We start from the raw sequence: 60,948 nt of genomic DNA, 5'->3' as shown, positions 1-60,948 counted from the left end.
GTGACGGGGAAGAGGCCATGGTCTAAAGCCCAACAGCCCCCACCCCGCCCCCACCCCCACCTCATGACCTTGGTCACATCAGCATCTTCTGCTGGCCCTCGAATTGTCAAAAGCGACAAGTGGTCTGGAAGGGGACTCTAGCTCTCCTGCGATTGCCCGCAAGCACAGCACACAATCTTAAGTAAAAGAAATTAGATTAGGACCCCAGTGCAGGGCCTTCCCCCACCGTCCTGCAGGACGGGAGCTCTGCGTTTAAAGACCCCAACCTTCTTCCTGTCAGGTGCTTTTCACAGGGGCAAGAGATTAAAGAAAACCCCTCCCCTGATGTGAGGGGCAGAATTCCAGCCCATCCTATTCTCCCTTTGCCGCACCTGAGGCTGCTGTGAACTTGGGGACCGCAGGGAGCTCCCCGGCATTAGAGGTAGGGGAGAAGGGTGTGGGAGCTGTCTCTTTAAGAGCAGGAATGGGGTGAGAGAGCCCCTGAGCTTTAGGGAGTCCAACTTGTTCTCTACCTGCCCAGGTTTGCTTAGGGCGGGGCAGCTGCGGATAAAGGCAGGACTCAGGCTCAGCAGCCCCATTCTCTCCCTTCTCTCCTGGAACTTTCCAAGCAGCCTGGGGAGCCACACAGGTGAGCGGCTGGGGTCCCCTCCTTCCAACAGCCTCTTGGCTCTGCGCCCAAACTATCCCCGCCCCTCCCTCCACTTACCTCTGTTAAAGACTCTAGAACCTCCCTTCAAGAATCTTTTCTGGGGGTCAAGGGGGCAGCAGATTAGAGAAAGCCCCTTCCGTTAACGTGATCCCCACCCCCCATCATTCTCCCTTCGGGGGGCTGGGTGAGCCAGCTGGGATGAGGGTAAGGCCCACACGTGGGATCGGGGTGACTGGGTAGATCGGGGGTGACTGAGTTGACCAGAAGCATCTGGATTAGGGGTATCTGGGTGGATAGGGTTGCAGAGGGGTGCCGGGGTGGACTGGAGTGGCCACCATCATGGCGGAACAGAGAGGATAGCACAAGGCGGCTGGTAGAAACGGCTCTGGACCCCGTGTTGGGCCCGTGGGGCGGGAAAGGAGCAGAGAGGGGTGGGGAGAGCCTCCACCTGCAGGCCGTCCTCCTCTCTGAGCCTTCACACCGACACCAACCAGTTCGGGAGCAGCTCACAAGCCTCTTCCAACAACAGTCTGGGCGGGTGCCCAGACACCAGCTCCCAGCGGCCTGCACCGTGGGAGGGCCAGGCCGGAAATGTCGCCCAGGGGCTGGGGCGCCGCTAGGATCCCTCATCCATCCCCCCTGTGCCAGGGATGCTGAGAGGTGCCCGAGACGGGGAGAAACAGAGCCCTCGCGGCCAGGGGGACGTGGTGAATTCCACGGACAGAGGCTTCAGAGCTGGGACTCTGGGTCCTGGGGGACGGCATGCAGCATTAAGCTGAGTTAGCAGGGGTTACGGGGTTGTGACAGCAACGGGAGGGTAACCACAGTGCCAACTTCATCAAGCCGCGAAGATTATGTAAGTGAATAAATGCAAAGAACGGAAACAGTGCCTGGCATGGGGTAAACAATTAAGCATTAGCTCTTTTTTTTTTTTTTCAAGTTTGTTTATTTATTTGGGGGGGAAGGGGCAGAGAGAGAGAGAGAAATTCCTGAGCAGGCTCTGTGTTGTCAGCCCAGAGCCCCATGCGGGGCTTGAACTCACCAACCTCGAGATCATGACGTGAGCCGGAATCAAGAGTCGGACGCTTAACCGGCTGAGCCACCCAGGCCCCCAGCCAGCACTAGCTCTTATTACTAGTATTAGCATCATCTCGGGGTGACGAAGCCTCGCCAGGTAGCTTGGTGAGGACCCACGGGCCGTCCTGCCCACACACCCACTCCAGCTCTTCTCCCCAAACGTGTGGGGCCCTAAATGCCATAGCAATGCTTCCCAAAGCCACAGACCCCCTTCCTGCAAGAAATGGGCGCTCAGACTAAAACCATGAGTCCACCATGAAGGACGAACGGCTGGGAGGATTCCCAGGACCCGAGGGCACAGGACCGGGGAGGAGTCTGGGCAAGAAACAGAAAGGAACACGGAGTGGGGTTTCCATGGTATGGAGAGACGGGCTAGCTCTCTTTAGCTGTGGAAGGGAGTCGCGGGGACGCAGCAGGGAAGGTCAAAAGGCTTTTCGCCAGGCTTAGGGAGGGCATGTGTTTTGCGATCGGTGAAATGGAGAATAGAAGAGATCGCCTCCGGGGTTTCCGGCAGTCGGGGGGGGGGGGGGTGGGGGTGGCGGTGAAATGGGTGAACACACAGCAAGGTCACGGGCAGTGCCCAGCACAGGGTGGGTCAGAGGACGTGTTAGCTCTTGCTATCAACGTTTTGACAGTGGGTGCTTGTGGCAGTGGGGCAGGGGCAGGGAGGGGGCCGGGCGACGCACGGGGGCTTATCTCGGGCACTGAGGATACGGGGAGGGTGGGCTGATGCCAGACCAGGAAGGGGATGGGGGGGTTCTTCTTGCTGAGCAGGCCTATCTGGGGAGGGAGGAAATAATGCTGTTAGGGCCTGACAGAGCCTGGGGCCGGGGCAGAGACTGGGGCAGAAACGAGGTGGGGGGCAGAAGATGGGCCTGGGGCTGCAGCCAGATGACTCGTCTCTGCTCTGTGCCCCACGCCCGCCCCAGCCTCCGGTTCTCCCTTGCCCACGACTCGCCCCGAGCCGCCTGAGGAGCCGGCCGGGCCCCGGCCCTGGCCCAGCCCGAGGTCTGCAGAGTCTGGGCAGGGCAGGCAGGCTCTGAGCTGTCCTGTGGCAGACACACCCGGGAACCGGGCCTCTTGCCACCTGGCTCCCAACCTCCCGTTTCCCAAAACACCCCGAGGCCCTGAGAGTCCTGAGTGACGAGCAGCCTCTGCAGAGCCAGGCTGCTTTAAGTCCCGCTCCCCGCCGGGCTGACCCTACGCACCGATTTCCAGCTTTCAGTTTCTCAGTTTCCCCATCCGTAAGATGGGGATAACGGCAGGCAGCACCTCCCTCATTTGGTCGCCAGGGCAACTCGCTTCAGGCCCCAAGTTTGTGTCCAGTGAGTTGTTACTGTGGTCCCTCGCCAGGTCCGCGTCGTCACCCACCCCCCCTGCACTTACCTCCCAGCCAGTGAGTGGGTTTTAATGCCAGCCTTCCTGCCCTGGGGCGAGCTGCGTACCCCGGGTGGGGGCAGAGTAGGAGAGGATTGGGAACCAGAGGCACCTGTCTGGCAGCCCGCAGCCCTGCTCAAGTTGGACCCTCCCCATCCGTCCCCACCCCTCCAGGCCAGCTGGACGCGGACATGCGAGAGGCGACCCTAAGCCTGCTCATCCTCCTGATAGGTGAGTACCCATCCCCGGGACTGCCTTTTCCCCAAACCCCTCTGTTGAGTGGTGGCCACGTTCCACGTGTGTCCCTCTCATGCTTTCCGCCTCCCTTGTGGGGTAGGGACTACCAGGACAGCATCTCCTTGAGGGTAAGAAGTGCCACACTGGTGACTTCAAGGGACACACAAAGACAGGACCTCTTAAAGCAGAGGCTCACACAGCTACAAAGTCACCCTCTCGAGGGAGGAGAAGGCTCAGCCCTGTGTACTGTGTCTTTAACACCTCCCTAACACTAGTACAAGAGATGACTGGGAGCTTCATGCATGCGGCAGTTACGGAAATCCTTTGTGCCTCAGTTTCCCCAGTGTAAAAATGGAGACAATGGTATGCACTTAATAGTCATTTCACAAGTTAGTGCTTGAAAAGCAGTTAGATGGGGCGCCTGGGGGGCTCAGTCGGTTAAGCGTCCGACTTCAGCTCAGGTCATGATCTCGCGGTCCGTGAGTTCGAGCCCCGCATTGGGCTCTGTGCTGGCAGCTCAGAGCCTGGAGCTTGCTTTCGATTCTGTGTCTCCCTCTCTCTCTGCCCCTCCCCTGCTCATGCTCTGTCTTTCTCTCTGTCAAAAATAAATAAACATTAAAAAAATTTTTTTTTAAAAGAAAGAAAGAGAAGCAGTTAGAACAGGGCCCAGGGCAGAGTAAGCACATTGCATTTGTGCTTTAAATATAATTAAAAATTGTTAATCTCCTTTTCACAAAGAAAGAACAGAGCTTAGGCCCAGAGCTCAGGTGGCCCCCTGCTTCTAGCCCGAATGTAATCCTAGTCCTTTGCTTTTCTGGTATTTTTTTTATCCCTCACATCGGGCAAGATTGGCATTCCATCCAGGGTAGTAATAGAAAGCTGCACTTTTGAGTAAAGTGTGTTACATTTATAATTAGTGATTTGCTTTAAAAGGAAGTGGCGAGCAAACACCAGAACAGGTGGGGTGTGGATGAGGCTGTGAGAATGACCGGGAACCGATGCCATCTGGCATCTTGATAAGTTGATAAGAGTGTCGCTCCACGGGGCACTGGGCGGCTCAGCCAGCTAAGCGTTCGACTTCAGCTCAGGTTAGGATCTCGCAGTTCATGAGTTCAAGCCCTGCATCGGGCTCGCTGCTCTCAGCACGGAGCCAGCCTCTGATCATCTGTCTCCCTCTCTCTGTCCCTCCCCTGTTCATGTCTCTCTCTCTCTCTCTCAAAAATAAACATAAAAAAAATAAAATAAAAAAAAGAATGTTCCATTTCTGCAGGAGGCGTGGATTAACCGGTGTCTGGAACACATCAGGCCAAAGAGTGGCCTAAAGCCGCCCAGATTAAAACCTATTTTAGGAGGCAACGTGCCGGCAGGGCTCACAGGCTTGGGGCTCGGGGGCAAGTCCACACCTCCGAGGTGAGAGGTGCAGGGGCAGCCAGTGGGGGCCGGACGCCTGTGCCCGCAGGAGGGGAACTGTCTGCCAGGGACCCCATCTCGAGGCCCCTGAGGCTCTGTGGCTCTGCCCGGCAGTTTACTGAGGCTGGCACCGCCATCCCCTGTCCTTCCCGCTTCTCCCAGCAGGCCTGCCTGCCCTGGACGCCAACGACCCAGAAGGTGAGTCAGACTGGACCCTTCCACCAGGCTCACCCCCGAATTCCGCCCCCCCCCCCCCCGCACCCCTGCCTCTTGGCTGTTGTCCTGGATTCACGTTCTTTTTTCTTTTCTTGCAGATAAAAACAGTCCTTTCTACTATGGTGAGAGCTTGCACCCCTCTCTCTGGAGCCTCCCCACCCCCACCTACTATTTTGTGCCAAGGGGCCCACCTAGGTTGGGTGAGGGTCTGATGTGGGCGAAACAAGGGTGAGGATAGGAAGGGGCGAGGAGTGGGGCACTGAACAGTCAACACCATAGAATGAAGGAATAAAGGAATGAGCGAGGCCAATCTGGTCCCTGCGAAGGTTCTCTTCCGGCAGGACAGACACACAGGAAGGCAGGACAGTTCACAGGAAGCCGTTGTTAGGGTTCAAATCAACGGCAGGGGGAAGGGCTGTCTTGCAAAAACTGCCTGAAGGAGGCGAGCTATGCGGTGGCCTCCCTGCCGTCTCTCAGGCACGGCAGACACACTCCAGACCTCCAGACCTTTGTACCTTCCGATCCCTTCGCCACGGCCCCCTACCTCACCTCCCCGGGTCTCTGCTCGGAGAAGCCTTCCCTGACCACGCTGGGCCTCTGACTTTTTGTCCCCTGGCCCTGCTTCTTTGTCTTCAGAAAGCTTATCTTCACCTGACCTTCCATTGAATCTCTTATCGCTTGTTTGTGTGTAAAAGGGAATGTGAGCACAGGAGGGCTGGGGGGCCGTCTGTTCACTCTGTATCCCCGGCTCCCTGCCCGCCATAGGTGCCCAATACCTACTTGTTGGATAGATGGGGGTTTGATGGAGGGGCAGGCACTGACGACCCCCTCCGGGTTTCTCCTAGACTGGCACAGACTCCGGATCGGCGGACTCATCTGTGCTGGGGTTCTGTGCACCATCGGCATCATCGTCCTCATGAGTGAGTGGGGACGCTGGTGGCCGGGCTGGCAGGGCAGGGCTGTGGGCCCGGGTCCTCTCGCCCAACCGTCCCCTCTCCCCAACAGGTGGGAAATGCAAGTGCAAGTTCAGCCAGAAGCCCAGGTAAGACGGGTTTCCCGTGTGCCCGGCTCACGCTGAACAGACACCTTTCACTGGTGGAAGGAGCTAAATCTCGCAGAGAGAGGCCTCCCGGCGCTGCCCTGGAGAATTCACGCCACTAAGATTTTTCCAGGTTTATTCTTCAGAGCTGATCATCTTCAGAGGGCCCCAAATCCTGAAAAGCTTTGGTCCCTGGAATGTTACAACCAGCATTGGAAAAATAGCCAGGAAGCTGTCAGGGCAAGCTGAGAATCTTCTAGCCTTGAGAGGACAAGGGCGTGGATACTGATTTCACCACTTTTCTTTCCCTAGTCACCATCCAGGGGATGCCCCTCCTCTCATCACTCCAGGTAAGACAGGACCAGCATGGGGTGAGGGGAACACAGGATGCGAGGGGTGGGTGAGTATGCACGTGTGTGCACGTGCCTTGGGGAGAAAACTCCACGTGCATTCACAAGCTGACCTGTCATCTCTCCCAGGCTCTGCCCATAACTGTTGAGGATGGATCAACCAAAAGGACATGGACGTCCCTTCTCTTCCCCCAAGTCTTGGCTCTGCATGGGAGCCTGGACTCCAGGATGGAAGTCTCCCTCCTCTCCTCAGACCGCCTTGCCAGGGTCTCATCTCACCTCTCACTGGGGGTGGGGGTGGGGTGTCTTTCTGTTCAATTTTTAATCTAAAAGTTGATCTTGACTCCTGCCCAAGCAGCCTCAAGACTCCCTACATTGGGATGGGCTTTCACTGGCAGCCGGCACAGAAGCTGGCCATCATCTCTCTGTTGGGAAAAACCCAAAGGCCTGGTGAATGGCATGAGGTCTGCCCTCTGCCTCCCAAGGCTAGGGGAGCCACGGGTGCAATTTAAAATTTTCTAGTAGCCAAATGGTGGACACTCTGGGGAGTGAAAGGGTGCTCTAACCAGATGGAATGCTGGGACATTCAAGTGGGCATTGAGACCATCCCAGGAAAACAAGGATGTGGATCTTCTTATCACGATATGAGGAGTCACATAGATTATGATTAGAATAGAAAGACCCCATGACCCCCACCCCCACTCACCTCTGGGACCCCACTTGATTATAGAAAACTCTTCCTAGTACCCAACTGTCCCTGTGAGTTCTCTAAATAATTCCCCATGAGACTAATAATATATAGTGGCCATATGGCGTGAGAACCTCCAAGGAGCCTCAAACTCCCTTGAGACTCCCCAATTACTCAAAAAGATCTCCAAAATGTCCCCAAGGGCCACCCCATATAACGCCTAAAACCCTTTAAAACGCCTAAAACTATCTCCTATGATGCCCTGAGACATGACCCAAAGAAGAGATCCACAATAAACCAGCGATTTGTCCCTTCATAATGCCCTATTTCCTTCAAACATCCCATGAGGCCCCCCATAATCGTGAGCCCACACTCATGGGGCTTGCGAAAAAGCAGCAGGGGCAGCCAAAATGCACCCCGTGACCTCTCCCCTCCATAACACTGCTCCTGGGATACCACTCCTCCCGCTCTCCCCCCCCCCCCCCCCCAAGCCACCCAAGAGACACCTTCTTCCAAAGATCCCATAATGGGTGAGGCAGGTGCACAGCGTGTTTATTGAGCTTATACACTTCCTGTCCTCTCCAGAGAAAGGGTAGCCGGGGCTCCAGCCACAACACCTATTTTCCCACCTATTTCTTGCGCAGGCGCGAGAGGGCCAACACGCTGGGCTTCCGCCTGGGCAGGAGGCATGCGCACAAAGCAGCAGAGGAAGTTAGCAGGCCCGGGCGGGGAAACCGGCCCAGCGACTGATGACGTCACGGAGGCGGGCACTAAAAGAGATTGGCCGGAATGAGTTTAGAGGGAAAGGAAAGCTCTCTCCTCCTCAGTACTTTCAGAGGGAGCAGGAGGGGAGTGGGCTTGAGGGGGCGCTTCCAGACCTCATGGAGTTCTGCACATCGCCCCCACCATGGCTTCGGTACCCCAGCTTCTTGCGGTGCCCCAGCCCGAGCCCCCAAGTCATGCTTGGTCGGAACGTGTGCCACGGGCGGAGATGTTGCTTCAGACTGGAAGTTCAAGTCCCTTGTCTTGAACTCGGCCTGTGGTCGGTACCTCACAGATACCATCACCCCGGGTAGAGCCAGGAGGCCGTTCAAGTGAGTGTCCAGAGGCCTGGGGCTCCCCGCGCCAGCGCCCCCTCCCCTCCGAGCCGTGTCCAAGGTCTCAAGGTCCCCTCGCGTTTCAGGCACTGAGGTCTAGCTCGTGATGCTGGTAGATCTGTGTGGGGCCCTTGAAGCAAGCGGCGAAGAGGAAGCGTCTGCCGGCCACGGTGACGCGAGCAAAGGCGCGAGGGGCCGCCAAGGCTGGGGGCCCCAGCTCCTGCAGCGGCTCCAGGAGCCCTTTGTCAGGCTCAAGACGCAAGACCTGACTGAAGGCGAAGTCGCTTCCCAGGATAGCCAGCTGGTCCCTGGCGATGAGCAGCGGCTGGAAGACGTGGGCACCACGCGAGGGCAGTCGCTGCAGCAGGCGGAACATGGAGCCGTCCCAGCGCATGACCTGTGAAGTGTGGCCACTAGTTAGGGCCTGGGGTCCAGGAGGGCCAGGCCTGCGGGCAGCGCTCTGCGCTTCCGAGCGCTTGGGACAGCCTGGAGACAGGCCTGTAGGTCCCCAAACTCCTGCAGCTTTCTTACCTTCACACGTGTCACCACCCAGCTGCTCAGGCCACAAACCTGAAGTCATCCTTGGCCCCTCTCTCCCCCTCACGCCCCACACAGAGTCGGTCAGCTTTACCTACGATGGGATACATCTCTCCCATCTCCTCTGGCTGCACTCCGGCCCGGCCGCAGTCACTTCCCTCCTGGACCATGACGCCAGGCTCTTCCCTGGTCTCCCCCCCTCCATCCCTACACCCACAGTCTGTTCCCCACACGTGTCCTGGGGACACCTGAGTCAGATCAGTGCCTTCTAGGCTCTGCCTGGCGGTATCTCACCCCAGAATGAGAATGCTGGAGGGGGTGGGCCATCAGCCCCGGAGACTCAGAGTGCGGTGATTGTGGTCAAGTGGGAGTCTGGAGCGTGTCAGAGTTACGGAGCCGGAGTCTGGCGGTAGAATTAGAATCGTGGGGCCAGTGTCAATGTCGGGGGACAGGGAGTGGCTTATGGTGAGCCAGCCTGAGGGGTCACTGTCTTGGAGTCAGTGTCAGGGCGGCCAGAGTTCAAAGATCAGAACACTAGGTGGGGTCAGAATTCGAAGGTCAGCCTGAGAGGTCAGGTCAGAGTCTCGAGGCCGAGGCCGGTGTGCAAGGTGGGGTCGGTGCTGAAAGACCAGGCCTGAGGGGGCCGCAGGTCGGGTCTGGCTTGTGGCCTCCGCTGCCTGCCCCACCTGAGGGGCCCAGCCTCACCATGGAGTCCCCGATGTAGCGTGTCAGGCACAGGAACACGTCCCCGCCGGCCCGGAAGTGACGTGTGGCATAGACGTCCTCAGCCTCGGGGATGTCTGTGCGCCTCTCGAAGCGGCCCCCGAGCCAGTGGAAGAGCACGGGCCGCTGTGAGGCAGAGGCCAGCAGCAGGTGGGGCCGGCCGTCCAGCTCCAGGGCCTCGGCATCCGTGTCCCGGTGCCAGGCGTGCAGGCTCTGGCGAGGGTAGAAGCCGGGCCCGTCCCGGCACAGCAGCGTGGTGCTGCCCGCCTTGGAGGCGTCGGCCACCACGAAGCAGGGCTGCCCGTCCAGCCACAGGAGCTCGGCGTCATTGGGCCGCAGCAGCCGTCGTGGGGCCAGGGCCTGTGTGGGGGCCAGGCGCAGGCCGGGGCCGGGCCTGGCCCAGAGCTGCGAGCCACCCCACAGGCGGGCGGCCAGCACGAAGAAGCTCTGGCCCAGCACCAGTGGCTTGCAGGACACCACCGAGGGCGCTGTGGGGGGTCGGGGAGCAGGAGGGGCGGTCAGGCCAGCCAGGCAGGTCGGGGTCTCGCCCCACCCCACCGGGCAGGCTACGGGGACAGGCAGGAGGATGCGAGGGGGCGCTCACCGGACAGCTCTTCCTCAGGCCGGAAACGCTGCAGGCTGTAGTCCCAGGTGAGGATCAGACAACGGCCCGCAAACGGCTGTGCCAGGATGATGTGGGGCTCCCCCTGGTAGGAGAAGGACTCCACGCCCAGCGCCGCCTCCCCGACCGTCTGGAACCAGGACAGCTCTGGGGGTGGCAGGAGAGAGTCAGGGAGGCACGGGGGACCCCGAGGGCCCTCATCGCTGAGCCTCGGTTTCCACATCTCTGAAATGAGGGGTGTGCACCTCAAAGGGACCGATAGCGAATCTTTTGATCTATAGACGAATTAAGTCACAGCAACACGGTCATACTGTGTTTTCTAAGCTGCATGACATCATCAAATAACTGCTTAGAAACAACGTATTTATCGATTCATTTAACTCCACAAGATCCCTATGAGGGACATTTCATCATAGCCGTTTTACAGATGAGGAAACGGGCCGAGAGGCAGGCACGGGACCGTCCGGCACAATCCATCCTTGACGTCTTCCATGAAATCGGACTGGAGCACAAAACTGCCCGGGTAGAGGCCACCTTGTCTCAGCACTCCCCCGACACCTCCCTCCTGAGATGAGGCGTGGCCCTGTCCACACCGGGTTTCCAAGGGAAAAAGAGCCAAGCGATGGGGGTAAAACGGTCGCCTCACTTGTTTGGCAACGGCTCGTCCCAGACTCGGTCCCTTTCCCCTTCTCCCCGTGACCCGGCACGTGGACGTGCCATAACTCACTTTCAATCATGAAAGCCAGGACAACACCCAGAGGCTGCCCCACGCCCTGGACTGCTCACCTCAGTCCCTCCTCTCTTCTCTAATTCATGGTAAGCAGCCTAGCTTTGGTCGTGATGCGCCAAGGTCGCCCAGCGCGGTGGCGGACGGGCCCGGCGGTAGACTCCAGGTTCTAATACATCACTCTATGTGCCAGGCCCTGTCTCCGGGTACCAGGGTTGAAGCAATGAGCGAAACCACCAAGGATGCCCACCCAAAGGTGGATCCCTTAAAAACGTCCATCCTATCATCACCCCCTGCTCCGAGCCCTCCACGGCTTCCCACGGCCATCAGGATAAAGTCCACTCTGCTCTCTGTGGCTTTCAAAGTCGTACACGGTGAGGCCCCTGCAGCCTTCAGTGTCACCTGTGTCCCTTCCTGCACTCACTCCCCGGGACACTGCCTGCCTGTGACCCTCAAGCAGGACAAACTCTCTGCTGCCTCAGGGCCATTGCACATGCTGTCCTCTCTGTCTACAGCGCTCTTCTGGATCTGAAGCCACCTCTCCAGAAAAGCCTTCTCCAATCAATGCCCCATGGAAGGTAGGACCGCCCCCCTCACTTAATCTCCCTCACCACTCCCCGTGTTTATCACGAGGCGTAGCGTACATTTATTTCTGCAACGTTTTATTTAATGCCTGCGTCCTCACCCGCCAGGGCTCTGAGGGCGGGGCCCTATCTTGGTGCCCCTTGCCTCTCCCAGGGCTGGACACAGAGTGAATCTTTGCGGGATAACTGAAGTGAAATTCTCCGGTTCTATGGGTCCCACAGACCAAAAACGTGTCTCACACTTAGATCATTGTGTCTATAGCCTTCGGATCTGAACTCAAATACGCACTGCTTCGGGAAGCCCTCCCCGGCCCTCGCTCTGGCTCTGGGCGCCTACAGCTCTGTCGGCTTCCCCCATCCCAGCCCTGACCGCTCTGGGTTCTCACGCTCCACCTTCCTCTGCGCTTCCTCGCTGCTGAGTCTTCTGCAGTGCCCGGGACCCGTAAAGGTACCAAAATATATTTATGGGCAAGCAGAAGGATCGTAGCAAGTATTTTTAAAAGGTCGTTTTTATATTAATAACACCAGCAGAGTGAACATTCAGGAGGGCCTCCCATCCGAGGTTCTGCACCAGATGCAGGTGCAGATACATCACTGAATTCTCACTACGTCACTGTTTATTACCTCCATTTTACAGATGAGGAAACTGAGGCTCAGGGAGGTGATGCTGCTTGCCCAGGGTCTCACAAGCTGGGAAACGGCAGAGCAGGGAGTGAGGTGAGCCCTTCAGCCCTGGCAGCCATTCCCCTGATCTCCCGCCTTCTTCTGGAACCCCTGCTGTCCCTCCCGCCCTGCCCGGAATGCCCCCACCTATGGCTCTGCACTTGAACGTCTTGGGGTCCAGGTGGCGGAGCTGCATGTGGGCCAGAGCAGTGGGGCCGGCGCAGGCCCCAGTCCCCACGCTGGCATTCACGGTGGGCATCCACTGCAGCAGCCAGAGGACGCGGCAGTCACACTGGATCGGGTTCCCGCGGAGGTCCCTGGGGCAAGAGGCCGGGGAGGGGGCTGCGACCTGGCTTCCACCGCCCCCTGGAGGCCACACTCCCCGCCCCCTCCCCGGGCAAGGGTTCGGGATGGGGCCCCAGAGGTGAGTGAGGAAATATGTGAGGACCGTTGCAGCCGTACTTAGTTATGTCAACCGAAAGTGGGCACAGCAATCCGCTTCCCTCTCAAACATTCCCCAACTCCCCGACCCGCCCAGCCCCCCTGAGCCTCACACATGAGTTAGGGTCTCCAGGCCTCGGAACAGGAATCTGGGGAGGGTCTCGAGATTGTTACTGGCCAGGCTCCTGGTGGAAGGAGAGAGAGAGGAGGAACCGTCACCAGCTACCTGGATGCCCCGCGTGATGGGGTGATGGGGTCTGGGGGAGCCTGTCAGGGCGGGCTGGTGAGCAGAGGGGCGAGGCCTCGGGGGCACGCACAGGTGTGTGAGTGAGCGAAGTCCTCTGAGAGCGTTCTTAGAGATGGAGCCAATGTCATTGTCCTCGATGAAGCTGCGGAGGGAAGGCATGGTGAGCGGGAGGCCCTCGGTTCCCTGCTGTGGCCCCGTCGTGCTTGGGGGGAACTCACCCCACGGGACCCCTAGGCCCCTGGAATGTGCCGACGCCTCCCTGGAAACCTCTCCTCCCCAGGGTCCCAGACTACAATCCCAGGAGCCAGGAACCTAACCCTGTGCTCGTTGCCAGCCTGACAGCGAACGCTGCCACCCCATCACCACCACTGCCACCATTTCCAGAAGCACTGGCACTGGGACAGGCGCTCCCGGTACCAACGGCCCCACTGTCCCCAGCACCCCCTTCTCTACCCGCCACGAGCACCCCTACTGCCGCAGTTTTCCCACGTACCGGCACCTCCGTCGTCCCCGCCAAGCCCAGTACCTACCACGTCGCCCTTACGCCCACACGACGCCGACGCCGACATCCTACCCACAGCCGCCGCCAATAGCAACACCGATACGTGACGGCCAACACCCACGACACTGATAACGCTAATCAGACTCCATCATCAGTATCGCCACCGGCGCGACCGCCATCGGGTCCGCCATCTTTGCCAACGTCATCCCCACTCCATGGTCCCCCATCGTGCCGGCACCTCCCCGCGAGCGGCCGCAGGATCGCCTTCAACACCGTTATCGCCAACAGCGGCCCAACGCCGGCGTCGTCGTACCGCCCTCCCCGCCACCCCTACCACCACCGCCTCAGAGTTGTCTCCTGTTGATTCGAAACATCTCCTTGCCTCCGGCCTCTCTGTCCGCTCCCCGGGCTCCCGTAAGCCGGGTAGGGCCAGAAACAGTCTTGGGTTCCCTAGGCCCTTTGTGCACCTTGCAGCACAGAGAGGGGAGGTGAGCAGGCTTCTTGCCAAGACGCCAGGCCTCTTGCCCCTCCAGGAGGGACCCTTGTCCGGACCCTCCCGCCCGTGCCAGTAAGCCTCTATACCTCCCTCCACTCTAGGAGCCACACTCTACCAAGCCCCTGTCCCTGCCCCCATCCCCTGGCCTCACTCACAGGTACTGCAGGTGGGACAGGCCCGCAAATGCATCGTCCTCAATCACGGAGAAGGAGTTGGACGTGAAGAGGCTGGCAAGGGAGCAAGAAAGAATTTTTGCAGAGTTGCTGCCCCCTCTCTGACATTTTAACCTCGGCCTCCACCCTCAACCCAGGTGGGCACTGTCTCACACACACACACACGCACATACGCACACACACGGTGCTTTCACAGACATGCACATACACGTATGTGTGCACACCTCCCCCACGCACCTGCGTGAACACCCACCCACTCCCTCGAGCTAGTTGTCCACTCAGCTGGGCCCCACTCACAGCAGGTGCAGTGTGGGCACCCTCAGGAAGCTTCCGGCCTTCAGCTGGGTGATTCCAGTCCTAACGAGTGAGCTGGGGACGTGGGCGATGGTGGGTGAGGAGAAAACCGCCCCCAGGCTCCAGCCCTGCCCCAGAGCCGTCCCCTGTCTGGGGGATGCTGCCATGCCACCCCAACCCTGGATGTATTTCCTTTACATCCCAGGGACACAGGCATTTGCCCTCCTCACTTGGTGAGGATCCTGGCAACATTCAGTCCTCCCTCCAGCCGTCCCCCTTCTGGGGCCCCAAACGCTGCCCCTGTGCTTCGGGATTGCCCTTCCGCTCCTGTCCCAATCCCAGCAGCCCCCTGTGAGGCATCCCAACATCCTTTGCTGCCCACCTCCCAAGATCCTGAAGGGCCAATGTCCTCGGGGGCCCGGCCCCCTGCCCCCAAGCCCTGGGGCCCCAGGACTCCCATCCTCACCCTCGCGGTGACACTCACAGTGACAGCAGGGTCGGGGAGAAGCTCTCGGGCAGGTCTGGAGAGCCCTCACACAGGGCACTATCCTTGGAGCAGGAGCAGCTCGGAGGGCACTTTCCCTTTGGTGGTCTCCAGGCCACCCCGGCGCCCGCTCCGGCCAGCAGCAGCAGCAGCAGCACAACGCCTGCCCCTCCCATCCCCCCTCACCCCCGCTGCGCCCCGGCTCCTCTCTGCCCACCCAGCTCTGTGGGCTGGGGCCACTACACGTCCCATGCCAGGCGACCGTCCATTCCTCCAGCTGGCACGCCCCGTCCTGGCTTCGCTCTCCTTCCTCCGTCTCTCTTTCAGCCTGTCTTTCTTCCCCTATCCCTTTGGTGTCTGATTTTCTGTTTACTTCTTTTTCCCTGTCTGTCTGTCTCTGTCCCTTTTTGTATTTCTGACTCAGGGAGTTAGCCTGTTTTCCACTTTCTCTCTTTATTTCCGTCTGTCTCTCTATCTCTGTTTCTCTCTCCGAGTCTCTGTCTGCCTGTTGGCCTGTGTGTGTGTCTCTCTCTCTGTCTGTTATCTTTATTTCTCACCCCCCTTTCCAGTTCCCCGTTCTTCCCCTCCTCCCACGCCCCTTCTCCTTGGAGGTTTGGGAAAGGGACTCACTGGGCACCGGGTGCGCCCAGCAAAGCAGCGTAAGAAGGAGGAGGGGGTCAGAGGCCATAGGAAGAGCAGCCCTAAGGAAGGGACTGGATGGCCCCATGGGAGGGGAGGGGCCACAAAGGGCTGGAGCTGACCACTCTCAGCCAGCCCCCTCCCCAGATTTCCCACTCCACCCCACTCAGGGAGTGTAAGGAGGATGTCACCCGGGTGGGGACCGGATGGCTCTGCAGGCGGAGGGGGTGGGAGAAGAGACAGCTGGGGGCTGGAGCCATCCTGGCCACGCCCAGCCAGCCCCCTCCCCTGGCTCCCGGAGGGTGTGATGTGTGCGGTCACCAAGGCCCAGCTGCTCCCTCTGGTGGCCAAACAGGGCAGGGCAGCTGCCCTGCCCCAAACTCACAGCCTCCTGGCCAGCCTGAAATTAACCCCTGAGTGCCCACCACCCGCCGTGGATAAGGAACCAACGCAAGCAAACAATGATGGTGATGGTGCCACCCCCTCCCTCAGCGTTGGCTCTGCACTAGGCCCTGTCCTAAAAGTTTACTAGCTCGTGCTAACAGCTCTCTCAGGTTGACCCTATTATATGGCTATTTTACAGGCACAAACGCTGAGGAGAGAGGTCAAGTAATTTGCGATTTGGGTTGCTGACTGGGGCTGAGCCAGCACTCAAGCCCCGGCAGCCGGCTCCAGGGCCTGTCTCGTGATTTTTGTGTTCTTTCTCGGGAGACCAGAACTCACGAACACTGGTTGTTTTCATTTGGACTCTGCTTTTAGCATTAAATAAGCAAAATCCAGAAATAAATGACACGTGTTCCCCCAACCTGAAAGAGTAGTAACAATAATCATTGAGCACTTACCGTCTGCCTGACTTAACGTGAATTTACTCAGTTCTCACAACAGCCCTGTGAGGTGGGATCCCCACTTTGCAGGTGGGAAAAACGAGGCAGGAAGTGATTAAGTGATTCGCTTCATGGCACTGGACAGATCTAAACCTAACCTCCGTCCTCCCACCCCTGAGGGAAACACACGGCATCTCTGGCTACGGCTGCACACGCCTGGAAGACGTGGAGGACAGGGGGCTCACCGGCACCAGCTCAGGAAGGACCACGGGCTCGGTTCTGCGTGGGCTCAGGCGAGTCGTTTGACCTCCCTGACCCTCAGTTTTCCCATCTGTCGAGGGGGGCAGTCGGTGGCACCCACTCCCCAGGTGTGCAGAGCACTCCGTGAGATGAAGGAGGCCGTGGCCCCCGCTCGTGGGTCAGCGCAGGGTAGGCGCCCCGCCGTGGTGGGCAGGCCTGGGTGTGGACTCCGGACCCAAGTGCTTGTCCTGGACCCAAACGGCTCTGTGATTTGAGCCAGGCCCTTCAGGTCTCGGTTGCCTCAGTTGTACAGTAAGGGATGATAAACTTCTTTACGGGGTCTTTGAACAGATAAAGAACTTCGTGCCAGGGACACAGAGGGGACGCAGACAGGCCTAAATCCATACTCACAGAGTACTCAGCCACCAGGGTTCTCGCTGCGGCTCACAAGGAGAATGACAATGGCGACAGTGACAATACCTAACGGGTGCGTGTCACTGACTGCCGGGCTTTGTTCTAAATGTTTTCCACGGATCGTTTCCGACGGTCCTCCTAACTTCCCTCTGAGGTGACTACTGTTTTATCCCCACTTTACAGAAGGAGAAACTGAGCCTCAGAGAGGTTAAGTCATGGGCCCAACATCACGCAGCTAGAAAGTGGCTGAGCTGCTCCTCTCTGGAGCAGTTGGCCTCGAGAGGGAGGGAAGCCAAGGACTGGCTGGGGCTGGTCCGGTGCTCCCAGCCCTGCTTCACTTCTCTGCTCCTCTGTCAGCCTTCCCGAGGGCTGCGTAAACATCAGGGTTATCATTAACCAGAGACTGCTGGTGACCCCGGGGTGCAAGGCCATGAGGGGCAGAGGCTCAGACATACAGGGGCGAGGGGGTGTCGCAAAGCCCCCTGGGTCCTCCGAGGCGGGCTGTGTCTGTGCCTGCGGATAAGCATGTTCACTGGCTCCTGGCTCTGGTGTCCTACGGAGTCTGGGCCCGTGTCTAACTCTTCCAGGCTGGGGGCTGTTTCTGTCCGTAAGCACCGGGGACCTCAGCAGGATCAGCTCCACCTTGCTAAACCTCGGTTTGCTCATCTCTAAAATGGAGTTAATGACAAGACAGTGTGGGCTTCAGAGACCTCCGAGCCTGGCCCGGCCTTATCCGGACGACCTTAGCGATTTCTCCATTTTATAGGGCAGAAACGACACAGAGGGGTCCCATGGGCTGCTCGAGGTCACACAGCCAGGAGTGGCAGAGCTCAGAGCTGATCCCGGGTTTCTCCGTCACCAGTGCCTGTGAAGCTGGCCCGCCCATGAGGAGGACACCGTGCGTGTTGTTCTCCTCCGGGCCACGTGAGATCAGGAGAGTGGGGGTTCAGCCCATCAGCTCACAGCGGGTGGTGTCTCCAAGTACACGAACACAAGTGCATAAGCGTGTCCGTCTGTGCCCGAGTGGCCAGCTAGGTCCTGTTTGTGCATTTGTGCATTTGTGTGTGTGTGCGCGTGGCGCGTGTCCACAAGTGTGTCTGTCAGGGTTGTGTGGCTGGTGGTGTTGTGGGCTGTGTGGGAGGGTCCTTGGGTTTCCCCGCGGGTGTGTTATTCTCTGTGTGTCTGCCTCTGTGTTTGTATGCGGGAACACACGTGTATTTGTTTGCTTTTGTGCCCAGATAAACGGGGTGTTTAGGTTTCTGTGTGTGCGTGTGAATGTGTGTGGTGTGCACCCCTGGGGGACCTCACAGCCAGCAGCGGAAAACACGCACACACACACACACACACACACACACTGAAATGCCCCCAAAATAGCCCTGTGGCGCTGAGCAGGTCTCCACAGAACCCTGGGGTCAGGGATCAGCGGGCTCCTAAGGGCTCAAATGGCCTTAGGTCCCAACTGGGCCCGATTCCCAGGGACCTCACAGAAAGTCACTGACACCTCCCACCGCAGGGCAGAAGCTGTCCGGGGCGCTGGGGCGAGCGTGCGTGCGTGCGTGCCTGCATGTCCAGGCCTCCCTGCCGACACCTCCTCTCCCCAGCTGTCCCCAGCGCCGGTAGTGTTCCTCCATCTGAGCCGAGAGAGTTAACCTAGCGGGCCAGGGCGGTCTGGGCTGGGGGCCGCCCCCTGGCCCCCCTCCAGCCCGGGCTCCAGTTACAGCTGCTGGTTGGGGAGGGTGAGGGTGGGGTGGGGCCGGGAGGGGAGACCGCTGAGGGCGGCGCAGTCCAGCTCTGGGCCAGGGGGTCCAAAGTGCTCACCCCCGGCACAGCCGGACGTTTGGGGGCCTTCTTTCAGCAGGGGACAGCCTGACTGGGGTGAGCGTCCCCTGCCCTCCCTTCCGGGCCTCACCCCTCGCCTGGCTGGGCCACCTATTTTGGGAGCAGGAGTGGCCAAGCCCGTGGCTTTCCAGGCAGGCCTGACCCAAGAGGAAGGGAGCGTGGTGGGGACAGTGGGGTTCCCCGGGAGCGGGAGTGCGGGGCGCAACTCCTCCCTCCCCTGCTGCAGAGCGTGCACCCTGGTTGGGGTGGGTTTGGGACACTCACGTGTGTGGGTCAGATTGCGTCACTGTTTGGGAGCACGGGAGGCTCAGATGAGGAGTATCGTATTCGTGACTGTCTCCACCCCACATCTTGCTCCAACCAGAGGTTTGGGGAGTGGGCGTTGTCACTGCGTGTGCTCACGCGCGTATGTGTGTGTGTGTGTGTGTGTGTGTGTGTCCCTGCCCCTGGCATCTGTCTTCTGTCTCTCAGCCTGGCTGGTCTGGGCCTCATGCGACTCGCCTGGTGTCTGCCTATGAAAGTCACCCAGAGGCAGGCAGACAGGGATGTTTTCCCCTGTTCTCATCATTTCCAGAAGGGGAGAAGGGGTGGCCTTCCCCACAGGGACAGCCTGTAGCCGTGTGGCAGCCCGGCCTCACCCTGGCAGGGTTGGGAGTGACCCCCCAGTGGGGGAAGGAAGGCTGTTGCCATGGTGGCCTGTGTGAGGCAAATTCCTCCAGGGTGAAGTGGGAGATATTTATACCCAGGGTCAGGCAGAGAGCCGGCCAGCGGCCGAGGGCAGGAGAGCTGGGATATCACACGGATGCAGCAGGGCCGTGGTGGGCGGGCAGGTGGGCCCTTGCATGTGTCTCTCACCTCTCCCCGTGCGTCTGTCTCTCAGTCTGGGTGGGGCGAGCCATCCCAGTCTTCCCATTGGGTAGGTGCGGGGAATCTGGCGCCTGCTGTAGGGCGGCCCAGGCCTCCGGGAGACCCCTGTGACTGTGTGTCTCACCCCTGCCCATTGTGGCTTGTTTTGGTGACACTGTGTCCGCATGAAGCAGGGGGCGCCCCTGTTTCTCAAAGTGGCCAAGCTGGATGATGGACGGTTTTGGAATCACACCCCCCCCCGGGAGTCTGATTTAACCCCTTGGGTTCAAGCCCCACTGGTGGGGGTACTAGGAAACACGTTTCTTGACCCTTGGTGTTCTCCAGGACAATGGCATCTCTCCACCACATCTTGGTTCTCTGTGTGGGTTTCCTCACCATGGCCAACGCAGGTGAGTCTGGGGTAGGTAGCCCGCTACCCACCTCAGCCCCGAGGGAGGGGAGGGAAGCCTTTCAAGAGAACCAAGTTGGAGACTCCAACTTAAACAGAGTCAGTGGGGTACCAGGAAATTGGAGGTTTCACGTGGGGGAGGGGAGCGGAGGATGCCCAGGGCAGACAAATGTGGAGGGTGGGATGGAGCCCCACTTCCCGCACAGGACAGACTCAAGGACAACACAGGATGCGGCGGAAAGCTGTAGCAGTTAAGTGACCACCTGCCCCCCGACCCCTGCCCCAGGACAGTGCAGATGAGGCAGATAAGACCCAGAGAGGGGTGGACAGCCTGTTCAGGGTCCAATAGTCCCCAGACTCTCAGCCCAGGACAGGAAAGCCCCCAAAAGGTCTCTTTATGCCCCTTCCTGTCCAGGGCCCCAGGAAGCATTCAACCCTTGACTTCTTTCTCTTTCCAGAGGCTCCACAGGAACACGATCCATTCACCTATGGTGAGGGAGGGAGGGGCATCTATGCTTGGGAGTTGGGAGGGTGGGTGGCCTGGGTTTGCCGGTCCTGTTCCCACTCCTCCTCATCTCTCTCTTCCTTTATCTCTGACTCAGTATTTATATCTCTGTCAGTCTCCTTCTCTCTCTTTCTCACGTCTCTCAGAAGGCTCTCTGACTCCTTCTTGTTTTTATCTCCCCTTGTCTGTGTCTCTGTGTCTCCGTGTGTCTATTTGACCCCTCCCTGTCTCTCTGATTCTCTTTCTCCTTTTACCTCTCAATGTCTTACGGCTCATCCTCTGCGGCCATCTCCCTTTCTCCCCTCTGTTCCCTTCATCCTCTCCATCATCCTCCCCTACTTTCTTGTTTCCTCCCTCCTCCCTGCCTACCTCTTCCTTTTCCTTCCCACCCCCTCCTCTCCCCATCCCTCTTCTCTTCCTCCCACATCTGTTTCCTCCTCTCACTGATCTCTCTGTTCTCCTCCCTGATCCTCCTTGCCCCTTCCTCCCCATTCTGCCCCTCTCCTGTCCTTCCTCCTCCCCTCCCTGTTCTCACTCTCCTCCCTGCCGCCCACAGACTACAAAACCCTGCGGATCGGAGGCCTCATCATCGCCGGGATCCTCTTCATCCTGGGTATCCTCATCGTCCTGAGTGAGTACCCCCACCCTGCTACCTCCAGCCCCCGCAGGTGCCGTGTTTCGTCCCCGCCCCGCCCCTGCCCCGCCCTCTCCCCGCCCCCATCCCCGCCCTCTGTCCCGCCCCCATCCTGCCCGGGCCCGCCCGGTTTACGCCCCTACCCTACCCCGCCCCCGCCCCGCCCCTACCCCGCCTCTGTCCCCACGGCTCCGCCCCTCGCGAGCTGGCGCTGGCGCTCGAGCGCCGCTCGGTGCCCGCCCGGAGCGGAATCTCAGCCCTGCCCTCCTACCCCCACCCACAGGCAGAAGATGCCGGTGCAAATTCAACCAGCAGCAGAGGTAAGAGGCCCCTCGGGGCTCTCACTCTCCTCCTTCCGCTCTAGAAGGGCGCTGGGAGTGAGGCAGGGCGTCCACTCGACCCACACACAGCCAGAGACCCTTCGGCAAATACGTATTAAGCACCTACTACGTGCCAAGCCGCAAGCCAGGCCCTGGGGACCAAACGGTGAATAACTAAACTGCCCTCCCTGCCTGGCTGAGCTCCCAGCCCAGTGGGGGCGGCGGCCGTGGGTTCCCGCAGCCCCACAAATATAAAATCACAAAGCGTGATAAGTGCTGTGAAAGAAGGAGCCACGGCGAAATGAGATCACCGCACTTGGCGGCCCAGTTTAGCTCAGAGTCCTGTTCCCAGCTCTTTGATTCATCTCTAAATAAAAATTTAAAGCAATGTATGAATCCCTTCTCCGTGTGAAAACAATTCTAAATGTTATTTTAAAGAATAGCTAATGTTTAGTCCCACGTGCCAGATATTGTTTTATCGTGTATTATGTTATTTACTCCTCACGCCCCTTGCATGAGACTGTCATTAACAACCTCATTTTATCGAGGAGGAAACCCGAGGCGCAAGGAGGTGAAGTCACTTGCCCGAGATCACTCAGCTAGAAGATGAGGGTTCTGGGTTTCTAACCTAGGCTGTCTCCAGGCCGTCTGTCCTCAAGCCCTTCGGCCATCCCTCCCCCACCAACCTCCAGTCTCTTCCCCAGCACTCCGGGAGGCACTTGGAGCGCGTCCTGCCACACGCTTAAACTGCTCCTGGGTGCGCCCGATTTTCTAGTTTCTGGCGGCCCCCGAGCCTGCTCCTCGCCGGTCTCTGGCCCTCAGTACCGGGGTCTGTGAAATGAGGGCTGTACTGGGGGGTTCCTGGGAGCATCTGCCTCTCTTTTTTCATCCCCACGTCCTTCTGCCTCTCCTTTCCCAGGACCGGGGAACCGGATGAAGAGGAGGGAACTTTCCGCAGCTCCATCCGCCGTGAGTCTGGGGGAGACTGGGTGTTTGGGGGTGAAGGCTGGTTCCAAGAACCCCTTTCCTGGTCCTCTCTGGGCTTGCGGAGGGAGGGACTTGATCCGACAGCGAAGGTCCGGGAGTTCCCCTGTCGCTCCCCCCTCCGCAGGAGCTGGGGTGCCCCTCCTGACACCCGAACTCTCCGTGTTCCCCCTCAGGTCTGTCCACCCGCAGGCGGTAGAGACACCTGGCGCGATGGAACCCAGCCAGGTCCTGCAGCTCGGGCTAGGCTGGGGGAGGGGGGCAGGAGAAGGGGACGAAGGGTGGGATGAGATGGCTGGGGGGCTCTGTTGCCCCTCACCCTTTTCACCCCCACAGGATTCCCCTGGCACCTGGCGCCTCCCACCCACCACCTGAGCACCACCACCACCCGGACTGCCCTCCTCCCCAGCCCTGCCCCCACAGACTCCTCTCTGCCGCCCAGACTTCAATAAAACGTGCTTTTCTCTCTCGACAGCGCTTTGTGGATCTGTCAGTCCCTCTGCGCGAAAGCCCGGGCGCCCCCTGGGCCCCGGCAGGGGGCGCCCCCACCCTTGGGGAAGGGGCGGGGACGTCGGCAGTGGGCGGGGGCGGGGGCGGGGGTGGCCGGGACGGGGGCGGGCTCTCCGGGCCCCCATTGGCTACGGCACCCCCCACACGAGGGCTCCCCCATCTCCCCCCGACATCAGTCCGTCCCGCTTCCAGCTGCCGCAGCCGCGCCTTCACCACCTCGGCATCCAGCCGCCCCCTGCTCCGGTCCGGCATGGCGACCCCGACCCAGGCCCCCACAAAGGGTGAGCGCCGCCCGGGGAGAGGGCGCGCGGGTGAGGGTGGGGGAGGCTCCGGGATCTCAGAGCTTAGGAGAGAAGATCTAGGGAGATTCCAGCACCGAAAAGGGAGGGGAATGGGGAAGGGGGTGTCCGTTCCTTCCCAGGGCGGAGGCCCCTGCAGCGCACCCCTTGGCGCCCCTCCAGGCCTCTTGGACACCCCCTCCCGGTGGTGTCGTTTCTGTGCGGGACCCGCGGTTGGAGAGCGGCAGTCCCGGGAGAAAGGATGCGCGGACCGGTAGCTATGGCAACCAGGCGGCTGGTCCTGCACAGCGGTGGTAGTGGACGCGAAGGGACGGGCTTCGAGGGTGGGAACGGGTGGGTCTGCGACCACAGAGGCTCTGGCAAATTTCAGGGTCTCCGAGGTGGGCAAAAGGAGGGGGTCCACATCCCTCTTTCTTCCAGCCCTGGCGCCTATGGTGGGTGTCTCCTGAAATCTCTGACAGGCAGGTTCAGCGGGAAGGAGGGAGAAAGACGGAAAGACAGTGGGGGAGAGAGCTGGAGGAAGTGAGAGAGAGATGGAGGGAGACAGGAGAGAGAGGGAGGCAGAAAGGAATGTGGAAATTGAGAAAGCCTAAGAGAGAGAGAGAGAGAGAGAGAGAGAGAGAGAGAGAGCACGAGCAGACCCCGAGTCAGAGATACAGAGAGAGACCCGGGAAGAGCACCGATATGAGACTGAAAGATATTCAGAGAGTGAAGGGGAGGGCGGAGAGCAACAGAAAGATGCAGAGAAAGAGAAAATCAGAGACAAAGAGACAGAGAGGCGGAGAGAAAGACATAGAGCAGGAGAGAGCGGTGGACCCACAGCGCGGGAGAGAAATGGAGATAAGGAGGAGCACCATGGGGTGGGGCCATGCCACTGCAGTGAGCCCCCTTGGGCCAGAATGGGTGGCAGGACCCTCGTTCCCAGCCCACATCCAGGGGTGCTGTCTGGTCCGGGAGGTGCACTCGAGCGTGCACACAAATGTCCCTCCTCACCCCTATCCAGCCACACGGCAGTTTGCATTTCACACCCCTTAACCCAGTTATTCACCCACTTAAACACTCACTGCCCCCTGAGAGCCCCCTTTCTTGAGCCCGCCTCTGCAGAGGAGCAAAGGGAAGAATGCTTTAATTGCGGGGGGGGGGGGCGGGTGGCCGGCGGAGGGTTTCCCGCACAGAGAGCAGGGCCAGAAGGGATAGGCCAGTGGTGCCGAGGAGCCCCTGGTGGTGAAGGGAACCCCGGTTCCACTCCGATCTCTCCTTCCCTGCCCCCTTTCCCGGCAGGCAGGGGCTGCTGCACTGAGCCATATCTGCAGAATTTGAAGCAGGGCGGGGTGGGGGGGCTGCAGAGGCTGGAAGCCACCCTAGGGAGGGGGGGGCAGGGCTGAGCCAGCAGGCCTGGCGGGAGCCCAGGGCTTCTTTTCGCAGAGATGGTGGTTAACAGGATCGATGGCAGCAGACGGGCAGAGGTGGGAGGACAGATGCCTCACCATTCCCCCCCCCCACCTTTCCCCCAGTCATAGCAGAAGGGGGGACCACAGGTCTTGGGAAACCCCAGGGAGGGGGGCGGAGGCAGAGCATGTTGTGTGTTGCACCACTTACGCTGATTAATGGATTGTTGGGGGGGGGGCACAGTGCAAGGGGATGAGGGCTCTTCCACCCCGTCAGAAAGCAGGAGGGAGAGTTGGGGGCAAACAGAAAGGGGGTGCAGGAGCATGACTGGGCCTGGGGTCCCACCCTTGAGAAGAACCCTGGGCTTGGCCGGAAGCCAGCCCTGCAGGGGCAACACCGGGAGGTACAAAGGGAGCAGAGGGAGTCGAGATTGGCCTCGGAGTTAGAAACCTCAGCCCCAGGACCCCACCTAGCCTGGGGTGCCCAGACCCATTACCTCTCTTCACCTCTTAAGATGCCCCAGTTGCCATAGCAACCACCTCCTTCCTGATGTCTCCCTGGCAACTGGCCAGGAGTGGTGCACATTTCTTCTTCTGCCTCCTGGCTCCACCCTCAGCCCAGCCTCGCCCCGAGGAACCAGATTGCTGGGGTGGCAGGGACCAGAAGAGGGACTTCTGCACGGCGCACGGAGCACCCAGGGTGCAACCAAAGAGGATCCTGGAGCAGGTCCTCACCCAGTGGGCTCCCGCTGGTTTGGGGAGGCAGGCTGTGTGGAGACCCAGGGGACGAAGCAGGCTAGTCCAACCATTCCATCTGTGATGCAGCTTTCTGCAGCCGAGCAGGGCTCACATTCGTTCAGTCAGTCAGTCAGTCACTCATTTATTTATTCATTTTAGAAAACTTCTCTGGAAGACTTTTGTAAATGCCAGGATTAACAGCAGACGCGTCAAAGCAATGTACTCCCCATCTGGTGGCGGGCGGGGGGGGGGGGGCTAAGCATACATGACTCTAAAATCATGTTGCCCCAACTTGATGCTTTCGAGGACCACCTTCACAGTTTTTGCCCTATCCAAATGCTCCCCACTCATGTTCATTCTTTTTCCTTTAAAGGATTAACTTCGTTTTAAAATTTTTTTAATATTTATTTATTTTTGAGAGAGAGAGAGAGAGAGAGAGAGAGAGAAGGAGATCGTGAGTGGGGGAGAGGCAGAGAGAGAAGGAGACACAGAATCTGAAGCAGGCTCCAGACTCTGAGCTCTCAGCACAGAGCCCGATGTGAGGATCAAACTCACAAACCGCAATATCATGACCTGAGCCAAAGTTTGACACTTAACAACTGAGCCACCCAGGTGCCCCAGGATTAACTTTAAAAAAAAAAAAAAAAACAAAAAAAACTAGGGGCGCCCGGCTGGCTCAGTCAATAGAACACGCGACTCTTGATCCCGGGGTTGTGAGTTTGAGCCCCACGTTGGGCGTAGAGATTCTGTAAAAATAAAAGTCTTTAAAAAAGTAACTAATTTAATTGGCTTCATTCTGTATCACCATCACAAATGGAAAATCAGGATTTTTTTTTTTTTTTTTTTTTTTTTTGCCTTGCAAGTATAAAAATGATCTTTAAGAAGTGATTCCACTTTTCTGGGCCTCGGTGTCCTTGTTTGTGGAATGGAATGAAGATAGCACCTTAATTCTGAGAGTGGCTGTGAAGATTAGGTGCATTAGCACCTGTGAAGTGCTTAGACCAGGACCTGGCACGGAGGCAGTGCGATCAAATGCTGGTTAAACAACTAAAGGAGAAAACCAAATAATGTCACGAAATTCTACCTAGATATCGTTGCCTGCTGAAGGCTCTGAGCCCAAGGACTGTTTTCTCTTGGGAAAAGAGGGACATTAACAAGGTGGAAGGTGTTAAGGACACGTCTGCGCCTACCTAAGACTTCCTCTTAGAAGACCAGACAGGGAACTGAGAAGGACGAACTTACACGTTGTGTGGATCAGTGTTATTCAGAGTCTGGCCTAAGTGCCCCTATACCAGTCAGTTGAGGCTAGAGTTGCTCTGGTAACAAATAGTCACAAAAATCTCAGGGGCTTCTGACAACCAGGATTCTCACTATGTGTCCATCACGGGGTGACCCGGGCTCTCTACTCACCAAAGAAAATGGGAACGGCCACCATCTCGAGTGTTCATGTCACCAGGCCAAAGGCAAAAGGGACCTCTTGCATGAGCACTTGAAAAGCGCCAGCCTGGAAGAGACATTGACACTTCCACTGACAGTTTACTGGCCAGAATTAGTCCTACGGTCTCCCCGCAAACTCAGGGCAGCTGCCATCCTTCCCTGAGGCTGGAAGAGGGAAGAACACTAACGACCGTGCCTGGCATTGCCCCTGGCATTCCTGGTTCCCCTCCGCTAGTGGTGCATGCTTTGCAGAATTCTGCTCTAGACAAGTCAGAATGTTCTGAGAGCTGTCAGAGGAATTAGGGAGCCATCAAGATGGGCTTCTTGCATGGAAGGATGGTCTGAGCTCTCCTGAAGGGGAGTGTGGTTTGGGACGGGGATGGGGAAAAGTAAACACACACACACACACACACACACACACAGAGTTTATCCACACGTTGGCTTTTCTGAAATTGGAATGAGTCTTCTAATGGATGGGTATGTTTCATATGGTAGAGTTACATACTTACTCATGTATATACACACACACACACTGAGAAAACTATTATGAAATCAATTTTGAATCTTAACATTGATGATGTCTTAGAAATAAACAGCAAAGGATATATTAAAGATAATATAATAAGGTATATTCTAGGACAGCTCCTCTGTGTTGGATTTGGTGGCAGGAGGCATTATTATGAGAATAATAGCCACAGTGCCTGACTTCTGGAGCCGTCAGGTGACTGAAAAGTTTTAGGGAATATTCAGGGGAAGCTGATGCACTCAGCAGTTTACCAGTGGGATACCGGTTTACCAATAGCATGTGCAAATGGGAGTGTGTATGGTTTTTTTTTTTTTTGGAAATGCGTCCATAGTTTGCCTCAGGCTTCCACAGTGGGCTAGGACCAGGACTGTCACGTACAGTTTGGTAGGTTGTGCACTGCACAAGGGAAAGTATTGACCAATGGTGTGAGTCGGGCTGGAATCCAGCCTATGCTCCACTCTTCAGACCTTGTGTCCTGCTATGAGGCTATATCATTATTTAGCTCAAAGGGTGTCTTTATTTGATTTCTGCCCAGAAACCATTGGGCCAATGGCCCCATCTGGAACCTCAAAAATGTTAAGAAATCCAGTGTTGAAATATTTTTTCCCTCTCTCTCTTTTCCTGCCTTCCTTCCCACAGTTCCTCAGGAACCTGACCCATTTTACTATGGTGAGTGGCAGATTCTGATGAGGGTACCCTGGGGCTGGATAAAGGGGTGGTTGCAGGTCCCCACAGGTTATTGCTAAAGTGGCTTCAGTCATGCCAACATGATACCTGCTGGACCACAGGCCATCTGAACATGTGGATTCAGTTTCTATCAGCGAGGTTCATGGAGGGCAGAATCAGATTTGGGGGAGGGGGGAGTGATACCCTCTCTGGGTCTCCTTCAATCTTCACCAGAACTCCAGGCTGGTATGTTTTGGTCATCAGAAAAACATATGACCGAGGCCAGGCTTCCTGGATTTAGATCCTGGCTTATCCACTCACTAGCTGTGTGGCCTTGAGCAAGTAACTTTTCCCCTCTGGGCTCTTCTGTAAATAAGGAATAGTAATAGTTTCCACCTACGAGGATTGTGGGATGATGCCATGAAACCATCACCGAAGCTTAAAGAAGTCACCCCCAGGTCTAGCAGAGCTGGCCCCAGTTCCCTCTCTAAACACTCCCTTGCCTTCTCCCTTTGCTCACTCATACCGTTCCTCCAATACGCCAAATTCTTTCCCACCTCAGGGCCTTTGCACACGTGGTTCCCTCTGCCAGGCATACTCCTCTTCTAGCTCTCCATTCAGCTGACGAAGGCTCCTTTTCCTTCTTCGGGACTCAGATCAAATATTGACTGCTCTGCTAGGAGAGGCCCTTCCTGACTCTCTGCCAAGAGGAGACGCACACACATCTAGCCATAGTCATATGGCTCAGGTGTTTCATTTTATTTTTCAGTGCTTTGTCACAATATGAAAGTCAATTCCCTGAGGCAGAGGCCTGGACATTGAGTGTGTGCTCCATAAATTCTTATTTCAATAAATACTATCGACCCTTGAACAACGTGGGGGTTGGGGGGTGCATGCAGTTGAAAATCCACATATAACTTTTGACTCCCCCAAAACTTAACTACTAATAGCCTATTGTTGACTAGAAGTCTCACCGATAGCATCATCTATTAACATATACTTGGTATGTTATGTGTTTATATACTGTATTCTTACAATAAAGTAAACGAGAGAAAAGATGTCATTAAGAAAAATCATAAAGAAGAAGGGCACCTGGCTGGCTCAGTTGGTAGAGCATGTGACTCTCGACCTCAGGGTCATGAGGTCAAGCCCCAGGATGGGCATAGAGCTTACCAAAAAAATAAAAAATAAAAAAATATATATAATAATGAAGAGAAAATACATTTACAGTGTGTTGACAAAAATCTGCCTATGAGCGGACCCGCATGTTGTTCAAGGCCTGTGGTTACTGTGGTATATGAGACAAGGATGCTTCTCATGAAGGAAAATAAAGGAAAGAATGACATTATAAAGGGTTGAGGAGAGGAGGTGAAATTCTAAATGGACAACCAAAGGTTTCCCTGACCTTTGACTAAAGCCCAGAAATTGGTAAGGAAGGAATATTTGGGGGAAGAGCTTTGAAGCAGAGGAAACAGCAAATACAAAGGCCCTGAGGTAAGACCGTGTCTGATCTGCTCCAGGAATGGCAGAGAGACCAATATGCCCGAGGTAGGGGACTGAGGGAGAATGTGCAGGGGGTGAGGTCTGAGAAGGAACGGGGACCAGGTGATGCAGGGCCGTGTGGGCTGTGGTGAGGACTTTGGCTTTTCCTTGGAATGCAATGGAAGCCAGGGTGGGGTGGGGATCTGACTTAGGAGTTAATAGGATCCCGTGGCTAGGGGGCAAGGAGACCACAGTGCAGGCTGCTTCCTGCAATGATTTGGACAGGTGACAGTGGTGGACAGAACCAGGAGGAACCAGCCGTAGAAGGAGGTGAGATTATATATATGATGTAGATATCATGTATGTATCATATATACATGTATGTATATATGATGTAGAGGAAGGTTTTATGTATACACAAAGAATCTAGAGAAGGGTAGAGGGTAGAGAAGGGTAGAGACCTTCTAGAGAAGGTCTAGGGACCAAGCTCCGCTCCCCATCCTCACACTAGCCCACTGGGGGAGCCCCCGGCACGGCCTGCAGCATCCCTGGACTCTGGACCCTGGCGGGGCAGACTTGAAGCCCGGTCGAGGCTCCAGGGAGGACTGAGGCGCTACCCCACATTGACATCCCCCATTATCTTCCCCAGATTATGACACGGTGCAGACGGTGGGCATGACTCTGGCCACCATATTGTTCCTGCTAGGCATCCTCATCATTATCAGTAAGTGTGACCCTTTCCTGGGCTCCGAAGCCCCTCAGAGGAGGCTGCCTCGGGTTGGGGGGGGGGCGTCGCTGGCCACCCACCATTTCCCCGCTGCCTTTTGTCCAGACCCTTAATGTCCTGTCTCGTTGTGTCTGTCTCCTAACAGGCAAGAAGGTGAAGTGCAGGAAGGCGGACTCCAGGTCTGAGAGGTCTGGCAGCAGTGGGGAGAGAGGGGAGAGGGGTGGGGGCGGCCTGGGGTGCGGGGGCACTTCCAGAACAGAAAGTCCCCAAAGCCTGCCCCGTCCTTCCTAGTAAGCCCACGGCTACCGGATTTCATTATGCTTTTCTCTCTCTCTCTGTTTCCACAGCCCAACGTGCAAATCCTGTAAGTCGGAGCTTCCCTCCTCAGGTGAGGGCGAGGGAGCTACGGTCTGGGAGGAGAAGAGGTGGGGGCCGGAGGGGGAAGGGGAGCTGCGTTGGAGGTCCCTGAGAATGATGCCACCAAGAACGGATGTGGCAACTTCAGCAGGAGCTGAGGCCCCGCAGACCAAAGAGGTTAAGCCATGGAGAGTCAGTGGGATGTGAAATGTCTTAGAGTCCCCGGTGCTTCCCAGAAACAAGTACAGCGGCCCTTGAGAGCAAGGATGAAATGATCCCCCAGAGGAGAAAGCCACAAGTCTGCGAAGAGAGGGGCCCCACTCGGGAGAAGGACTTGTGAGGTCCGGATGGGGAAGGAGCGGAGCGCCAGAGGAGGCAGGGAGACAGAATATTTTCCAGACTTCATTGTTCAGGTGGGAAGAAGGAGGATGAAAGGATCAAGAAAAAGGAGGGAAGGGTCACCTGGCTGGCTCAGTGAGTGGAGCACGTGACTCTTGATCTCAGGGTTGTGAGTTCGAGCCCCACATTGGGTGTAGAGATGACTTAAAAAAAGAAAAAAGGAATGTGGAAAGGGAAGAGAGGGGGAAGGGGAAAAGGGGGGAGGGAGGGAAGGAAGGAAGGGTTCCTGGATAATTGTATCAAAATAACAAAAGGAGAGATGTATAGAATATGGATTTTAAAAACTGACCTCGGGAAAGAGAGAATATGGGGATGTAAAGAGTATGAGGGTGGAAAGCACAGACAGATAAAGAGTGAAGAGGTTGGGGATGAAGGGGATGGAAGTGTTAGAGGGGATGGGGCAGTGGAGGGGGTAGTGGTGTGGAGGGAGTGGCAGTGTGGGGGGGTGAGGGGTGTGGAGGGATGAAGGGGTGAGGGGTGTGGAGGGGGTGGGAGACATGGGGGTGTGAGGGGGTGTGGAGTGGGGTGGGAATGTGAAGGGGTCAGGGGTGGGGAGGGGGTGGGGGTGTGGAGGGGTGAGGTATGTGGAGGGGTGAAGGGGTGAGGGGTGTGCAGGGGTTGGGGATGTGGAGAGGGTAGGGGTACGATGGGGTGTGAAGAGGTGAAGGGGGTGGAGGGGGTGCGAGAGTGTGGAGGGGGTATGTGAAGGGGTGAGGACTGCGGGGGGGGGGGTGTGATGAGGTGTGAAGGGGTGAGGGGTGTGGGGGTGTGGAGAGGGTGTGGAAGATGGACAGAGATAAAGATGCAGGGGGGAATAAACCTTAGAGGCAAGATTGTGACTCCTTGGGGGTGTTAATTGAATTATGTAAAAATATCTTGACCTGCTTTTAGTGGAACTGCGTCCTTTTCAGGGACGTCTAAAAACCAGAAGGGAACCTCTCTGCCTCTCATAAAGGTCTTATAACTAAAAAGTGGGCCTGGGGGTACTCAGTGCCTGGGGGGATTTGGTGTGGAATTTCATGTGTTTTGTTTCATATTCTCTTCACGAGATTTAAAAACCCTAATGGGGCACTTTGTGGATAACTGGGGGGGGGCGGAGGGGGGGGCAAGGTCTCGGAATATGCACGGGACTGTGACCCACTACAGCTGAGCGATGGTCCCAAGTGGGTGGGAAACGGGGAATTCTGACTGCGTCCAAATGTTGGGGAGATGGGGTGTGGGAATGGGATGGCGTGTAAGAGGAGGTTGGGGACATAGGAAGGGGAGAGAGACTCTTTCTGGCAGGGGGACATCCCAGAAAGGCCCAAGCTGGGCCAGGGATCTCCAGCCTCATCACAAGTGTGTTCCCCTCCATGACAGTGTCCTGTGGGGGCGGACAAAAGCCACACAAGTGTCCCTAAATGGAGCAGGGCTTGGTAGGCAAGACAGCTCCTCAGTGGCTAGCTCAAGGGTGACAGTCCCTGGGGATCTGGCTTTCAGGAGACGACAGGGCGGGGGGGAGGGGGGGTGCCCACTGGCTGTGGGAGGGGGCGGGGTGCACCTCTCTGGTCGCTGACCGCAGCTCTCTGACCCTCTCTCGGTCTCTCTCTTTCTCTCCTCCCGACCCCGGTCCCCAGCCCCTGGAGGTGGCGGTGTGTAAAACCAGCCCTGGGCACCTCCACTGCTGTCCCTGCCTGAGTGCGGAAGCCTGAGGACCGGGTGGAGGCGGTGGGGACCCCAGCCTTGCGCCGGGGAGCGCTCCCCCGAATGAGCCGCCCCACCCACCCGAGGCTGGAGCCGCTGCACCCCGCTGCCCCTCCCCAGGTCTTGGCAATGACGATCCCCCAAAGAGCCCGTCTGCATCCCAGATCCAGGGACTCAGGCCTCCAGCTCCTGGGGTCCGGGAGTCCAGCCGCAGCCCCCCAGAATCCCCATGTACTGCTCCCCTGCACCTCCTTGTCTCCGCTCCGAAGATCCGATCCGTTTCCCTGCACCCTCGGTGTCTATGTCTTGAGCTTAATAAATGTGCATTTGGTTTTTTCCCCCGTTCTGTCTGTGAGTTCTCATCTGTGGGGACAAAATGGGGGAGAGGGCAAAATTGAACGTGGGGGAGCTCTCTCCCATCCCCAGACTTCCCCCCTTCTTCTCTCTCTCCTCCCCCAGCGCCCCAGTGGCCTACCCCCTCTCCGAGCCCCCAGACCTTCCCCTGCCCTGCTCGACGCCCCCTCCCCGGTTGCTCTTCACCGTCTCTCCCACCCCAGACCCAGGAGTAGACACCCCGCCCCCGCTCCCCTTCCTCCCCAAAGGAGCCCCACCCACCGAGACCTGCCTGCGCTCTCCCGCTCTCCCTCCACCCTCCCTCCCACCCCCGCAGCGGGTGGGTGGAGGCCGCTGCCCGGCCTCTCCCCCCTGCCCCCCATCGCCCTCCGCGACTCCCCCTCCTGCTCCCACCGCGGGCTCTGAAGCCAGGAAACCCGAGAGGAAATGACTGAGCCCGTCTTGGTCCCCGCCCGCCAGCTCTCCCCTGGCCACACCCTCCGCCGGGACGCCGCCACCGCCGCTGCCCTCTGTCCACGAGGCTGCCGGCTTGGGACCCCCAGCACTGACGTAAGTCTCTCCTGAGATCCGCCTGCGCCTGCCTCCCCTCTGCCCAGGGGCCGGCCTCAGGTGCCTGGAGGGCTGATCTTTCCCCCTCCCCGCCTCTCTGCCCCCGACTCCTGCTCACGTCTCTGCGCCTGCTCTTCGGCACCACGGCGGGCTCCCGCCGGCCCCTCTTCCTCCTGCCTCAGTCTCCCCAGCTCTCCGCCATCCCTCTCGGACCAGTTCTCGAAGTGCCCAGCATCCTGCTCCATTGTCCCCTCACGAGGCCCCTCACACCAGCTCACTTTTTCCTCTGAGATCGGGAGCACATTACTCATTCTTCCTCTTTCCCCTCCTTGCTGACTCCTCGGCTCTGGGGACAGCCCAGAGGGAGGCACCAGGCCCCCTGCTCTACCCCTGCACCCTGTAGGGTCAGTCTCGGTGGAGTGAGTTCTCGGCCCCAAGGGTGTCCCTGTGCAGCGACTGCTACTGGAAGTCCAGATGGGTCTGATGCTTCTTGTTTCCTTTGGGGATCTGCATATGGAAGAAGGGGGTGGTTGCCGGGTCCCCCACTTCTAAAACCCTCCCCCTGTCCTGGAAGACCAGCTGTCAGCCTTGGCAGGGGGTCCTTGAAGCCACAGGTGCTCGCTCAGGGTAAGGAGGGGGCTGCAGGACCTGAGGGGCAGGCGGGGAGGGGGTGGGGGGTGGCGCTGCCCTGGGCCTGCCTCCCTGACATCATGACTGACCCCGGCTCCCGCTCACCCAATAGATGTCGCCCTCTGGTTGCCTGTGTCTCCTCACCATCGTTGGCCTGCTTCTCCCCACCAGAGGTAAGGTTTACCGTCCTGCTGAGCCAGCACCAGGAAGGGGGGGGTGGTGTCTTGATGAGGGGGCCAGGGTTACGCTGTCTGGACACTTCACACCTAGGTGGCCGCTTCCAACGAGTCTGGCCAGAGCCTGTCCTGCTGGGCACTTTCCATCTCACCTCCCAGAAGAACTCACTGAGTTTGATTTGGCAGGGAGGTTGGTGTTAGTTTTCTTGTCAGTGGCCAGGAACCCTAGGGTCCCAGCAAATCAGCTCCCTGGATACCCCCGTGATACACAGTGAGGCCAAGGTGGGGGAGCTGGGGTGGGTCCAAGAGCTAGAGAAATGTCACCCTTACCTGGGAAGTGTTTCCTGAAAGCGGTACCCACGGTGAGCCTTGGCAGGTGCTTTCTACACGGCAGGTGCTGCATGTGTGAGCTTGGGTAACTTCGGCTCTATTCTGTTACACGGTCTGCCATGCCCATTTTATGGATGAAGAAACTGAGGCTCAGGCAAGGGAAGTGCCCTGTGCCAGAGGCTAGTGAGTGGAGAGCCTGGGATACGGCCGTCATTCTCGCTCCCAGCACCCAGGGCATGCCCTCCACGGAAGCTGCCCCATTTCTTTTTGATAAAATGGTTTTCATTTTTTCTTTCAGCCTCTCACCAGGTATTCAATGAGCAGCTACTATGTGCCAGATCTTATCCTAGGCACTGGGGAAGCGGCAACACATGAAACAGAAGTTCACGTTCTAGTTGAGACACAGGCAATAAACAATCCATCAGTAAATGATATAGCACGCTAGAAGGTTGTAGGGGCTACGGAGAAACACAGAACAGGGTAATGAGGATTCTTGAGACAGGGTGGCCAAGGAAGACCTCATCAGAAGGTGACATTTGGGCAGACACTCAAAGGAGATGAGGGAGTGAGCCAAGCAGATACCTGGGGTATGAGTGCTGTCTAGTGGGTGTGAGGAACAGCAGGCAGGCCAGGAAGCAGGGTTGGGGTGGACGAGGGCAGGCTGGGAAGAGGAGAGGTCAGAGCGGGGACAGGAGACCACATGGAGTGGGGAAGGGAAGGGCCCCATGAGTACCTTGGCTTTCACTAGAAGAAAAGAGGGCGCTCTGTGCCAGCAGGGCCTTGACCTGACTCAGGGATTCACAGGGCCCCTCTGGCTGCGAGTGGGGAGCAGATTGCAGGGCGTGGGGATGAGGGCAGAGAGCCCAGGGCAGAGTGGCTCCGGTGTCCAGGCAGGAGAGGACGGAGGCTGGGCCAGGGCAGGGCAGTGGCTGTCTCCAGCGATGGCTGCCTATCAGGGAGTGGGGGAGACCCTGTCCTCGGCCATGTCATTTCACCCTCTCCAGCCCTGAGAAGTAGATTTGTTACAGGATTTCGCTTTTAACCTCAATACCGGGGTTCGTTGTCTCGAACCACTTCGAAGAATGAAAAAAGGTGGACATAGAATAAAATGAGCAGCAGGCGAAAGTTTAGTAGGGTTGTGTGCAAGCTCTCTTCGCAGAGAGGAGACATTCGAAAGTGAATGCCCGGGACTGTAGGCAAGGGGCTTCGTTTTGTAGGCTTCTGGTCGCCCCCCGATCCCTTCTCCCTTGTTTCCTCTCAGGTCCTACCCTCATTGGCTTATTGACTCTAGGTGCTGGGCTGTCCATTCCTGATTGGCTCGATTCCCTTGTGTGGGGAGTCAGACTGTGGTCCTACTGTCCCTTGTATAACATAAGTTTTATGTTTTACTTATTTTAGTTAGGTATTTTGATTGTCAGATTCCTGAGGGGACCCTGAGGGGAGTAAGTGGTGTCTGTCACATTCTTTTTTTTTTTTTTTTAAGTCTATTTATTTATTTTGAGAGAGAGTGTGTGTGTGTGAGCAGGGTAGGGGCACAGAGAAAGGGAGAGAGAGAGAGAGAGAGAGAGAGAGAGAGAGAGAGAGAGAATCCCAAGCAGGCTCCAAGCTGTCAGCTCAAAGCCTGACTCGGGGGTCACGAGGGGCTCAAACTCATGACCTGTGAGATTAAATCATGACCCTGAGGCGAAATCAAGAGTCGGATGCTTGACTGAGCCACCCAGGTGCCCCAAGGTCTGTTACATTCTTAAGAGGAACTTTACGCGCCCGTGGGGGTTCGCTGTGGTCAGATGCTCCCGGCATTGCTCCAAAATATGTGTTTTTCTCCACCCAGGGGCCTCACGTCCTAATCTTTCCCTTTCTGCCTATTTGACCCTATCTTTCCTATCACAGTCCGCGCTCTGAACACGTGCCTTCTAACTACCGTTAGGAACTGGACGTTGGCTGACGCTTTTTAACTGCTTCCTGCTGAAGGGGGGCGATGATAGGGGAACGGCAGTTAGGGCAGGTTTAGAGGTCGATCCAGAGGGCCGATATAATGGGAGGGTGTTTGGAACATCTGGGCCAGCAGAATTTTCTCGGACGTCTTATTTTTCTGGCCTATGCGACGGCATCTCGAAATGACATACACAAAGAATGTTAGACCAACAAGCGTCAATATTCCAAATGCAATGGCTCCTACAGGAAAAGACGCGTGGTAGCCATCCCCAAGAATCCCTGACATGTTTGGTCCTTTTTTTTTTTTTTTAAACTCAGTGTAACTATAGCCTTTTCTCCCTCTTCCGTATTTATTTGGATCTTGTGATATTGTAGGTTAGAATAATTAAGCACCTGAACTGGTGCTTGGTTCTTGATCCTCAAGCCTTCCTCTGGCCATCCGGCTTCCATAGGAACAACCCCATGAGGTGTATTTAATTTTACCTCAAGGAAAGATTGATCTTCAATACCCAGATTGCTAGGAGTTTAGGCAGTTGTTTATCCGTCCTGGAGCGAGGAGGGCTCTCGTCCCTAATTTAGTTATAATGGCCCTTCCTAGCAAGGGACTAGGGCTCTTTGGCATTATCAAAAAAGAATGTGAAAAATTCAAGTCTCCCCATAATGCACCCGGTGGCTGAGAGAAAAATTTAGTCATAAGTTTTCTGGAGACGCCTCTAGTTGCTACGCTGCGTTTGGCTGATTGGCCAGGAGTGGAAAGGAGGACAGAAAAGGTGGCTCCGGTGTCAGGAAGGAAATCGACCAGTTTTCCTTCTACATCTGGAGTTACCCGAGGCTCTGGGTTTCCGATAGGTAGTTGGTTTGGGGGAGCCACCGTGAAGAGTCCTGGACCCCATCAGTCCCTTTCAGGGACACTGGTCATCTGAACCCTTGCAGATAGAGGTCCCCGAGGGCACTCTGTTTTCCCAGTGACTGTTTCCACACAAGGGGTGTGGCTTATGGGGTTTGAACTTTGGTTGTCCCCTCTGAGGACATTCTCGTAAATGGCACTTGGTACCAGAACCTCAGGAGGTCCGGTCTGACATAGTACATAAGGCCACAACTAAGGCCTCAGCTTTTTTTCCCTAAGCCTCCTTTCCTGTTCTTTATTTTACTCTTGATCTTGGTTGTAATATACCCAATTGGCAGCTCATACGAGTCCTTCAGGGTCCCTTCTGGGAAAACAGCCAATTTTTGCAGCCTTCTCTGAATATCTGGAGCTGATGGAGTGACAAATTTGTCCTCTAGAATTGTGTCAGCCTCAGGGGTGTTAGGGAAGATAACCGCATATTTAACGAGAGCCTCCCTTCACCTTTCCAGGAAGACCACTGAGTTTTCATCCTGTGTCTGTAAGCGAGTGGCTAATTCGGTGTCATCTCAAGATTTAACCTTAGACCTCCTTAATTTCTCCAAAACACAAGCTTGGAAGTGGTGGCAATACCATTCCTCAATGGGATGGTCATAGTCCCAAGTAGGATCTTGGGATTGGGGCTGCCTGGGCCCCAGTAGGGAACTGGGAGCTCCCTATAGGACCTCCAGTCCCATGATAATTAATGAGTTGCTCGTCCCCATATCTTTCAGCCGCTCCCAGAACCCCACGCTTCTCTGTTTCATTGAGAGTCTGATTCCACAGAGGTATTATATCTTTTTAGGTCGATTCAAAAACATAGTGTAATTCTCTCTGAAAAGCCTCTGTATACTTATCCGGATCATCAAAATTTACCTAGATCTTTTATCTGTCTTAAATCTTGTAACGTAAAATCTTGCAATCTTATCGTAGCGGTGCCTCCTTGCATCCGTTCCCCCCCCCCCCCCCCCAGGCCCGGGCCCTCTAGCTTCCGTGAGGGGAAACACACCTGTTACGTTGCAGGGAGGGCCTGGGTAAGGTGGGCAGAGGGGAGCAGAAGTGCCCGTTTTTTCAGTCTGGATGTACAGATGGGGGACCCGAGGAGGAGGAGGAGGTTGAGGGGGAAGACTTCCCTTCCTCCTTCCCTAGGTCCCCTTTGGGTACAGGCAAGGGACCCTTAGTTTTCTCCCTCCTTAGTTGTGAACCCTTGGAAAGGGTTGCCAGTAGGCCAGGATCGACCTTGCGTTGCTGACATCTATCTCAATTTTCTCCGAAGGCCCCAGAACACTGGACATGGGGGGCGTCTCCCCATCTCCCCTCACGTTTGGGAACAAGTCCAATTGTAGGATAGTGTTCTAATTGTTACTTGTCTCTGGTGGCCAGGTTTCCTCCTCCAGTTTGTATTGGGACCCAGCCTTGGTGCAAAGGAAAATGAGTCGCTTTTCTTTAGGGTTTGTGGGTCAAAATCATCCCAATTTTTTAGACTACGTCCCGAAGGAGAGTACTGGCCTCGGTTGGGGAATTGCCCATCTATAGGAAAAAGAAGAAAAGGCGTCCCTTACCTCAGTTTCCTATAGCTGGCCAGGAGAAACCTCATCTGGCCCCGCAGATTGGCTGGCTATGCGACTGGCAGCCGAAAGCCCTGTCAGTCTTGCAAGGTGCTGGGAATAGTCGCTATTACCCAGGCATGACTCTACCCCCCAGAGCTGACCTTGTCTTCCCGATTTCTCCGACCCCTCCGTTTCCTGCCTGTGGGACTTTGGGGGATACCGACTGTGACCAAGCAAGACTCCCCTGGTTGTAGAAGGATGTACTAATTTTATCTTGGCCCAATAGTAATTTACATATTGATCATAATAAAATTGTTCCTCTTAACAAATATATTTCAGAAGGCTGGCGAAAGCCATTTCTCATAAGGATAAAATTGGCTGTTGAGGGGGGCTAAAAGGGCCAAAGTTGAGGTCTATTCGCCTGTTTTTTTCCAGCAGTGCCCACATAAATATGTTCCAGCCATGTGGGTGTCCACCTTAAAGTATCTAGATTGGTACAAGTCGGCATACACTGGGCTAAGTGTAGCAAAATGGCTCCCATGTATCCGGGTAAAAGCCCTTTATAGGGGCGCCTGGGTGGCTCAGTTGGTTGAGCATCCGACTTTGGCTCAGGCCGTGATCTCAGTTCATGAGTTTGAGTCCCACATCAGACTCGCTGCTGTCAGAGCACAGCCTGCTTTGGATCCTCTGTCTCCCCCTCTCTCTGTCCCTGCCCTGCTCCTGCTATCCCTCTCAAGAATAAAAAATAAACATTAAAAAAAAAGCCCTTCATTTATCACAGTCATCCATCCATCGTATGGCACAGGCACCCATTCCTCCACCTTTTGCAGAAACAACACAAACGTGGAGCATTTGGAGGCCAGCAGTGAGGACATCACCATCATCTCCCCAGCCTTCAGATCAAAGGAAGGGCAATTTTTTAATCAGAGCTCGAGCAAAACAACTCAAAAGGGCATGCCGTCCTGCCATTTTGGTTAAAATCATAGTTCTTTCCATCTTTTTGGACAGACAAAAGAGAAAAAAAAAACTTTGATGACATTTTTTTCCTTTACAAACCTTCTATAACTTTTAGATTTTGTCCCAAGCTATTTCTCTCCAAACAACCAGCCTCATTTAGGACAATATTACTTTTTTTTTTTTTAACCTTCAACGAAAAGGTACGTATTTCCATTTCTTATATCTTTCTTACACATTTCATACTTTTTTAAATGTCCAAATGAATTTAATCCAGTTTAGTACCCAAGCAAAACTTTAAAGTTTCAAGTTATTGAAGACCCTGAAAGCTATCTTAGCAATTACCCATGAACACTTTGAGACAGACAAAATTAACCATCGTTTGAAGTCACCCTTTTGCTGATGAACTGTAACAGAGATAGCATGTGATTACTCGGCCTTCAGTAAACCAGAAAAAGTTTCATGTATTTAATGCTCATAACTCCAAAGACCTGTCTACCTTAATTAAACCAACAAACTTACGTTAGTTTAAATACTGAATTATGTTCCATCTGTATCCATTTAAAAGTCAATCAATTTGTTCCCCATTGTCAATTTTTACCTGGGGCACCAGTGAGGGAATCTGAAGTGGGCGGTGTAAGTCTAAGGGGGTGTTTTTTGTTCCTTGACAGTGAGGGGAGGAGGAGGAACCCGTGGTGCTGGAGGCCCCTGAAAGGCAGAGGAACCAGTTAGGCAGGCTGCACCCAAGCTGGTGCAGAGACAGGAGGAACGAGGGGAAGGCAGAAGAGGTGAGGTGTCACCAAGAAGCCTAGAGACAAATAAAAGCCCGGAAGGCAGAGAAACAGGTCTCCTGGTTCTAAAGCCTGTCAGCTTGGACAGATGAGCAGATGCAGATTTTTTTTTTTCCCACCAAAAACTGGAAATGGAGAGTCCGTGTCAAGCCAGAGAAGTCAGGAAACCTCTCTGAAACAGAAGGGTGTTCGGCAGCTGCTTGGGAATATTCCTTAAAGTCCCTGTCCTGACGTAGACTGACCAGAGACAGTTGGCTCTAATTATCATCTGTACCTTGTGGGAGCCGGCCAAATGTCTTCTCTCCATCCCCCTGTGGGCATCAGGGGCAGGAGGAGGGTGGTGAGCCCAGAAGGGGTTGAAGTAAGTCCTGCTCTCTGCTCTGCAAGAGGCGTTTGAAAATGAAAGGCAAAAAATGGGGCCCTGGGAGGTGGTGAACCATGTCAGAGGGTCAGAAATGGAAGCAGGTACAGGGCCGCTTTCCGTTGTATTTGGGAAACCTGTGAGTAGGACCCTTGGAAGTCACCTGGATCCCTCCTACGAGGATATCAGAGAGATCAGTCCTGGGCTTTTCCACTCACTTCCCAAAGGAAAAGAGAGGCTGGCCAAGACAGAAAGAGGAAAATTCCACCGGATACCCAAGTGGGCAGTCAGGGATCAGGTTCTGCTGATGGCCTTCGGGCCTCCACCAAAGAGTAGCCTTGGTCAGGACCCATCAATGGCTGTTTGGCCTCCCCTAAGTCCCACACATCCAGAGGTTCTTCTCGAAAGGAAGTTGGGAGTCCACCACACCAACATTCCCAACTACATTGGGAGATCAGATGGGAGGAGACCCAAGGAGCCTGTCACCCGAGACTTGAGGACGGCATACACACTGTTTGCTCTTAACTGGTGGGTGGGTACCAATTATTTAGTGTGAGGTTTTATTTAAGAAAGAAAGAAAAGAGGGGATGCCAGCTGTTATTTACTTACGGTTGGAAGACGTTAACATCCTAGACAAGCCCCCAAAGAAATGTTACAGGATTTTTTTTTTTTAAACCTCAATACCCAGTGTTCATTGTTTAGCCACTTCAAAGAATGAAGAGGTGGACACAGAATAAAATGAGCAGCAGGCAAAAGTTTATTAGAGTGTAAGAATAGTATGGGGGCGCCTGGGTGGCTCAGTCGGTTGAGCGTCCGGCTTCAGCTCAGGTCATGATCTCGCGGTCCGTGAGTTCGAGCCCCGCGTCGGGCTCTGTGCTGACCGCTCAGAGCCTGGAGCCTGTTTCGGATTCTGTGTCTCCCTCTCTCTCTGACCCTCCCCCATTCATGCTCTGTCTCTCTCTGTCTCAAAAATAAATAAACGTTAAAAAAAATTAAAAAAAAAAAAGAATAGTATGAAATAGGGGTGCCTGGGTGGCTCAGTTGGGTAAGCGTCCGACCTCAGCTCAGGTCATGATCTCACAGTCCATGAGTTTGAGCCCCGCATCAGGCTCTGTGCTGACAGCTTAGAGCCTGGAGCCTGCTTCGGATTCTGTGTCTCCCTTTCTCTCTGCCCCTCCCCTGCTCACGTTCTGTCTCTCTCTGTCTCAAAAATAAAGACATTAAAAAAAAAGAATAGTATGAAATAGTATTACAGTAAGAATAGTATGAAAGGTCTCTTTGCAGAGAGGGGACATTCGAAAGTGAACGCCCATAACAAGAGGCGCGGGACAATAGGGACTTTGTTCTATATGATTTTGGTCACCCCTCTTCCCTCCCCCCTTGTTCCTTCTCAGGTCGTACCTTTATTGGCTTGATCACTCTAGGTTCTGGGTTGTCTTTTCCTGATTGGCTCAATTCCATTGTGTGAGGAGTCAGACTATGGTCCTACTGTCCCTTGTATAACAGAAGTTTTATGTTTTCCTTATTTTAATTAGGAATTTTGATTGTCCAATTCCTGAGGGGAACCTGAGGGGGAGTAAGTGGTGTCTGTTATGTTCTTAAAAGGAACCCTATGCCCAAGGGAGTCAGACCCTCCCAGCATTGTTCCAAAATATGTGTTTTTCCCCACGCAGGGACCTCAGGTCCTAACCTTTCCCTCTCTGCCTATTTGACCCTATCTTTTCCCATCACAGAGTCAGTGATTATCCCCACTTCGCAGATGAGACAGATGAGGCTCAGAGAGGGGACTCTACCTGCTCCAGGTCACATGGCCAGGGAATTTGGGGGAGCAGAATTTGAGGCCGGGGCCCTGGCTGACTTTAGAATGGACCTGGGCTCACTAGGCTAAACTGCCTCTCCCACCCCACAAGGACGGGCAGGAAGAGGGGCTGGAGGAAGGGTGCTGGGCATCATCATTTTGTAAAGCACTTCCAGGACTATGGGTGGATACCTCCATTCAAGCATCTGTCTGCTGTTCCACCAGGATATTCTGAGTTACCGCCCACAGTTTCAGAAGGGAGGGGAAGGTGGGGTTTTGGTGAGAGAAGGAGGACCGGAGGCTCCTCTCTGACTTCTCGTCCTTGATCTCCCAGGACAGACATTGAAGGAGACCACATCCATTCCTTCAGCAGACACAACCATTGTGAGCATTCATGCCCTGACTCAAACCCCAGGTGAGGAAAGAGGCTTGGGTCTGTCAAGATCCTGTCACTGCAAATGACAGCAGCCACAAAAAGCTCAAGCTTGGGCCAATCGGGAATTTTGGGTTGTGCAACTGAAAAGCCCAGGGATAGACTGTCAGGCATGGCTCAGTCTAGGTGCTCAAATGATGCTATCAGGGACCTGCCTCCATCTCTTGGTTCTGTTTTTCCTGTGTTCACTTCATTCTCAGGTAGATTCTCCTTTTATGAGGCCAAGGTGGCCCCTGAGGCTTCCGTCTTACCTGCTAAGAAGCCAGAGGAAAGGGCATTTCCCTTTCCCCAATCCAGCAAATGTGGCATAGCTGGATTGTGGCATAGCACCAACCTGGTGCCAACCCCACTGAATGGAGTGGACCAAGAATCGGGGAAGGGTGGTTCATAAAGAAAGTTCCAGGGGCTCTTACCAGAGGTGGTGGATGCTAAATAGGGGAGTGTGCGTCTATGGGAGGGGAGGGCTGAGGCAGGGGAGGTACTGGCCTGGCAATTGGGCAATCAGCAAATGGCTGGGTTAATTAAGTCATCTCAACTATATCAAAGTTGAATAGTAGAGCAAACCCCCTGTTCCTCCATCCATGAACCTTCTCCACATCTTCTCTCTCTTCTCTCCCTGTTTCCGGACTCCAGACACAGTCCACCCAGAGTCCCAGTCCACCCCTCAGACATCTCTGCAGGCTGGTGGTGAGTGGGGCATGCGGAGGGCGTGGGGGCGGAGGCCTGAGACAGACACTATTCCCTCTCTTCTTCCCACATTCTGACTCCTTTGTTACTCATTTCAGTCCTCCGGCTCTGAATCCTCTGGTTTACTTTGTGGTGGGGCAGACAGCCGCCCACATCCACTTCTGTGAAAGCACATCTTTTGCAGTTGTGAAAAATAATACGCATATAGAAAAGTACAAAACCCATAAGTGTACCACTTACCAAATTACTCTGAATTGAGCCCCTGTGTCACCACCACCCAGCTCAAGGACTAGAGCTTTGCAACCACCCCAGGAATGCCCCCATGCCCCAAGGCCATTCATTTCTTCCTTTAATCTCTTGGACTTTTCTCCTTTTTTGAGTTTTCGAGTCCTTTTTGAACTTTGTCTTGGGAGTGTAACAGTTCAGAAAGTGCTCCCTAATTTTTCCCATTAATATTTAATGATATAGTAATACCCAAACCCGTTCTGCTTGGGAATAATAAAAATATTATAGTGAGATGAAATCCCTTGGCCCCTTCTCCGTTCTTGTTCTCTCCCCCATCTCTGAGAGGTCCCCACTGCTAGCACTGGAAGGGGAGTGGTCCCCAGTGATGCTGTGCCACATTTCTGCCCGCAGAAAATATCCTGGCCGGGAGATGTATTTGCGTGAGTGGATCATTTCCAAAACGATAGTCGTTCTGAAACTTGCTCCACCACCACCCCCCGCCCCCGGTCTCCCCACTGCCCCGTGCAGCAGTATGTTTGGAAGCTCCTCACACGTTGCTATGTAAACGCCAATCTTACTCTTTTGCGCTGTTGCATGGTACCCGGCTGGGTGCCTGTGTACGGTTAGTGAAGCCGTGCACATCTTGATGAACATCTTAGCCTTTGCTACACCCAGTGCCATGGTAAGCAACTTGGTCTGTTCCTCCTTAAGCAAATGCTTTTCTCCCCTATTATAATCTGCTCGTGGTTCTAAATATCTTCCCTGTGTTCTCTCATTCAGTCCTCACACAAACCTTCTGAGGTAGAACAAACGAACTTTACAGAATAAGGAAACAGAGGCTCGGAGTCACTCACTCAGGGCGTCACAAGTCAGTGACACAGCTCAGACCAGGGGCCCGGAACCTGGCTCTACGGCCTTGCTTTTACCCACCACGCTATGGCGCAAAGGGCACGAACGCTGGAATTTGTTGGAAAAGCCACCTGGGGAACGGTTGCATGGATTTGCCCTGCCACCAGCGTGTGCCAGAGAGTCCCCCTGTCCCACCCACACGGTGACATTTGGAACGTGAACCGTCTTTGATTTCCTCCAGCCAGAGGAGGGAGGGGGCCCCTTGCCGTTTGATGGATGTGCATGTCCCTGATTCACGCGCTGTCCGCCTTCCCTCCTTGCTCTGATCTGAGTAGGAACAACGCAGGAGCAGACGGAGGAGACCCACACCCCACAGCCGACGAGGATGGATGTGCTCCCAGCCACAGATCCGAGGACCGGCCAGAGCAGCCCAGAAGGTAGGGCCTGGGACTAGAAGGGCAACGTACAAATTTTGTTTAATTCTTTATCTGGGTCAGTAGCTCCCCAAGTACGTTGCTCGGAGCACCCGTTTGGGGAATTGTTAATACATTTTCAAAAAATCTGTTTTGATTTGCGGTCAAAGGTGTTTGGGAAACTCCTGAGTTAAAGTTAAACACATTTCTTTGTGGCGGGACTTGTTGGAGTCTTAGTAATGCGTATTTGCAGCAGGCATCCTCTACAGGAGCATCCAGTATGCAGTGTTTTTCCAAACCCGATATGATAGCTTTGGAACTTTCTTTTGTTCAGGTTCCTTTACAGAGCTGGTGCTCGGCAATGTGGATGTGGGTGTTTCCTTTGTGTACCTCTTCATGTTAGAGCAGGAGGTTTTCAGCTGCAAAATACTGTAAACGCAACTAAAAGTAAAATAGATTTATTGGCTACATATGCTCTGTAAAGTCCAGAGGCATCGATTTCAGGAAGAGCTGGATCGACATGCTCAGGCACGGTCATCAGACTGACTTGCTCTCTCTCTCTCAGCCCTGCTGTCTACATTCTCAAGTTCTTGAGGGCTTTTCCTCTCTTGGTGGCAAAGATGGTCCCATAGTTGTATTTATGTCACAAACCCAGCAAATAGAGCGGATCTTTTTCTCATCTCTAGCCCAAGGAATAAAATCTACTCTCATTGGCCCATTTGGCGTCACATGTCCATGTCTGACCAATGGAAGCCTGGGAAATGGATTGCTCTGAGTGGTTAGGCCTGAGTCTTGTGCCCATTCTGGGGGTGGAGAACAGGGTCAGCCCTGCCTGAACTGCATAGACCAAGAGTCAAGGAAAAGGTAGTTCCCCTCAGGACCGGTGAGTAGTTAACATTTCAGAGGCGTGGGAAAAGAGGTTGAACCAAGGTGAAGGCAGCAGGTGGCCTCCAATGCCTGTCTGACTCATATTTGAGGATCCGCCTCTACTGGCAAGTATTGTAGCTTAGGCCGTTCCCAGGCTGAGATGCATGCACAGTTGCGCAGACCGGGCACTGAACAAGAGCATCGCCTCTAAGGCTATGTCATCCCCCTTTGGGATTTTTATAATTGTTATAGTTTTCCAGTGATGGCAGTAAAGCATTTAATTCTGACAGAGCCTATTAAAATGTTACAACAGATGGAAGTAAAGTGTGTTGGAGAAGAGAACTTTTCTATTTTCCACAAAAGTGGAGGTGGGGGTGGGTAGTGACGGTGTCCACGCTTCCCGATGGTAAAAAACATTCTCACATCTCTGGATTCATTTGCTGTGAATCCTCGTTGACCTGAGTTACTCTGTGTCATTCTGTGTTCCTGATTATCCGTGACTGAAATTCCACTGGGCTGAGGGGGTCACGGGGCCAGATGGTAAAAGGCACCACTGAGCCTCAGGGTCCCCGGGGTCTGAGCACGAAAGCCCCCGGCGCCTCTCTCCCTGCCCCATTTTTGTTTCTCTTGTGCCGAATTTTGTCTTCTGCCCCGTGAGGAAATGACCCCTGCCATCTGCAAGCTCGGAGCTCCCAAATTTCACCTCGTTGTCACTCTGAATGCCTCCTGGGAATGTGGAAGATCCCAGGGGAGGATGAGACTGGGTCACCTGCTCCCTCTTGTGGCCTGTGTCACAATAGACCCAGAGGGATTGGGGCAGGGGGCGCAGTCCCCCCAAGGGAAAGGGAAGCTGTCCCCAGAAGGGAGGCATGCAGCCACGTCCACGGTAACAGCCACAGCCAAGGCTTGCTGGGAGCTCGCTCGGTGCCGGGCACAGTGCTAGGCTTCCCTGGATTCACTCATGCACTGCTCGCGAGCACCCGACGGGGTAGGAACTGTCAAAACCCCATTCTACAGGAAGGCAACCGAGGCCCAAGGGGCTCCTCTGCCGGCCTGGGCCGCACAGCCCAAAGTGGCAGAACGGCAACTGGAGCCCGGCTCTCTAGCAGCAGGGGCCACTGAGGCTCTTTCACACTTCCTGTGTCTCAGCGCGCCTGTCCCTGCTGCCGGCCTTGCTCGAACCTTCCTCTGGGCAAGGCTTTCCCCAACATCTCGTAATTCTTGGCTTTCAGGTCATGCATAAGAAGTGAGGCTCTGAGATCGGTCTGGAAGCTCGGGCTTCGTGAGGCAGCTTCTCGGCCTTCAGTATGTTGGCCTCATCCTGGGGCATCAGACAGGGCTGACCGCTTCACCGGGGACACTTCTCAGTGCCAGAAGGGCAGATGTTTTCTTTGTGGCATTTACTTTTTGTTCAGTATCCTTTTTTTTAAGTGTTTTATTATTTTTTGAGAGAAAGAGAGAGAGAGCACGCACACGCAAGTGGGGGAGGGGCAGAGAGAAAGGGAGAGAGAGAATCCCAAGCAGGCTCTGCACTGTCAGCACAGAGCCCGAAGCGGGGCTCGATCTCACGAAATGACCTGAGCCGACATCGAGAGTCAGAGGCTTACCCAACTGAGCCACCCAGGCGCCCTGACTTTAAAGAGAGGAGGCCTCTGGTATCTCTGGTCTGGGAGCAGAGGTGACCTCCACAGTGTTTTCTACAAGTATGTCCAAGCTCTGCTTCTCCTGGTGCTGGGCCTGAGTCCTGGAGGCCCCCCGGCCTGGCTCAGATGTTATCCCTTGCTTCCTGGATTATGAGGCAGCCCGGGAGGTCCCAGGAGAGGAGCCAGGGGTGCAGGCTCATTCAATATTTCCACGCCTGTCATTCCTTGCCTTCCCCGGGGTAGGAGTGAGGGGCCGCTGTGCCCGCCCACTGAAGGTGGAGACATGGGGGAGGGTGTCAGCGACGTCCCTCATTTCCTCCCTCTCACTTCTGCCCTCTGCCACCTTCTAGCCACTCCCTCTGCCGCTCCCACTAAAGGCACCACGCTCTCCAAGAGGCGATCTCCAGGCAAAGACGTCAGGCCGGACGCTGCCCTCGGGCCGACGGGTCAGTAACTCCCTTCCCAGGCTGGAAACAGGCTATTTCCTATTCACTGTGTATTTCTAGCACCTGGACCCTTGCCCAGCATGAAATAGTCCTCAGTAAACATGTGTTGGGTGAACACATGAGTTCAAGGCTGGAAGAGGGTGGGTATAAGCAGGCATCCGATAGATGTCCCGACAGACGAGTGAACGCGTGAATGAACGCAGCACGCAAATGACCCTAAAACACAGTGGCTTCAAATGACAACCGTTTGCCTAGCTCTCGGGTCTGCGATTTGGAACTTTGGTCTGGGCTCAGTTGAGTGGTTCTTCTGGTCTCAGCTGGACTTACTCACGCATCCGAGATCAGTTTGGGGGTCGCTCTGTTTCAGGGACACCTTGATTCCCCTTTGTGTGGTCTTCTCTTCCACTTCCGGCCCAGCCGGCCCCAAAGAGTGGATGGAAATGATATGACCACAGGTCACATAGAGTTCATTCATCCATTCGAAACATATGCATGAGCACCTACTGTCTTCTAGGTGCTAGAGATAGAGCGGTGAATAAGACGGACAAAAATCTCTTCCCTCATCGGGTAGACCTTCTAGTCGGGGAATAGAGACAATAAATACAAATTATAAGAATTGTGTATCAGGTGGCTTAAAGCTGCCATCAAGAGAAATAAAGTAGCATTAGGATTAGAGAGTGACTGGGGAGTAGTTTTCTGCAAAGGGCCAGGGAGACCTCCCTGAGAAGGAGCTGTGGGGGAGTCATGCAGATGTCGGGGGAAAGGCGTCCCAGGCAGAGGCAGCGGCCAGTGCAAAGGCCCTGAGGTGAGAGGGACCTGGCATGGCCACCAACAGGGCGGCCGGTGGGGCTAGAGCATCTGGGTGAGCAGGAGGGTGAGAAGCTGAGGTAGAGAGGTGATGGGAGCCACATGTGTGCCATGTGAGGCTTTTGGTCTAAGTGTCCCAAGGCAGAGACCGAGTGTCACCCCTCCGCCGACTCTGCCACTCACGGCTTCACTCCACAAATGTTTGCCGAACTCTGACTTGCTCCACGTCTGTCCCCCCAGGCGCCAGTGAGGACAACCCCTTCTCCTACGGTAAGTTACCTGTGGGAGGATGTGGGAAGAGGGAGGGAGGAAGACCCCTCTTGCCATACTCCGTTTTTCTCTCTGCAGACGAGGACACTCTCCGGAAGCGGGGGCTGTTGGTCGCAGCCGTGCTGTTCATCACGGGCATTGTCATCCTCACCAGTGAGAATGGGGGGGGGGGGGCACCGCGACTGGGAGAGAGGCGGCCTTGGCTTGCACTTTGACTGAGGGGTCAGTTCTTGAAGGCCCCCGAGCAGAGTTGTCTTATTTATTTATTTACTTACTTACTTATTTAATGTTTATTTTTGAGAGACAGAGAGTCAGAGCATGAGTGGAGGAGGGACAGAGAGAGAGGGAGACACAGAATCCAAAGCAGGGCTCCAGGCTCCGAGCTGTCAGCACAGAGCCCGACGCGGGGCTCGAACTCACAAACCGTGAGATCATGACCTGAGCCGAAGTCGGACGCTCAACTGACTGAGCCACCCAGGTGCCCCCAGAAAAACTAATTTCTTAAAGCAGTTTTTTAAATGCTGCAGATTAAATAAAACACGCGGGCCACCAGTTTGCAAGCTCTCGGTTAAGCCGTATAACCTCCACCAGGTTTTATCCCCTCACTTCCCCATCAGGAAATGCACACAGCCACATCTTTTCTCAGCTAAGGTGGGAGGCAGGAGGCTAAGAACAGTAAAAACAGTTGGCTACCACGTGCAAGAACCGTACTGGACCCAGGGGTCGCACACAGGTGCCTCAGTCGAGATTGACTTTGAGCCGGGTCCTGTCCACACACACAGCCCCACCTCCACCGCCGTGGGACAAGTGAGGCTCAGAGAACTGGGGAGTTTGCTCAAGGTCACAGAGCACTAAAAATCAGGGAAGGACTAGACCCAGGTCTGTGTGAGGGCAGAGACTGAAAGTTAGCTCTGGGGCCATAAGTTGTTCCAATGACAATAATCTGTGGGCACCTGCTCTGTGCCCACCTGTGCCCTGGTCCCCGCCCTCGGGGAGCTCACATCCAGTCAGGGAATGACAATAAGCAGGTGAGTGCCCCGATGAGCAGAGTGGATACGAGAAAGGTCATCACCGTAAGGAAAACAGCAGAATGACAAGCCAAGAGGGACAGGGAGCGACACTTTATCTCTAAAGAGAGAACATCAGAAGAGATTCCCTGTCAATGAGAAAGACGATTTTAAAAAACAGTGGAAAGGGGCAGCAAGTGCAAAGCCCCAGACGCAGGAAGGAACTGAGCATGTCGCAATAACCACGGGAAGAAGCCAGGGTGGCTGGGGCTGTGTAAGCCCCGGGGGGTGGGGGGTGGGCAGAGAGAAGGAGGTGGTAAGAGCGACAGCCAGGAGACTTGTCTTCTGAAATCCCTCCCCATTCACTTTGGTCCTGCCTCCTGACCCCCCCCCCCCCCCGCTGTCCCTTAAGCCCACCTGTCTCCTCCTACCTCAGGGCCTTTGCACTGGCCATGCCCTCTGCCTGGAACACCCTTCCTGGCTTCCCCCTCACCTCCTTCAGGTCTTTGCTCAAATGTCCCCTCCTCAGTGAAGCCCCTCTAGTCATCACCATGAAGATGCCCTCAGCCACCGGCCTCCCTGCCTCCTTCCCGGCTTTAGTTTTCTACTGAGCACGCATCACCATCTGACCTCACTGTCCACATACTTGACTTAGTCATTTTTCTCAGTCGGTCTCCCCTGCTGTTAAATCAGCTCTACCAGGGCAGGGATTTTATTCACTCTTGTTCCCTGGGGTGTTCCCAGGGCCTAGATCAGAGCCTGGCACATAGTAGGTACACAACAAATACTTGCCGAATGAATGCATAACACACAAACTAGGATGGGTTCTCAAAGGGGCCCTCTGTGTGGGGGAGGCTGCTCCCCCGGGGAGCCCTTGTGCTGGTTCCTCTCCCCTGTGCTCCTCATCACTGGCTCAGGGCTGCCTTGGGGCTTCTCCAGGGGCAGGGTTGACGGGCCTTGTCCTCCAGCGCCCGGAGCACATGCAATCATCAACTTTGTTCCAACTCATGACCGAACCCTTTCCTTCGCCCACAGGTGGCAAGTGTAGACGGTTACCCCAATTGTGCCGGAATTACAACAGGTGAGACCATCGGAAGGAGGGGCCGGCAACCGAATCGAGGGGCACCCCGAGACTGAGTCCCCACCGGCTCACCGTGCCCAGCCACCTCCCTCCCCTCGATGGGTCTACAGAATAATTGGTAGAGCCCAGCCCGAGAGGGAAGACCCGGATGGAGACAGAGCCGGGCTGATGCCCCAAGTCCCCTGCCCACCCTGAGGGCTGCCCGGCCCCCTGGGCACTGGCCCCCCCTCGCTCCGGTGTCCCACGCTGTTCAGACAAAAAATAAAGCACTGTGGTCCTTGCCCGTGGTCTCTGATTATTCATGACCGGGGAGTGGAAGAAAGCGGCTGGGACTAGGGACGAGGTCCCCTGAGGAGTAAAGTGAGGGTGTCGCAGGCTCCAAAGCCAGGGCAGAGAATACGGTGAACGCAGGTGGGCTGGTGTGAGGCAGGGGGGACAGGAGGGTGGCCCACGGGGGATTCTGGCCGGTGAGAGCGTCAGCGGGGGATTCTGGCCACGGCACTTTGAGACCCCAGCCCCGGTCCACGTGCAGAGCCTGGTGGCCAATGCCAGCTCACCCCTAATGTTGGCAGGTAGTATTGGTAACCGGTTAAGCACCAAAGGAGGCCCTGGGCCCACAGCGGCCTACTTTTCTTCACACTCCAGATCCTTACATTGGTGGGAGGGGCCTCACACACGAGTGTGGACACCCCGGCCTGCACATCTAAACCCCGTACACACACCCCCACCAAAAATGACTGCCTCTGGGCTACCTCTTGGTGTAGGGGTATGCCCACCAAGAAGGTCATGCAGGCCGTGGAGAGGAGGGCTCCAAGCCGCTTGGATGGGGACTTCCAGGCCCCAGGGCCCCAGTGCAGGGTCGAGAAGGGGCACACGCCCTGGTGGGCGCTTCCTGAAGGCCCTGGGGTTCTGTGCCCCTTGGTAGGGTTTCAACCGATCAGGCCAGAGCGGGGTCTCTGAAGCATGCGGCTCAGTAAGGGTCACTACCCCAGTTTAAGGGTCATAATGACAAAGTAAGAGATAAGGCCTTGTTCACAAGTGGTTACATAACAATATTTCACAAACTTCAGGTCACAGCCTATTCACGGGTTATGAAATCACTTTTGTGGGCTGTGAGTAGCATACAAAAAAAATAATAAAATAAAAAGAAATATCAGAGTGTATCATAAATAATATGACCCTATATAAACTCTTCTCAGTGTTTGCCACATTTTCATCCCACCTGTATTATTATTCACTTTTTAAAGAGATCAACTCTATTTATTTTAAAAAATGTTTAATGTTTGTTTTTGAGAGAGAGAGAGAGACACAGAGTGTGAGTGGGGGAGAGGCAGAGAGAGAGGGAGACACAGAATCTGAAGCAGGTTCCAGGCTCTGAGCTGTCGGCACAGAGCCCGACGCAGGGTGCGAACCCACAAACTGCGAGATCATGACCTGAGCCGAAGTCAGACGTGCTTTACCGACTGAGCCACCCAGGCGCCCCTCTCTCTTTATTTTTTAAAGCTTATTTATTTATTTTGAGAGATAGCGAATGAACATGAGTGGGGGAGAGGCAGAGAGAGAGAGAGAGAGAATCCCAAGCAGGCTTCGAGCTGTTAGCACAGAGCCCCTCATGGGTCTCAATCCCACAAACTGTGAGATCATGACCTGAGCCAAAATTAAGAGTCAGAGGCTTAATCGACTGAGTCACCCTGGTGCCCCAAGATGACCTCCCTTTTTAACTTAAATACATTTATTTCAAAAGGAACATTTATACATGGAAAATCAGTATTGCTTCATGTAAGTAGCCATAAAGATAAATCCATTGAAAACAAACATATGTTATATGTGATATAGGGTATATACACATATGTGATATATATTATGTATATGTATAGACATATGTATATATAATACATGTATATTACATATGTGATACATGTATATAGTATGTAATATATACATATGGGGGAGTCTAAAAGTATTTGTGATTGGCACCCACTGTCTGCTAATCAGATGCCTAACCAATCAGGAGGGAATATCATTCATACATATATTGTATATCACACACACGCATACATGTGCGTGGATACAATCTGTGACGTGTTGTGATGGAATACTACTCAGCAATGAACAGGAGAAGCTACTGGTGCACGTGATGACGTAGATGAATCTCAAAAGCATTATCCTGGGTGCGAGGAACAGGTACAAAAGAGCACAGACTGTATACTAATAGAAAGTTCTAGAATAAGCAAACCTAATTGATGGTGATATCGGTCAGAATAGTAGTTGCCTTTACTATTATCATGTTGCCTCTACTGTGGGGGTGGGACGTTGACTGAGAAGAAGCGTGAGGGAACTTTCTGGAGCGTTGAAGTGTTCCGCACCATGATGGCAGTTACACGAGTGTGTTTGTGTCATAGAGAGCAGCGTTAACTCTACTGCAGGCTTCAGGTTTGTGTACTTTGTGACGCGAAGGTTATACCACAGTCAAAACACAACAAAATAGGGGCGCCTGGGTGGCTCAGTCGGTTAAGTGTCCAACTTCAGCTCAGGTCACGATCTCGCGGTCCGTGAGTTCGAGCCCCGCGTCAGGCTCTGGGCTGATGGCTCAGAGCCTGGAGCCTGCTTCCCATTCTGTGTCCCCCCCTCTCTCTGCCCCTCCCCTGTTCATGCTCTGTCTCTCTCTCTCAAAAATAAATAAATGTAAAAAAAAAAAATTAAAAAAAAAAACACAACAAAATAGAACATAAAAAGGCAGTTATGTGTTGGGTGGTGACGACTTCCTGGATCGGAGACAAAGCAACAGGATGCTGAAAGGTGCCGTGGGTGGTGACCTCACAACTCACGTGGAGGGAGGAGTCCCCCCGGTGGGTTGGTTCAGTCACTGTAACATAATAGGAAATATGTATATTGGCTTTTGGTCCCAGTTCCTGCCACGGAGCTCCTAAAACCCTCGGAATTTCCTGGGTGATACGAGTCTCTTTTGTTCTAATGGGGCAAGGTGTGATAGGCCCCTAGATGGGTCTGGTCACCAGAAAGACCCAGTTATGATCAGAAGCTTGAAACTTCCAGTCTTACCCCATCCCCTGGAGGAGAGAGAGGGGCTGGACATTGAGTTAATGGTCAATCGTGCCTACACGATGAAGCTCCATAAAAATCCCAAAATTACGAGTCTCAACGAGCAACCTGGTTGGTGAACACGGCCGCGTGCTGGGGGGCTGGTGACGCCCCCAGCTCCATGGAGGACAGAAGCTCCGGTACTCAGGATTCTTCAGACCTTGCCCCATGTCTCTCTTGACCTGGTTGTCCATCCACATCCTTTAACATATCCTTTGTTACCTAATAAACTGGTAAACGTGTTTCCCTGAGTTCTATGAGCTGTTCTAGCAAATAACCAAATCCAAGGCGAGAGAGTCACGGGAGCCTCCAATTCGTAGCCACGTTTGACGGAAGTTGTGGGGAACCTGGGACCTACTGGGAATTGGCCTCAGAAGTTGTGGGGGGGACAGTCTCGTGGGGAGAGAGCCCTTAACCTGTGAGGTCTGCGCTGGCCCTGGTTAGTGTCAGAATTGAGTTGTAGGCCACCTCGCCGATGTCACAGAGAATCGCTTGTTGTGGCGGTAGTGTGAGAGGACACAAGAAATGCACAGGAGCAGAGGCAAATTGTTCCTTATCGTCAGGTTCTTGGAATCATTTGCAAAGTCTTAGCCTAGAGCCCACTCCACTAGCCTTTCCAAAAAGGCTCCTCATTCCCCACATATATTCCCCACATCAAGCTAACCCATTTTCCTTGAAACTGACGGTAACAATCTCAGAATCTGGGTAGTTCACGACAGCAAAGGTTTGTTTGCACCCACACCTCGCGTCTATCGTGGGTCGGCTGAGAGCCAGGATGTGACCTCAGCTGGTGGAGAAGCCATCAGAAGTATTTCTGGTTATCAGCGACAGAAAGAAGAGAGAATAAGGTGAGGCACACACTGTCTCTTGTAGCCTCTGCCAGAAAGGACACACATCACTCCTCCTCGCATTCCATCGGCCAGAGCAAATCGCATAGCCACATTTGAGTTCAAGAGGGCAGGAAGCTACAATCTTCTTAGAGAAGGAAGCTGGGTATTGCCGCAAAGGAAACTTATTATCTCACATACCAAGAATTCTGGAAGCAGAAACCATATTCAATGTCAAGAGGCACAAGCCAGAAACAATAGTAGCTTCGAAACGGAGATTTATTTCTCTCTCCCATCGCGGAACTCTGAAGTGTGTAGTCTGGTGCTGAAGAAGGGGTTCCTTGGTGAAGAAGGGACTAGGCTTCCCCTGACATAATGCTCTGCAATGCTTAGCATGTGGCTCTAATCCTCAAGATCACAAAATGGCTGCAGGAACCTCACCAAGCATGTCATATTCCCGGGGGAAAAGCAAGAAGAAAAGAAAAAGGTGGGGTTTGGGGAAGGCACCACTAAGTGAGTTTATGCCTTTTCAAAAGACTTCCCAGGATCTCCTCCCAAAGACTTCTACTTACTTCTCATTGGCCACCTTCTATTTGCAAAAAGTTGGGAAATGTAGTCTTTTAGCGGAGTCCACAACACCCTAAATATCATCATGGAAAACAATAGCCCCAAGGAATTGGGCGATGTAGTGAGGAGGATGCTGGGCTTGTCCCAAATTAAGGGTGGGGACTCAAGCTGTTTTTATTCAAATATGAAAGGAAAAGGTAAATCTTTTTTTTAAATTTTTAATGTTTATTCATTTTTGAGAGGAAGAGAGAGACAGAGTGCAAGTGGGGGTGGGGCAGAGAGAGAGAGGGAGACAGAATCTGAAGCAGGCTCCAGGCTCCGAGCTCTCCGCACAGAGCCCGAGGTGGGGCTTGAACTCATGAACCTCGAGATCATGACCTAAGCCGAAGTTGGACACTTAACCTACTCACCACCCAGGCGCCCCAGGAAAAGGTAATTCTTAAGATTGGAGTCTGTTGAGACCTCCAGGGGACAGAACACTGAATCTCTGACTTGGAAAACATATCCCGAAATCTCTCCGACAGCTCTCAAAAAGCTGTTCATCTGCTGCCCCAACCCTTTCTGGCACAAGACCCCTTTTTCTGTTGTGTGATATCTTAGCTGCAGCCTTCTCCTCCACTCTTACATCAGGGGAGAGACGGCCTGCCAAGAGGTAATGGAATTGCCCTTGTCATGCGGCCAGGCTCCTGAGCACAATATTGACAAGATTCTCGTTCTGGAAGAATTAAGGCCGAATCATGCTAACTGGAAGGAATCTGCTTTCTTCACATGGGACCACGTTGTGCTTTTTGGGGGGTGTTGGGAGGGACTTCCAAGGCTTGCTTCAGTGAGGTGTTTTTCTACTGAGGTTGGTGAGTCGGTGAGCTCCTGCCGGTGGGGAGATCAGACAGGATTTAAAACATCTTGTGAGGTGGCTTTGTGATGTGTCCACGTTAAACGACATTTCCTAGCCTTCCCCTCCTTGCACGCTTCTGCTTAGGGTGGCCTGCAAGAGAAGTTCTCATCAGAGACTGCTGGGTCGGGGTTGGGCAGCGGCCATTTTCTGGCTTAAACTGGCTGTGGCTTATCTGCGACTCATCTCGTTGGCAGAAGGCAGCCAGGCCTGTCCCGTCTCCCCCTCTGTCAGCTCCCCCAACTCCTGGGCCAGATGTGAGCCTCGCCCTGTGATGGGGTGTCCCGGTGTTGGCAGTATATTGCATCACCAAGATCACAGGCAACGAGGACGGCGTGGGGTTCAGTCGGCCCTCATGAACTCCAGCTTGCGTCGGTGGGTTCCAGACTGTTCTCGCTCTTCCTGACCTCACACTTCCCTTCCCTTCCTGACTGCCTGCCCAGTGGACTTCTAGTCCAGCGTCAAGCACAGAGACAACAGCCTTACAGAGAGAGCTTAACTAGCTCCCACCATTGTGAAAGGTCAAATTCCTGTGACAAATTGTGTGTGTGTGTGTGTGTGTGTGTGTGTGTGTGTGTTTTAGTGGTTCTGCTCTGCTGATACAGAATGTGGTCTAGGAGTGGTTCCAGAAAAGCCGAATCTTAAGGATGAGTTCTGGCTTTTTCTGGAATTGTTTTCCTGATCTAATTAGATTGAAAGGCATCTGTGAGCCTGTTTCCAGTGGTACAGGGGGCACTGAGAGTCCATTGTACGAAGCGGTAAAGCAGTCACTCAGATCAGTACGAGTGGCTTCCTGTATCTGTAGGCAAGCCTCGGGGTGACCAAGTATTTGCTCCCATAGAACATTTTAGTAAAAATCAGGTGTGTGAGAGCTTCTTGGTTGCCTCTAACGATGCTGGAAAACTCTGGGAAAGAAAATGGGGAGCTCAGACTTTTACATTTTGCCATCTCAAGAGCTGTACAAGGGACTTAACAGTTTCTGCGACTGCATGGAAAGAAACTCTTATTTCCCACTGACACAGGGCCAAGAGTTCTAAACGCCAAATCAACGTGAAATCCTGTGGGTGGCCAAATTACAACTCAAATCAAACTTCCAACCCCACAGGGTCTTTTTGTTAATGTGAGAGCATCACGTGGGAAGAAACAGGGGCCTGAAAATTGGGATTGAGATATATGAGCAGATTCTTTATATTTTTTATTTTGTTTTTTAAAGTTTTTTTTTTTTGAAAGAGAGAGAGAGAGTGTGCAAGGGAGGGACAGAGAGAGAGAGAGAGAGAGAGAGAGAGAGAATCCCAAGCAGGCTCTGTGCTGTCAGTGTAGAGCCTGATGCGAGGCTCAAACTCACGGACGGCGAGTCAAGAAATCAAGAGTCAGATGCTCAACTGACTGAGCCACCAGGGAGGCCCGAGCAGATCCTAATAAGGCTGTCGAGTCTTCTTTGCCCACAGAGTGAGCCTGCACCCCTGCCTGAGGAGGTTAGTCTCCTCCTGCTTGAAGAAACGGTAATGGCCTTCCCTAAGGTAGCTGCCTTGCAAGAGGCCGCTTATCCTCCTACATCCTTTTCTTGCCTCTGAAACTATACCTAGACTCAAGTCTCAACAGAACCCAAAGGGTGAAGTACAAAATATGACCCATGAGGAGGTCACCAAAACAATTGCCAATTTCCGTTTGCCAATGTATATCAACAGAAAACCGCAGAATGGGTATGGAAATGGGTCATAAGTGTGCTGAATCAAGGTGGTGGCAGAAAATAAAGTTGGATCAGGCCAAATTTATTGACTGAGCAGAGATTATGGATTCCGTGTTTGAACGTACGGGTCTAAGAATATCTCTGCTGGTTTGCTTGGTTTTTTGACTGACATATGTACCCAAAGGTTGCCTGCACTGGGTTAAAATGTCAGAGGTTCTTTGGAGTACCACAGAGCATGAATCAGCAAACCTTTTCTGCAAAAAGCCAGACAGTGTATGTTTTAGGTTTTATAGGTCAGTGTCAGCTTCAACTCTGCCATTATGGCAGAAACACAGCCAAAGACAATTTGTAAATGAATAAGCATGGCCGTGTCCCAATAAAAGTTTACTTAGGAACACTGAAATCTGCACTTCATATCGTTTGCATGGACCGCAAGATATTATTCTTCTTTTGATTTTATTTGAATTAAAAATGTACAAACCATTTTCAGTGGCCTGTGGGCCATACGAAAACAGCCTGTACAGTAGGTTCGGTCCCTAGGCTAGAGTTTGCTGACTTCTGTTATGGAGGAAGGTATCCAAAAAGCTTGAGACCTAGAGGACACTGTGCTAAGTGAAATAAGCCAGACACAGAGAAATAAATATTGCATGATATCACTTATAAGTGGAATCTATAAAACTCAAACTAATAAAAGCAGAGAGTGGAGTGGGGGTTGCCAGAGACAGGGGGATGCGGGAAATGGGGAGAAGTGGGTCAAAGGGCACGAAGTTCCAGTTATACAAGTAAATTCCAGAGATCTAATTGTACAGCTTGGTGACCATAGTTAATAATACTGTTCTTATTACAGTGATACTGGATTTTGCTAAGAGAACAGATCTTAGGTGTTCTTACCACACACACACACAACTATATGAGGTGATGGAAATGTTAATTAGCTTGATTGTGGAAATCATTTCACGATGTGTACATATATCAAAACAACACACTGTACACCTTAAATATATATAATTTTTATTTATCAATTATACCTCAGTAAAGCTGGGGGAAAATCCACCCAGGCTTAGAAAGATTGGAACACTGAATGGCTTTGTCATTTAAGAGTTGCTTATACATGCACAGTGGGGAGTTAAGGGACCACAGTGATATCACTACCATTAGCTGTCACGTGGCTGTCAAATAAATTTATAAGAAGGAGTCCTAGCATCCTGGAAGAGCTTTATGGTGGCTCTTCTTTGTAAAAAATTCTAGTGGAAATGGCTGTTGTTGGACTGGGATCTTTAAATGCAATAGGCATGATGGAACCCATAGGTGGCAGGGACCCCTGGTGGCACTCGCACACCAAAGATAAGACAGCATGGCTTCCACAGTGGGTAGTGAAGCCAAACCAGTAATGGGAATAGTCTGACTTGCAGAGACTGTTGGCATTTACCAGTTTGTCATGGCTTCCCTAGAAATGAAGCAGGAGGGCAGCCTACCAAAGTCTTGCTCAATTTGAATAAGTGGATGAGTTCTGGGTCTAGTGAACGAAGTCTAACCCGAATGACCAAAACCTAGGCATGGTGTCTCACTTACTTCCTACACTTGAGCCTTTGATCAAAGGAGAGGCCAGGTCCCTTTGAGCAAGGATCCTGTTTCACTGCCAAAAATGTATGCTGCTAGTCTTTCTCCTAGACTTCTCCAAAGAGACCTGTGGCCATTTACCAGGCAGCGGTACACTGGGGAAAAGGAAATAAGCAGATTTGCTAAGGATTACTGGACTCTGGGTGGCCACTGACTCTAGTTCCTGGAATCCCAGGAAGTAGTGGTTCACTAGTCAGAGGGGGGCTCTGGAGGTCAGGTGATCAATGGAGTCTGGGGGGAAGGCCTAGCTGGTCACTGAATCCACCCTGTGGATACCCAAGTAAATTTGTTCAATGCTTAGCTGCAAAAATTGAATAGACATATTGAGCAATTAGAAGAATTCCAACACTGGTTCCTTGAACCATGGAGTGAGGGATACAATGGTTAGAAAAGCCAAGTGGGAGCCACTAGGGCTCTCTCTACCTATGCAAATACTAAGCCCCAAGCAATACCACATTCCCAGAGAAACTGCAGAGATTGGTGCCTTTGTTAACACTTGAAGGATGCAAGCATGGTGATTCCCACCACATCCCCATCAACTTGCCTATCTGGCCTGTGCAGAAGACAGAGGGATCAGGGAGAATGACAGTGGATCATCCTAAACTTAATCAGGCGGTGGCTCCAATTGCTGCTCTCCCAAATGGGGTTTTGTTGCTGGAGCAATCAATACCTCTCCCGGGACCTGTTATATAGGTATTGATCTAGAAAATGCCTT

General features: G+C 54.3%; 5 protein-coding genes and 1 long non-coding RNA gene across 21 annotated transcripts; 5 read left to right on the top strand and 1 right to left on the bottom strand.

Moving 5' to 3' along the window:
* The first annotated feature begins 525 nt into the window (after positions 1 to 525).
* FXYD3 (FXYD domain containing ion transport regulator 3) lies at positions 526 to 6,709 on the top strand. The gene is given in 8 exon segments (XM_042969103.1): positions 526 to 628; positions 3,278 to 3,334; positions 4,916 to 4,948; positions 5,065 to 5,088; positions 5,812 to 5,893; positions 5,895 to 6,008; positions 6,318 to 6,355; positions 6,485 to 6,709. Coding segments are annotated over 7 exon segments (351 nt in total). The 5' UTR covers positions 526 to 628; positions 3,278 to 3,294; the 3' UTR covers positions 6,505 to 6,709.
* An 865-nt stretch (positions 6,710 to 7,574) lies between these two features.
* Positions 7,575 to 14,819, bottom strand: LGI4 (leucine rich repeat LGI family member 4). Of its 3 annotated transcripts, none has more exons than XM_007096755.2 (9): positions 14,634 to 14,819; positions 14,153 to 14,224; positions 13,838 to 13,909; positions 12,755 to 12,826; positions 12,551 to 12,622; positions 12,144 to 12,313; positions 10,005 to 10,169; positions 9,383 to 9,888; positions 7,575 to 8,537 (listed from the first exon to the last, which is right to left on the bottom strand). In XM_007096755.2, the coding sequence occupies exons 1-9, from the start codon at positions 14,807 to 14,809 to the stop codon at positions 8,223 to 8,225; spliced, it is 1,620 nt and encodes a 539-aa protein (XP_007096817.2). In that variant the 5' UTR covers positions 14,810 to 14,819; the 3' UTR covers positions 7,575 to 8,222. The 3 variants fall into 3 exon arrangements, 2 of the variants coding, with proteins under 2 accessions (XP_007096817.2, XP_007096818.2); XR_001511841.2 differs by having other exon boundaries at positions 8,468 to 8,537; positions 8,972 to 9,888; XM_007096756.2 differs by lacking the exon at positions 12,144 to 12,313 and having other exon boundaries at positions 10,005 to 10,297.
* Positions 13,183 to 16,168, top strand: LOC122234083. Its single transcript, XR_006211809.1, has 3 exons — positions 13,183 to 13,609; positions 13,840 to 13,992; positions 15,856 to 16,168. It is a non-coding gene; the product is annotated as an uncharacterized LOC122234083 (long non-coding RNA).
* Positions 16,169 to 18,474: 2,306 nt separating this feature from the next.
* On the top strand, positions 18,475 to 22,759 carry FXYD1 (FXYD domain containing ion transport regulator 1). 4 transcript variants are annotated; one of them, XM_042969110.1, is made up of 8 exons: positions 18,475 to 18,625; positions 19,781 to 19,845; positions 20,303 to 20,335; positions 20,906 to 20,980; positions 21,267 to 21,303; positions 22,223 to 22,272; positions 22,464 to 22,515; positions 22,624 to 22,759. In XM_042969110.1, the coding sequence occupies exons 2-7, from the start codon at positions 19,785 to 19,787 to the stop codon at positions 22,484 to 22,486; spliced, it is 279 nt and encodes a 92-aa protein (XP_042825044.1). In that variant the 5' UTR covers positions 18,475 to 18,625; positions 19,781 to 19,784; the 3' UTR covers positions 22,487 to 22,515; positions 22,624 to 22,759. The 4 variants fall into 4 exon arrangements, with proteins under 4 accessions (XP_042825044.1, XP_007096822.1, XP_007096823.1 ...); XM_007096760.3 differs by having other exon boundaries at positions 22,464 to 22,759; XM_007096761.3 differs by lacking the exon at positions 18,475 to 18,625 and adding an exon at positions 18,893 to 18,955 and having other exon boundaries at positions 22,464 to 22,759.
* Positions 22,760 to 23,010: 251 nt separating this feature from the next.
* FXYD7 (FXYD domain containing ion transport regulator 7) lies at positions 23,011 to 32,841 on the top strand. Of its 5 annotated transcripts, none has more exons than XR_006211791.1 (7): positions 23,011 to 23,078; positions 27,825 to 27,854; positions 29,983 to 30,057; positions 30,206 to 30,239; positions 30,408 to 30,448; positions 30,654 to 30,830; positions 32,433 to 32,841. XR_006211791.1 is itself a non-coding variant. In XM_042969100.1 (6 exons), exons 1-6 carry the CDS (start codon positions 23,048 to 23,050, stop codon positions 32,453 to 32,455), a joined length of 234 nt encoding a protein of 77 aa, XP_042825034.1. In that variant the 5' UTR covers positions 23,011 to 23,047; the 3' UTR covers positions 32,456 to 32,841. The 5 variants fall into 5 exon arrangements, 3 of the variants coding, with proteins under 3 accessions (XP_042825034.1, XP_042825033.1, XP_042825032.1); XR_006211790.1 differs by having other exon boundaries at positions 30,206 to 30,248; XM_042969100.1 differs by lacking the exon at positions 30,654 to 30,830.
* Positions 32,842 to 33,208: 367 nt separating this feature from the next.
* FXYD5 (FXYD domain containing ion transport regulator 5) lies at positions 33,209 to 51,819 on the top strand. Of its 7 annotated transcripts, none has more exons than XM_042969085.1 (9): positions 33,286 to 33,402; positions 34,145 to 34,205; positions 43,145 to 43,225; positions 43,877 to 43,930; positions 45,340 to 45,441; positions 48,278 to 48,373; positions 49,421 to 49,450; positions 49,529 to 49,603; positions 51,493 to 51,819. In XM_042969085.1, the coding sequence occupies exons 2-9, from the start codon at positions 34,145 to 34,147 to the stop codon at positions 51,540 to 51,542; spliced, it is 549 nt and encodes a 182-aa protein (XP_042825019.1). In that variant the 5' UTR covers positions 33,286 to 33,402; the 3' UTR covers positions 51,543 to 51,819. The 7 variants fall into 7 exon arrangements, with proteins under 7 accessions (XP_042825020.1, XP_042825018.1, XP_042825023.1 ...); XM_007096765.3 differs by lacking the exon at positions 33,286 to 33,402 and adding an exon at positions 33,943 to 34,029; XM_042969084.1 differs by lacking the exons at positions 43,145 to 43,225; positions 43,877 to 43,930 and adding an exon at positions 33,923 to 34,029 and having other exon boundaries at positions 33,218 to 33,402.
* Positions 51,820 to 60,948: the final 9,129 nt, after the last annotated feature.

This window comes from Panthera tigris, chromosome E2 (assembly GCF_018350195.1).
Source record: "Panthera tigris isolate Pti1 chromosome E2, P.tigris_Pti1_mat1.1, whole genome shotgun sequence".
NCBI classification, from domain to species: Eukaryota; Metazoa; Chordata; class Mammalia; order Carnivora; family Felidae; genus Panthera; species Panthera tigris.
Note: the sequence above shows the minus strand (reverse complement) of the source record. Positions and strands in the feature narration are given on the sequence as shown.

What these genes read in the sequence shown, in the direction of transcription:
- LGI4 (XM_007096755.2), bottom strand. Translation starts at nt 14,809, where the DNA reads ATGGGAGGGGCAGGCGTTGTGCTGCTGCTGCTGCTGCTGGCCGGAGCG. An exon ending in CTTCGCTCACTCACACACCT is followed by an intron (nt 12,623 to 12,754) that starts GTGCGTGCCCCC and finishes TCCTTCCACCAG; the next exon opens with GAGCCTGGCCAGTAACAATC. An exon ending in CTGGAGACCCTAACTCATGT is followed by an intron (nt 12,314 to 12,550) that starts GTGAGGCTCAGG and finishes CTCTTGCCCCAG; the next exon opens with GGACCTCCGCGGGAACCCGA.
- FXYD5 (XM_042969084.1), top strand. Translation starts at nt 33,280, where the DNA reads ATGACTGAGCCCGTCTTGGTCCCCGCCCGCCAGCTCTCCCCTGGCCAC. An exon ending in GCCACAGGTGCTCGCTCAGG is followed by an intron (nt 34,030 to 34,144) that starts GTAAGGAGGGGG and finishes CTCACCCAATAG; the next exon opens with ATGTCGCCCTCTGGTTGCCT. An exon ending in GGGCATTGTCATCCTCACCA is followed by an intron (nt 49,604 to 51,492) that starts GTGAGAATGGGG and finishes CTTCGCCCACAG; the next exon opens with GTGGCAAGTGTAGACGGTTA.
- FXYD1 (XM_042969110.1), top strand. Translation starts at nt 19,785, where the DNA reads ATGGCATCTCTCCACCACATCTTGGTTCTCTGTGTGGGTTTCCTCACC. An exon ending in ACACGATCCATTCACCTATG is followed by an intron (nt 20,336 to 20,905) that starts GTGAGGGAGGGA and finishes TGCCGCCCACAG; the next exon opens with ACTACAAAACCCTGCGGATC. An exon ending in TTTCCGCAGCTCCATCCGCC is followed by an intron (nt 22,273 to 22,463) that starts GTGAGTCTGGGG and finishes GTTCCCCCTCAG; the next exon opens with GTCTGTCCACCCGCAGGCGG.
- FXYD7 (XM_042969098.1), top strand. Translation starts at nt 23,048, where the DNA reads ATGGCGACCCCGACCCAGGCCCCCACAAAGG. An exon ending in AGGCATCCTCATCATTATCA is followed by an intron (nt 30,058 to 30,205) that starts GTAAGTGTGACC and finishes GTCTCCTAACAG; the next exon opens with GCAAGAAGGTGAAGTGCAGG. An exon ending in GCGGACTCCAGGTCTGAGAG is followed by an intron (nt 30,249 to 30,407) that starts GTCTGGCAGCAG and finishes CTGTTTCCACAG; the next exon opens with CCCAACGTGCAAATCCTGTA.